Genomic DNA, 70,941 nt, shown 5'->3' with positions numbered 1-70,941 from the left:
AGGGTTTTTCTATTCCTGTTCCTGGTAATTAATTAACTACTTCAATCTCAATATGTGGAGAAAGCAGTACTAGAGTACTGTCATGACATATAGAAGACAACTATATTCACACAATTAGCTGATAAGCAAATTAATTAATTAGTAGACAAAGCTCTAGGCCCAATGACGAGCTTTTTTAGGCTGGAAAGGCCCAACAATGAGCTTTTGTTTTAGTCAAAGCAAAATAAATACATGCTATGACTCACTTGTACATCATCTTTGTGTATATCCCCTATAAAACATGACCAATAATGAATCATAGACATCTTCAATCCTCCATCAATATCTTTGTGTTTATGTACGTCCTGATCTTCTGTACATACATACATACATACACAAATACATATCTACATGCATACATACATGTATATAAAACTTTAATGCCATATTAACGATCTTAACAACAAAAAGTTTGCTAGATAAAGTGTACTTTGAAATCCTAGATGTAATGCTCATAATTAGTATGTGATGATCAGATTGAGAACTTGGAATTGAATTATATTGGTCTTCATTAATTAATATGAAGAAGTTGTTGATGATGATATTAGTGGCGTTTACGAGTTGTTATTGTCATCGGTACAAACCCCAAGAGTAGAAAGGAAATGAGAAATACATATCAATACTTCCCACATTTATCCAAACAACATTTAGTTGAAGAATACTTTTCTCTTCTGTACATGTTGGAAAAGGAATGCACCAAAAACAATACACAACTGAACGTCTTCTACCCTTTTCTATTCTTTTTTCCCTTTCCCTCTCTCTCACCTCATTAACGGGGGATTCGAATAGAAAACGTTTTCCTAAGTAGTGAAACCAAACAGCATTTACTACACCCAATTTTGCATTTAATGAACCATCCAAACACCACCTATATTATGAAATAGTGCTACTAGTGTTAAATGTTAATTTCTTCCCTCTTTCCTAGACCTAGCTACTATGTTATCTCGGTGAAAGTATTGTAAGAAAAAAATTAGCGGGTTTAGTTTCCAATAAGAATACATTTAATTAGAATCCCAAATAAATATAAGAAGATTCTCAAATAGGGCTGAAAAATGAACAACTAAAAAGACCATGTTTTTAACCGTTAGATCTGTATAAAAATAAACTAACAAAAAGACTATGTTTTTAACCGTTAGATATGCATAAAAAACTATCTATTCAGCATATTTTTTTTAACTTGATATGTTTTTACCAGCTCTAATAGTTAGAAATCGAATCACCGATAGAGATATTCCACTTAAAAAACTCTCATATATATATTTAAATATGTATACATTAATATTATAATTGAGATTGAGCCTAGGGTTTTGAAAATCAAGCAAGCAATTAGTAGTGGTAGCTTGGAGTGTGGAGGGGTCATGTGGAGGAAGACATAATAAAACCCATGATGCCAGACAAAGTTGTTAAAGATTAGAAGGGAATATTTGGGAGGATGTAAGGAGAATTAGAAGCTAATAATAATATATAGTGGAATTAGGGTTTACGATCTGTACATATGGAAGCAAACAAAAAATACCCTTTTTGTGGGTTTTTTTTTTTTTTTTTTTTTTTTTTCTCTCTTTCTCTTTGAGGTCAATGGGTCTTAGGGGTCTACAACATACCCCATGAAAGAAATATATGATAAAATATTCTTTCAAAATTCAACATCTCGCGAGAATTTGAAAAGAGGGAAAAAGGAATTTTTTATAAGTACCTCCAATACGTAGACTGGCCTGCCAACATAAGCATATATGGAATTGAGACCCATTATTAAATAAATAAATTTATTTACCTGGGAAATAGTATTAAAGAGAGAGAGAATAAGAAAGAGAGAGAAGCGAGGAGAGTGGGGGAAAAGGAATCACACATGAGGGTGTCTTTCTCGCTCTAACATTTTTTATCCCGTCGTCTCCGGGGAAGGGAAATCCAAAGTGACCATATTTTTTGGTGCATTTTTATGGGTTTTGACTAAAATATATATATATATATATATATATATTATTAGAAAGATATACTAGATAGATGACCTCTTGTGCTCTTCTTCCTTCTTCTTCTAGTGTCATTTTCCGAGATATACTTTCGAGGAGGAACGCTATACCCAAATCCCCTTCTTTCTAATCTCTCTTTCTCTATCTTTTTCTTAGCTTTCCCTGACTTTTTGTGACTTCTTTTTTTTTTCTTTCTTTCTTCCACTGCTTAACAATAACCCACATACATCTATCCCTCTCCCATTATCCCCTGTCTGTCCATTTACCTCTATTCCCTCTGTTTCTTTCTCTCTCGTGAGCATGTCTGTTTGTTCCAGAAGAAAGATAGATTAGATATATTAGACATATATACATACATCATACTTTTATTCTATCTTTAACTTTAATCCAGCCTCTTTTCTTTTCTCTCAGTTATCTCCTAATTTGCCCTTCTCAGTTCTCTTTAAATCATCCTATAATAACTCATATATAACTTTCCACACACACACACACACACATATATATATATATATATATATATATATCCTTTTGAAAAGAGAAACCAAAAATTCTACTCAACTATCTTTAAGAGAAAAGAAAAGGAAAAAAAAAAAAAAAAAGAGAAAAGAGAGGGTAACCCACTTCTTTAATCTCAGTTTCTCTCTTTCTTTCTTCTTCACTTTTTTCTTCAACCTGATCAAGCTGTAATTGAAATTTTTAAAACCAGGAGTAGTACTATTAGCTATAGCCTTAGCCCTCAACAATTTGTATACCGAGGAAGAAAAAGAAAAAAATGCCCTTGGAAGGGATTTTCATTGAGCCAGCTTCAGCAGCAGCAGCTTCTTCAGCCTCAACAGCAGTACAGCAGCTTCCTGATCTCTCTCTCCACATAAGTCCACCCAACAACACTTCTTCCTCTTCTTCTTCTTCCTCCTCTTCCGCTTCGCCTATCTGCGAAGCGGCCGGCGATACTGCGAGGTTCGATCTCTTGGGCCGTCGCCCGACGGCGGCGGCTGATGCGGATTATAGCAGCAACAGCAACAACAACAAGAATTTGAAAGCGCACACGGAGCTCTCTTTAGGAAGATTAAGCTTCGGTACCAACGGAGCTGGAGAGCCCCAAGTACCGCAAAACCCTTATACTAATTACCAGCTTCACAATCATAGTCATATGCGCCACATAAATCGAGGCGGCGGCGGCATCGACGTGGCGTCGGCATCATCGGACCCTTTTCGGCCCATCAAGGGGATCCCGGTTTACAGTCACAACCGTTCATTTCCCTTCCTCTCCGCGGAAAACGGGAGAGATCTTCATCATCATACTCATCAGGTTATAAATAAGGATCCCAAGTTGTGCTTATACCAAATGCCTAATTTGTCCCCATCATCACCAGTATTACCCTCCGCATCGTCGCCGTATGGTCTCGGTGGAGGAGGAGCGTTGGATCCGATGTCAATCCTCGGCTCCTCAAACGGCTCCGCGTACCGTGTGGCGGCCGCGGCGAGGTTCAACGGGCTGGCAGCGGCGGCGGAAGCCTTCAAATCGACCCAATTGCACCATCTTCACCATCAGTACGGACAGCCTCATCATCATCATCATCATGAGGCTAATTCCTCAAGAGCTAGGTTTTTGCCCAAGCTTCCGACGAAGCGGAGCATGCGAGCGCCGAGAATGCGGTGGACGAGCACTCTCCACGCTCGATTCGTTCACGCCGTTGAGCTTCTTGGAGGCCATGAAAGTAAGATCCGAAGTAGTACTAATTACTAGTTATGAATTCTTTTGCTTTTAATTAATTTTTTTTCTTCATTTTTTTTATTTAGTTTTGATTTTTTGAAGTTTGGGTTTTAAGCAGGAGCTACACCAAAGTCAGTTCTTGAGCTGATGGATGTGAAGGATCTCACACTAGCCCATGTCAAGAGCCATTTGCAGGTAAAATAAAATGGACAGAAATAAAAGTAGTGTGTAAAACCAAAACCAAAATCAAAATCAAAATCAAAACTATTCTCTCTCTAGATTTCTCTCTTTCTCTCTCTCCCTCATGTGGGTGGGTCGGTGTTGGTCTGCAACCACACAAGAGGAGGGCACGGTTGTCAATGGAAGAAGTGAGTTAGTGAATGAATGAATTTAAAGATTGGATCGATCGTATATAGCGAGCGATGGATGAGTCTCTAGCTCTGCAGCTGTAACTTCTGGGACCAGACCAGCCCGACCAGACACACTGCAGCTTCTGCTTTCAGAGAGAGAGAGAGAGAAATAAGAAAACCATGAATATTTTCGTAGATCATGATAACAGACAAAAGTGGTAATCATTTTTCAATAATACAGATTTCATTAGTACTGCATTATTACCAAAGCATCGACCTCGTGATTAATGACCAAGCCAAAGACAGTAGAAAGAAAGAGAGATAGATCACTCCATAAAAAACAATATTATACACTAGATGGGTTATTGTTGGTTTGTACATACATTATATTAGATCGTGTGTGTGTATATATATATATATCTAGATATATGAAATATATTATGACTTTATTCAGTTTGTTAAGTCGAGTTTTAAATTTAAACTGAGATGTGATTTTATGTGAGAATTTTTTACTGTAGTAAAAAAAGTTAAATGTTACTCTTTATTAGAGTTTTTAACTGTAATAAAATTAAAATTAAAAATTTAAATCGATAAAATGAACTAAACCTGTATATTGTATATAGGTCATGAGTAGTTCCAAAATGAATGTTTTGACTTAAAGTTTGTTTTGTTGCGTTGGAGCTGAGATAATGAATAATAATAATAATAATAATAATAAGAATAATGTTTGAGTAAATGTGTTTTGCAATGACTTTGCAGATGTATCGAACTGTTAAGACCACTGACAAGCCTGCAGCCTCCTCAGGTAATTCGTATTGCTAAACCTCCTCAGCTTTTCTTTTTATCAGCCTTAACTTATTACCCCCTCTCCTATATACATACATACATATATATATATATACACATGCATTATATACACCCTCCTATATTGTTTTTTCCCCAATTTTTTTAACCGCACGTACGCCACTCCCATTTATTAAACAATGTGTACAACTAATGCATATATGTATATACAACTATACGTATATAGTACACGTACAAATATGTACATGATACATTATATATAGGTACTAGATCTACATAAAACGTCCTGAAGTAAACAACACCCACATGCATCCACCATCAATGTGTTACATATTAAATATATTCCATATACACATGCATAAATGTCGTACTGTGGATATTATATTATATTGGAGTAATAATATATACTTGATTTTGGATTGTCAAATGTTAGAATTAGGGCAATCAGATGGATCTGGAGAGGATGAAATGTCACAGATGGGGATTAGCGGCTCTGATGGTACTGGTGGCCTACTTACTCATCAGTTCCCGGAGCAAAAGGGACCGTCTGATCGGTCTATCCAATCAGATAATGTCGACTATAAATCAGCCAGTCTCTGGAGTAATTCCTCAAGGTACGGAGAATATCATTAATCTCCTTAATTATTACCTCTCTTTCTCTCTGAATTAATTCATGTTCATCGACAACATTAATAATTTAGAGTATTGCTATATTATATATTAATTATCATGATAAGATGCTATGCCCATACGCCTAATTAATTTGCTTTTTTTTTTTTTTTTTGCATATGGTTCTCTTATTAACTTATTATTTGCTTTGATTGCTTATAATTAGAAAACTAAATGCAATCCCACGACGTCCATAATTTCTTCAAGAATAATAAAAGTGTTGCCGGCTGCAGCTTTTGCTTTTAAATTTTTTCTAATTGGTCTCTTCTTTTCTTTAATATTCTTTTGTTCTCAAAGATTGTTTCTCTTTTTTTCTTTCTTTTTTTTTTTTTTTTGGCGCCCTCCTTTCTTTCTGCTGATTTGGATGTGTATTGCTTTGATTGATGGGGGTTATTTTAATATAGAAAAGCAACAAACACAAGATAACCAAACCACAGAGAAAGTAGCCAACTGCTTCTTCACTTTTTCCTCTTTTAAAATTTCTACTTTGAGTTTTTGTTTGCATCTTAATACTATTTTTTAATTAATTGTGTTGTTGTCACAATATAAAACTCTGGTTCTTATTCTATCCACGAGGAGATTGCATTTGCACATATGACCAAAAAGTTTTCTTCCTTGATTTAAGTGCGCTGACCCTCTCCTTTAAATGTTCCTACGTACTATAATTAAATATTTATAAATGTTATATATATATATATATATATATATAAAGTAGTCTACGCTGTTTGGTACCAGCTTCCATCTAAATGTCATTCGGTTTTTGTCTGATTTGTTTCTTCTTTCCACCACCACCATTAATCTTCTTATTATATACTAAATCTAAGATACTAAAATCAAGCTTTATTTTTGGTACTAAATAGGAAACAAAATATTTGCTATATATGTATTGATTACAGCTACTTTCCAGCTTTTTATCAGAGCTAAAAGATATTGGACTGATTAACTTGACAGTCAATTTTCTAGTAAGTATATTGGACATGGAATCATCTAGTACTTTAGTGAAGAATATCATAAACGACAAAGATATTTTTTTAATAAAAAAATTACATGAAGTTGAGTTGAGATTTGATCCTACTAAGTGGATTAACAAAAAGATCTGTTATACTTAGAGCTAATTGGTTACAGTAACTCAAAAAAAAAAGGATGTTATTGTCAAGTTTGAAATGTTTTCCATATAATTAATGATAAGTGATTCGTTAAAAGAGAAAGAAAGAAAAGTAAATATATATCCGTCAACATGTACTTAAAAAACAAAAAATATTTGAGTAGGAGGTTTGATATAGGATGGGGCGTCGAGTGTATGTCAATCTTCATTTGGGATTCTTAAACTGCATTAGTCTACAATAAAACATTTAAAAACCTATTAATTCAGACCCTTATGTTTATCTAGATTTCCAACTAAAATTATTTGGTTGCTAAAACTAAAAACTGCTCTCCTTAAAATAAAATAAAATAAAATTACCAAAATTGTAACTATGTTTCTCCAAGAAAACTATGCATGAGAACAAAATATGAATTACTAACAATAATTAATTTGTTGGAGCAAACTAGATCATTTTAGAAGTAGTTTTGTTAAATCCAAAATTTTCTTCAATATTCGAGTTAGTTGATGCAGAAAAACTGGCCGATAGAAAAAAGATCAATCCGATTCTAAACAATAGTATATAGACGAAAATATAAACTGAGAAAAACACCAGAGATTTTAGTTGTGGTTTGCCTTAAAACTCTACGCCCATGATACCATGCAGCAAGAATACAACTACTTACAATGTCATTTGTTTAATTTTTCTTAGAGCTTTTAGTGAGCTAGTTTTTGCCTTTTTGAGCTCAAAAACGGCTTGAGAAGTGTTTGGATGCAATATCGGAGAGTCAAACTCACATGCGTAGCTTTTCTTGAAAGAGCTTTCATAAAAACACACAAAATTATTTAGAGAAAATGTTTTTAGTGTTCTACTTTTGTTTTTGAAGATTATATTTTACCGTTTTAACACAAAAAGAAAATCTCGTCTATGTCTGTAAAAGCTCTTCTATTTTTTTTAAATCTAAACTATAATACTTAACGACTTGAGCTTTTACTTCTTTTTATTTTACTTGTATAAAACATGAGTAAAAAAGAAGTAATAATTTCATGACGATCTCTTTAGTTACCCTTGATCTCTTCTCAACCACCCCCTTTGAGTCATGGCTCTTACACTCCTTTTTATAGCTAGCCTCTGAAAACCTTAGTTTGATCACGTCTAATTAAGTTCGTCCCATTGTTCCTATCTATATTACAAAATGTCATATGAGCTCTTACACTCCTTTTTATAGCTAGCCTCTGAAAACCTTAGTTTGATCAAGTCTAATTAAGTTCGTCCCATTGTTCCTATCTATATTACAAAATGTCATATGATCGTTTGAATGAAAAAATATTAACTATATAACCTAAAGTTTCATCTTTATCGTTGTCAGAGACGTTCTCAGAACTTATATATGACAATAATGATCTTCTTATTATTATTTTTTTTTAGACAAACATGCTTAATTTCTATATTCAACTGTATTCAATCGGAGACATTAACCCTTATAAATTAACAAGCTAACCAACCTTAAACAGCCTTAATACGATACTCTCTTGAATTTCTTCCAAACCAAAACCAAATCTTGCTCCACAAACCTTATGAAGCTTGAATTTAAGTCATTTATATAATCTTTTGACGTCAGAATTTTTTTTTTTTTTTTAATGTTGGTTGGTTAAAATCCTGCTTAAGGAGTCCATCGTATACAAGTAGTACAGTATTATGAAACCCGTGACTTTAAAAAAAAAAAAAAATTGTGATAGGACCCGTGATTATATATGTACAGGATACGCTACTCTGACAAAAGAAGAATAATATTAGGTCCCGTTTATTTCGCTGATTCGAATTTAGAATTCGAGTTTTGTTACAGTAAAAATCTCTCAGAAACAGTCACATCTAACTTTTTTACTACAGTAAAAAGCTCTCATATAACATCACATTTCAACTCGAATTAACGAACTGAACAGGCCTTAGTAATACAGAAACTCTATCTATCAACTTTAATGATTAATATCAGTTAAGTAAACTGTATATGTAGATGTCGTAAATTAAAACAATGTGTACGCGCGCTCTCATGTATGTAGACATATACCGCAACACACACACACAAATTCCTTTCTTTAGATGATAAATGTTATATTTCTCTCTCTCTCTCTCTCTCTCTCTCTCGGATGTAAATGTAATCATGTGTCGTTATATATCGAATATAAAAATTGGTGCATGCATGCACGGAACGTATATACAACGAGCGCAAACATACATATGTTTTTCTCTAAAGGCGTACAATTATGTATAAGTTAGTGTATATATACAGATATATCAAAACATATATGGTATTCTATATATAATATATCATATATGCCTATTAAAGATATAGTATATATGATGAGACTGTGAAGAAACGCCCGCAGTCGTCTTTAAGGATCAACCACCGATACTAATAAACTTTTTTCTTATATAATTGTGGCAGAAGGAGAAAAACATTGTCTAAAGTTCAAACTTTATATGCAAGTTTTGTCCGTGATTTTCTTGAGCATCTTGTTTCCATGATTAACAACCTACTTTTCTTCTTTCTACTGGACCGCTAGAAATATTTTTCTTCTTCTTCTAATTTATTTATTTTGTATAAATTAACAAGACCTCTTGTAGCATCAGATGGAACATAAAACTTCTCTTTCTATAGACATAGCATGCACTATAAAAAGTTAGCCATGCAGTATTTGTAAGTTTATATTCAATGCCTATATCATTGATTCGAAAGATCTAATTAACCAAAAGTTGCTAATATGAGAGGAAAAACCGATAGGGTAAAAACAGATAGAATACAATATCCTGTTCATTTACGTAGTGACAACTTACTTAGGATATTGTCCAAGTTTCTCTATGTGTTAATTGCTGCTTCTTGTCAATATATATATATATATATATATATAAAGATGTGTGCGTGTGTATGTATATGCAACGAGGCGTTAGTTTTTATGACTATTAAAGTTATAGGCCTTGTTTATTTTGCTAGTTTAAATTATAATTTAAGTTTTTGCTACAGTATTTTCTCTCATAAAAATTCAAATTTCATTTTTTCTGATATAGTGTTTTCTCTCAAATAAATTCATTTTTTAACTCAAGTTATCAACTTCGAATGCGAAACAACTAGGGTTACAATGATTGATCTCTTGATACCATTGCCAATAAAGTATATTAATCTTTGTTCTTTCTTTTTGTTTTTCCTTTTTTGTTCTCATTAGATGCCTATTTTCTCGGATTATGTGATTGATAATACACCAGAAATTATTCGGTATGCATACATGCATGGTATATTTGTACAATAACTATAGATATTCGGCTCATTTATTATGTCAATTATCCTTTATCATGTTTACAAGTTAAATCAATTGGAACTTCTAATTTTCATCATTGCACGATATGAAGCATAATCACGCCATTAAGAAAGCAAGAAAAAATAAATAAAGATGAATGCATCAATTAGCCAATATAAAAGAACCTCAAAAAAAAAAAAGCCAATAACTTACAACATTTTAATGTTTTCTTCCTGAATTAAATGCAGCAGTAGAGAGGTGTGGCCGCAGAATAACTCCAGAGACATAGATGCGCTTCCGTTACAATCTTCTGTACTATCGCAGCAAATTCAGGTATCAGCATTTTTTTTTTCCTTTTTTTAGTCACATAATATTCAAAGTATAATATAATACAAAAGGAGACGTCTAGAGTCGTATACAATCCAATAATATGCACTATACAAATTTGAACAATCTTCTCATTTGAACAGCTGTGGAATGTTCAGATAAGAGAATTAATTTTTTTAGTTATTAATGAGAAGTATAGAAGGGACAAACTAATGTCTTGTCCAGAAAAATACATTACAAGTACAAAATGTGTGGGTCATCTAATATCCTAATCTTCTGGTTTTTTAGATAATAAATACATGTTTCTTTTCTAGAAACAATAATACGAAGCCACCAAATACTGAAGATCTTTTTTATATAAATTAAGAGAGATGACAACTAGCATTAGCAAACTAAATACCTGAGATAAAACTCTTTAAATTATCTAATTTTATTTAGGGTTTCATCCTCCTAATTTCTTCATGCTTTTGCAAACTATCCCGTACGTAAACTTATTAACAGTTAGAATGTGGCCGAAATTGGTAAAGCTAGTTAAATTGGTGATATAATACACTCATATGTGCCTTATGTTTTTTTTTTTTTTTTTTTTTTTTTTTTTTTTTTCCTTTTTCACTTTATCCCATGAGCTTTTCGTGCTTTAATTACCCGCCTGACTTTTAATTTTAATAATCAGTCTTTTCTTTCCATCATCAATTTAACTGGTATTATTAGTTTGAACCACAATGCAACAGTTTGACAAATTCATGATTAATTGCATAAATTAGAAGTTCAAACGACAATTTTCAAAGCACGAAAAGTTCAGGCAATCAAGTGCTAAAAATTGTTTTAATTTATTTATTTTTTACATGTACATATGGACGATCATATGCCATGCGTGTGTGTATATATATATGGATTGGTACTTGAGCGCATATATATATATATATATATATATCTGTGTGTGTGTATAATAATTTAGTAGGAGGGTCGATTGGCCATAACGTACGTTAATAATGAAATTTCTTATAACAGGAATGCGATTCAAGTACTCGAGTAAAGAGCTATATAGGAAACAACAATTTTGAAGGCAAAAACCCAAGCTTGGAGTTCACACTAGGCAGACCAGGTTGGCAGGGAGGAGCAATATGAATATCTTCGAATTTTCTTAATTTTTCTTTGTACTTTTTCCATAAATCTTTCTGCCCCTTTTTTGTTCTACATATTTTACGTTCCTTGACTGGTTCGTTATAAACTTCATGAATTGGAAATTATAGATAATGAATAGAAAGATGGTTGGTGGTGGTGATGATCAGGAAACCTAGCTACCTATATTTTATATATAATATGTGATCAGCTTATAAATATGCAAACAGTCTTGAAAAGATCAAAAAAGAGAGAAAAAAAAAAAAGGGTAAGCAGTCATTTGAGGAAAGGAGATACGTAAAACAGCTTGTTTTTAATGAGTAGCTAAAGCTTCAAATTAATTTTTCATTTAAATTTATTGTGATCTTAGACTTGGCAGAAATGGGAAGAGAGATAAAAAGAAAAATTAGAAGAGAGAGCATTTCACACACACACACACACACACGGTTTACAGATATGCATGATTTTCTTTTTCCTTTTTAATTAATTTTTTATTATAAAACTCTTCTTCTCTAAATTTTTCCTCGACATTATACGACTTCGCATGCATCTGCATGCATGCATGAAACCTTCTTCTTTTTTTATTTTAATTTCCATAAAATTACTTGAGTACGTATTCTGTCTTATATGAGTTCTACATTTATGTAGCTATATATGCATCAATTTATCAAAACACAGTATTTTTATGACTACTTATAAACGTAGTGTGTTATACATTTATATAAATTATATTCAGGTCACAATTCTTGTCATAATCTTTTAATATTTGCTTAATTACATGATCTATGATTTGTTAGAAGTCTTTAGAAATTTGATAATTGATAATTGATAATTTATAAGTTATCATCTACCCCATAGTATTCTTATGTACAATTTTTTTTTTTTTTTTTTTTTATAAGTGTGAAAGATTGGGATAATATTTCGGGCACTTATAGCGTTATTCATTAATGTATATTAATTGTTGACTACTTTTCATTACTTAATATATATGGCCAAAGCTGTGCAATAAATCAGCAGGTAGTTAACCGTCCTCTATTTTGATTTAGTTTTTCCAATTACTCATAAGTTAATCGTAGTTAATTTGAAGCATCAATATTGAAGCTCGCAAGGGATATCTCATTCTTTTAAGAAAAAATTTACACAAAGCATCACATAATTAAAAATAAGAATTAGTGTGTGGTTCTATAGGGCTACCTAGATGACAAGTATTTTTGAGAAAACGGTTGATGATCTTAGCTCCCGTTTGGTTCGCTGGTTCAAATTTTGTTGATTTAAATTTTTTTTATTTGAACAAAAAATTTAAATTATGTGGTTTAAATTGTAGTTCAAATTACCATTTGGATGTGCAGTTAAAATTTTAATCTGAATAGGGAATAAAATTCAAATTTGTGTTTGGTAGGTGTGAAAAGCATAGAAAATGAAAACTTTTCACTGTTTAAAAATAGTTTGAACAATTGAACTTAGGGGGAGGCTAAACTCTAAGTTGGATAGTTTAACTCAGTTTAAATGTGAAATATAATTCGGACTATATGCTTACCAAATATGAGTTTAAACTGTGCTCACTGTTTAAAATGAGTTGAACTAAGCTAAACTAGTGAAATAAATGAGGACTTAATAAGTTGACTTAAAATCACTAATTCATTGAATATTTACGAAATTATAAGTGGTGCAACATCATTATTTTGTGAGTATAATAGACAGAAACGGTGTTTTGAACCATTTTGTAATAGTTCAAGGTGTACCCTTTTCAAAGTTCAAAGATATGTTGAACTATGATACGTAGTTTAGTTATCATTTATGAAATTAATTCATTTTTGGAAAGGGTTCTTTACGCGCAAAGTTTAAATAGAAAAGTTTAAATATGAAAAAGTTTTAAAATATTACTGATCTCTTATGTCTCAATTATATAAGGTCAATCCTGCTAGAGGTGTAGTGGGCTTGGCACTTCACTCAGCCCACATAGCCCAATCACCTAATACGTGGACCGAGCCCAACTTAATATCTCGAGATATGCGACTTGAGGAGGGGGGAGGGAGCGAAGGGGTCAGAATCACACGTTTTGACGCTGAAAGTGTATATTGCAAAAAGTCTCCGACTTCATAAGCTTTAATTTAATGGAGTGAAGAAACAGGAAAAGAAAACCCAATGGCCCTGTTTATTTCCGTTTTCATTTTCATTTTTCATGTTTTTCAATACTAAACAATGAAAACGGAAACATAAAATGCGTTTGGTTTAAAAAATTTTTAAAAATAAAAACAAAAAATGTTTGTCTTTTTTGAAAAATTGAAAACAGTATAATATCGTTTTCATTTTCTCATTTTCTGCATTTTCAGTTTTTAGCCATTGGAGCTTGACTTCTACGAAGGAGTCTCGACTGCCCGCCACCGTCTTCTCCGACTGCCCCCCTCTTCCAACTGCCCCCCCACTCTTCCTCTGTAGTTCTCATGTAAAAATTCATGTTTATTTAATATATTATTAATTTAAATATTATTACATGTTTTTAAAAATTAAGCCATCAAACACAATTTCAGTTTTTTTTAAACTGTAAACAATCTCAGAATAAAACTACTAAACGCATTTTCAGAAATGATTCCAAAATGAAAATAAAAACGTTTTCGTTTTCATTTTCATACAAAAAACAAAAACGTTTTGAAACTAATTCTAAACGCACCCAATTGTTTCATCAACTTCCAATATTCTTTTTACAGCAAAAAATAAACAAGTAAACTTTCACTGTTCTTTTTGCATGCAAAGTAGAACAAAAACGGTATTATGGTCCAAGAAACCAAAACTAACATGACAATAAACAATAAAAAAATAACACCACTTCTTCAGCGTGTACCGTACACAACAAAGTTTGCTAAATTCAACTTCACTTTCAATCAAATTAGAAGCGCATATTTGTTTTAATATAACTGCTTTAATTGTACAACAGGATTCAATCCACTCTTAATGTTATTTATCAAGTTATTTGAGACCTTAATTCCTGTACATAGTATGCGAATGACACGGGATTAAAATGTGCAAAACAAAACAGGAAACGTAAAAAAAAGATGTAGATAATATGGACAAGATAAGAAGCTATACGAGTGTTAGCTAGCAAATAAGAAGCCACAATGTAGAGTTATCTCGGGTAAAATTACTAGACAAACTCATATGCTTCTATCCACATGCAAGTAACAAAATGCAGCAGCTTCCACAAGATCCACAAAAAGACGGCATCAAATCAGCGAAACTCTGAAACCTGAATTCGAATGCGTGTGAACCCTTCAATCTGAGACCTTGTCTACCGTCTGATGTTGGTGAGTGTGCCTAGCAGTGGAGTAAGCTGAAAGTGCCGAACTAGTCATGCTCAATGAGTGCTTAGCCAATCCCAAGCTTTTCTTTATCACCAACCACACAGTGCAAAAGAATCCAATCCACCCTAATTTATTCAACAAGAAATGCAATAAGCACCTCGTATTGGGGTTATGGTTGATCAGAAACATGGTTGCTCATTGAAAACAAATAAAACCTTAAGGCCCCATAGGACGTCTTCAGGCACAACAGTAGAAAATAGTAACTCATAAAGTACATACTATACATTGTATCAAGTTCACAAACCAATAAAAGATTGCACCCAGCCAGATAGAATGAAAGTGGGCAGCCTCACTGATTTGTTGGTTTTGGAAAGTTTTCAGGGAAAGAAGACAGACAGACTACTCAGTTCCTCAATCTCAAGTCTCAACTTAGGTTCACCTAATTCTCAATTAATTTGATATGTTGAGTAATTGTTATTTCCTTATTAGATAAGAGTGCCATATTTACTACTTCTAATCCTAGTTAACTAACTAAATATTTAAAGTGTGCGGATACAGGTTCTTTGGACCTGTAAGATTATAGTTTTGGGATAGGAAAGACACAAAACATGCAACGAAAGAAAGGGCATATATCTGTACCGGCAGCTATGAGAACAGCTATGATTGTAGTAATTGCAGTAGTGGAAATGACAAACGCAGCGATGGACAATGCCCCGATGTATATAGCTGTCACACAAGCGAAGAAAAGAGCCAAGAATCCTCCAGCAGCAGCCAAAGATATGAGAAGAGAGACAACAATGGCATTGAAAGTTGCCACCAAAAAGAAAACCATAAAGACTAGCAGTCCTGTCAAGGCAAGAAGAGTGATCGTCCCAACCTGCAGTAAAACAATTGGTGGTAAGAAATTCATAAATCACGAAAATATACTGAACTGAGGTGAAAGCATAGCATACTACTAGCATTTTTGCGTGTTCTGTGTAAGCAAGTTTTATGTGAGACGAGAAAAGAAAAGCGGTTGTGCTCTTCTTACCAAGAATGACATTTAAAAATAGTCAAGAATGTCATTACCATGCTCTTTCTTCTTTTTGGGTTAGGCATTAGAATTAAATTCAACAAACATGGAAATAGTGAAAATCACGTAGAATGACATTTAAAAATAGTCAAGAATGTCATTACCATGCTCTTTCTTCTTTTTGGGTTAGGCATTAGAATTAAATTCAACAAACATGGAAATAGTGAAAATCACGTAACGCTGACGTCAGTGGGTAGAAATAGGTAACATAAAAATAATGTCTCTAAAGAAATTAGTTTATTCAGTCTGTCATAGTTAATGCACATGCAAACTTTATAAGATATCCAAAATCTTCCTCTGCTTTTACAACAGCTACATCTGTCTACCAGGCATCAGATCATTATATGTTGATAAGACTTGTCCAGATTTACTCTTCTAAACATTATTTTGGTTTTCTCCTATTTTTCCTCCTCCCATTTGTTGACAAGTGTGAACCATTATCTACACAGAAGACCATACAAACTACAAAGAACTATACAGGGAGTTACTATTCTTAAAGAACTGCAGTATCACATAGCAACATTTGCTGCAGGAATCTAAATTCTTGTACTCTCAAAAATATCAACAAAAACACCAAGATTGAAAGAAGGACTCCACAGAGCAACCAATATAAAGATCTAAGGACAACATATTTCCAATGCCCTGTTATGATTTCAATACTAACTTCCCCATCTACAAGGATATCAGGATGATGTTCAGCTAATTCTTAATTTTTTTCGCTTTCTAAGGGCAAACGAGCATTTTATTGAGAGAATGGAAAGATAGAAATCAGGAGAACATGCAGAACTCCAAAATGAAACAAAAAACAAAAGAAAACAACAAGCCAGTCAAAAAGAATCATAGACAGTGGAACATTTATTTTATAAGTTGACGCCCATAAAGACACCAAATACCAAATCCCATCCCAAACATAGTTTATAGCATTCGAAAAGTCATCAAATAGTTTGAAGCTACATTAAACATTTTGTCAACAGTCAACACGAGGAGAAATCTATAACCAAAGTCTTTGATTCCCCTTGGTCCTGGTTTCATTGTTTTCATAGGTGCCTCATTTACTAGTATTTTCTAGGCTTACTACAAGAATTATATTTCAATACAATAAACAATGTAAAATGATCTTTACAAAATCCAATTGTTATTTCCAAAGCTACTTTGGGGCTTTAATAAATTATTAGTTATTTGGAGATTTCACGGTAGGTCTTAAAAAAATGAGTTAGTGGGTCTTGAAAAAATGAGTTATCAGGAATTTTCTGTTTTTAACCATCAAATCTTGCTCAGAAACTGCATACATTTTCAGTTTTTTGTGGTTTTAATCAGATCGTTAAGTATCTGAAACGGGCACTATAGATTATAGGCCCTACCCTAGAAGAAACAAAATTATTTTTGTAAAAATAACCTTTCACGCTCAGTCAACACTTCCTTTCACTCAAAATGACCTTTTTTTTCCTCCACAATTTTTCTTCTTTCTTTCTTGTACTTTTTAAAAGGACAATTTCTTGTTCTTTCCTTTATGTACAATTTCTTTTCTTTTTTTTTTCCCTTTCAAATTTGAAAAGACATTTAGCTAACAATATTGTCAAACTAATTTATTATTCAACTTGATACTCTGTATAAAATTTGACACTTCAATTATTATTCAATTTTGTTTTATCTTATTTAATTTTAAAAACTGCAAAAAAAAAAAAAAAAAAAATATATATATATATACGAGGGTCCCCTATAGAAAGGCAGGAAAACAAATTTATAGGGGAAAAAAAATCATACACGTTAAACACACATTGTCAAACTAAATAATTGCAATTTATTTCTTAAAGAAAAAAAAAAACTTTATCATTTCAGTTCATCAGCAGATCGAATTGCAACCAACCGAATAATATTTGTTTAACTATCAAATTTCGGAGAATTTTCCTTCAGTTAAGAAGGAACTAAACACGATTATCCATTTCCTATGAAGATCAGTTGATTTGTTGAAAGAAAAAAGTTCTGACTTTTGAGGCCTCAATCATCAAAATCTTTCCTCATCAAGCTCCGATTAATCCTAATTAATTTTAAGAGAACAAACGGAAAAAAAAAAAAACAAAAGATTAAACCTAATTAATCAAGCAAATCAAACGAAACTCCAACAGCATAATTAACTAAAAGAAATTAAAAGAAAAAAAAAAAGACGTACTATTTTGAAGTTGAGAGGGACTCACCGATATGACGAGGAGGGCGCGGAGAGGGCTACCCCTGCGAGTCCAGAGAAGAACATTGCTAGCGGTGTTTCTAGAAGCTTCTGGAAGCAAGGGACCGTTCTCGGCGACGGAGGTCTTGATCCGCTGCAGCAGCGGAGCACCGGCGGTGTCGCCGCTCGCGTCAGGGAAGAGAATTTCGGAGATCAGACGGTGGACGACGCCGTTGAGGGTCTCGTCGTCCCGTCGGTGGGCCCGGTTGGCGCCGGTGTCGTTGGAATTCTCTTCCATCTTTTTTCCTTTTTTGGAATAGTAAAAATGTGTCGTTTTACTCTTCTTCTTGTTCTAGTGAAAGAAGGGAGAGATCTTCACTGGTTTTTTTTTTTTTTTTTTTTTTTGGGGTTATAATTTCCGGAAGTTAGTTGGATGAGAATCCTCAATTTTAGAGAGAGAAAGATGGGGAAAAAAGAGGGAAGGGAGGAGCACGTGATGTGACAACTATACATTAATATATAATGTACACGTGGCGAGTTCTTACTCAGATTCTGGGATAATAATCGAGTGTGGGCCCTATATAGTGCTTCATTGATTGTTACAGGAAAGTCCAAAAAGATAGTCCATGAGTTGGACCATTTTAGCATCTGACTATAAATCGGGATTAATTGCAAGTAATTTTTGGCCCGGATATGGAATTCCAAGTGACACATTCTAGTAAGATGAGATGTGCAATTGTTGCGAGAGTAGTTATATTTGTGCCTCAAAAATTTATAAATGTCTCTATTAATTAATACTCATTTAATAACAATTTAAAAAATTTATCTCTTTAAAGATATAATTTTTATAATACTTAATTTAGCACTTTTATACTTCCATATAATTTTTTATCTTAATTTTATTTATAAAATAATATGATCTCCTTCAACTATTAATATTATATTTTTTATTATCAAAAATAAATATTATATATATTTTTTTAAATTGGTGCAATTCCCTTTATCTTTATTTATCAATTGTTTTCATCTTATCCCGTCATATTTCTTGTTCTTCTTTCAACAAAGAAGCACAAGAACAACTGTCGGTGTTTGATCCTCACAAAGCTGCTCATTTGATTATTTTGCTTAATTATATTGCTAATAGGCAAAACGAATGAAGATTTGTTTTACGTTCCTTGTTTTCAGATTAATTTTGTTTTAGGGTAAAACAAAAGTGGGATATGCTTTTTTATTCCTTTAAAAAAATTACTTTCTAATTATAGTTAATATTGGTGTATGCTCTTTTTTTTTAAAAAATTATTTCCATTTATAATTAATGTGGGGGTATGTTAATGGGTTTAATGTAATTTTAATGAAGGGTAAATATAAATTATAAATTGGTGGGACATTAATGAATTTGGCGGGTTTGCGTAATAGTTAGTTGTTAAAGAATGGAGGGGGAGAAGTAAATTCCCATCACATGGTCCTTTCAATGGCTATTTAGTAAAATTACATGAGATGTTACTCGAATCGAGCTCGATGCATAGGGTTTGTTTAGTTTGTTAATTTAAATTTTTAATTCGAGTTGAGATATGACTTTATGTGAGAGCTTTTTACTCTAATAAAAAATATATATGCGACTATTTAATAAATATTATATATATTTTTTTAAATTGGTGCAATTCCCTTTATCTTTATTTATCAATTGTTTTCATCTTATCCCGTCATATTTCTTGTTCTTCTTTCAACAAAGAAGCACAAGAACAACTCTCGGTGTTTGATCCTCACAAAGTTGCTCATTTGATTATTTTGCTTAATTATATTGCTAATAGGCAAAACGAATGAAGATTTGTTTTACGTTCCATGTTTTCAGATTAATTTTGTTTTAGGGTAAAACAAAAGTAGGATATGCTTTTTTATTCCTTTAAAAAAATTACTTTCTAATTATAGTTAATATTGGTGTATGCTCTTTTAAAAAACAAATTTATTTCCATTTATAATTAATGTGGGGTATGTTAATGGGTTTAATGTAATTTTAATGAAGGGTAAATATAAATTATAAATTGGTGGGACATTAATGAATTTGGCGGGTTTGCGTAATAGTTAGTTGTTAAAGAATGGAGGGGGAGAAGTAAATTCCCATCACATGGTCCTTTCAATGGCTATTTAGTAAAATTACATGAGATGTTACTCGAATCGAGCTCGATGCATAGGGTTTGTTTAGTTTGTTAATTCAAATTTTTAATTCGAGTTGAGATATGACTTTATGTGAGAGCTTTTTACTCTAATAAAAAATATAGATACGACTATTTCTGAGAGCTTTTTATTATAGTAAAATTTGAATTCTAAATTCAAATCGGTGAAATAAACGAAACCATAGTCTATAGGGATGGCAACGAGACAAATTCTAATGGAGTAGTTCTGCCACCAATTGTCCCACGAAGAAAGGCAATGACTTGTTTAAATTAATAGGATGGAAGGGTTTCTCCCGTCACGGGTTTGAAATATTCATTAGTTACTCGAAATATCATACCATATAAATTTAAATATTGTATCAGTTAAAGTATTTTAATTATTGTGACGTGATATTATTGGATAACATAAAAAAGGATTGAAAAAAAAAAAGACAGAAAGAAAACATGTGAGTTGAATCCAATGACTAACAACAGTAAAATTTGTTCGATCCACGAATAATTGATCCGTGGAGTGCACTTAGGGAAATTATTAGGAATGCCACAAGAAAGCCTAACCTTTGGATTTCTACCACAAATATTGCAGCTTTTGGTTTGTGCCATGCAAATGGACTGATCAAAGGTCAACAAAATATGTTGTATCGAAGTTGCCTCCACAGGTAAAAAAATAATAATCTACTATGTTATCATCAGTAATCTATCAAATGACATTGGAACCAATAGTGACCATCTGCAGGCTGCGGTCGTTGTTCACGATAATATGTGATAGAAATGTGTTTAGTGTCTTTGAATAATTTGATAATTTAATAATACGTGACTAAATTTAGTAAACAATTTGTAATCCTATTTTTGTTTTAAAGTTTTTGTTTTTGTGTTGATTCCAGCAATTATCTGGTAGATTAACCTTTTTACTCTAGGCAATAGCGACTGATGGTCTATGTTGATTCCGACAATTAATCTGATAGATTACTAGTAGTAATTTACCGGATTACTCTGGCAGCCGGCACCCACGACTACTGCAAGAGACGACAAGTGACTGCGTTAAAAACTAAGAAGAGGCAACATATGTGGTAAATTACTCCGTCAACAAGCCAGTGGTCATTGTTCATTCCAAAAATATAATCTGATAGATTACTAGCGGTAATCTTGAGAAAACACCTTTTATTGACCAATTTACTATGCTTACGACAGCTTACCCAAGGCTCAATCGGTAATCACTCTTCAAATTTGATCCAAGTAACCTAATCGGAAACGGAAATGGATCATTACTTTTCCAGAGTAAGCTACCCAATATTCTAACGAAACTTACATAGTTTTAGGAAAATGCCATCGATGGAATACTACATACGCTGATTTCCTCAATTCGTATGAACGAGTGAGTTTTAAGTTCTGAAATCCGAAACTTGACAAAGTTGAGAACTTGAGAAACTTCCTCGTTTTGTAATTTGGGACGTATATAATAATTCGAATATAAACTTCAATGTTAAAGTATGTTTATTCACATGTTAAGATCTTCGAATAACCTTTAATTCACATGTTAGTTGCTAAATTATATATTATCTTCGAAAGTAATTTGGTGAAGATGCAACGCAACGAAGACAAATATGCTAAAGGAAGCATTATATCTGCACGGCATCTTATGGTTTTGACTCGATTCGCTGAAGTTTCTTTTCTTGCTCAAATCGCCATCAAAGCAATTTATTTTCATTTTCTTTTTCATATCATATTGTTTTCTTCTCCAATCCTATGAAGCAACATCATTCTATTAATTTGCTGGTTATGTCTAATAAAAGAAAAAGAACCCGACCCAATTATACTCGAACGATTAGTCTAATTTCATACAAATTATCATGGGTCCAACATTATGCAATCTCTTAATTGGTTAAGACCGTGGACATCCTGAAAGAGAAAAAAAAAAAAAAAAAAAAGACATCTTTATCACTATACGACCTTATTAATAATCGCATACGTGTTTGTGGTTTTTTTTTAAAGTAAAATTAACATATCAAACAACTTTTTTAAAAATAAAAAAAAAGGGGTTGTGCTGTTTGGTATTTAAAGAAAGAGCAAATGAAACCAAACTATTTATTATTGGTTTGGGTTGTTTGCTTTGGTTGATTTAGATTTAAGCTCAAAAAATTTTAGACATTGGACAGACGTGCAAAGTTCTTCATATAATTTCAAGGTTTGCCATTTAACTGTATAATAAAGTTTACCACCTCTAAAAGTAATATTTAAAATTACGGGTAGACTACTATTTTAATATCTGCAAAAATAACTTTTAACTAATAAAAGTCATGTTATAAAAATTTCATATATACATTTTTTGTTGGTTTTTAATTTGGTTAGTTTGATCAATTTTAGACTACCAAACTAATAAGTAAATCGACCATAAAAATAGTGGCTAGAATACTTAAAAACGGACTAATAATTCAAAAATATTAATGATTTGTTTCAGTTTGATTTGAATTGATCAGTTTTCACGACTTATCTTTTTTTTTTCCACACCCTAGTTACATCATTTTATTACAATGCGTTTGGAGCAAGGATCTGTATAATGGTTCGTAACTCGCTACAGTATTTTTTTTATACAAAAAAACATACGTAAATCAAGAATGATTCTGAATCATAATTCTAAATTTATGAACTAAACGTCCCATTAATGTTCTATCGCCACACACTAAGCACATCTGTGAATCTGTGAGTGATAGAGCAACGGCTAACAAGGATCTCCATGACCATTTACCAAAAGCCTCCACCAGCTTGGAGTATTAAATTAATAATATTAATTAAAATCCAACTGGGCTTCTTCAAACGCAAGAAAACTTGCATGTAATCCATTGAAGTGACAGTATTAATTAGTACCAAATTCTGCACTTATAGTACTGATCATAATCTAGTGCGCTGGATAACCATATATTTCAACGTTGTGCATTTAATTAAAGGGCTTGATTCTGTTAACTATGTCGTTAAATTATCACATTAAGTTAGGTTTAGTAGCTAATTAATTTAGTTAAATAGTGTACTGGACTAATCATGAAATTTCCCAAGACTTCAACTTTAAGCATTATGTGGCATTATTATTAGTAGCTTATATAAACAAAAAAGACGACCATCATCTAACTAACTTATAGCAGGACGTTTCTCTTACCACAGAAAAGCCAAGTTTTTTCCCTCTAAAATGTAATCAAAGGTTGGCTTTCTGTCTAGGCCTCGTTAACGGATTTAACAAGAAACATTCGAAAGTTGGGGCTTAACAACCTGGCCCTTATGCTCACTTTTTCACCTTTGGACTTCATCAACCAAAGCTACTTGTTTGGAAATGACATAGACATAATTAAGCACAGTACTACATGATTAATGAGCTAAATTGATCACTATTATTATGCTTTTGATCATTATCTTTTTCTCTTTCTCTAATCTCCTAATTAGAAAACAGTCATAATAGGTCATAATGCACGGACGCTTAGTTATGCGCAGATTAAGTGAGTGAACTTGACTAACGAACCAATTAAACAAAATAAACACCACTAACAGGATGGTACAGCGATTAAAAATGGGATGATAAGCGTGATATTGAGCCCGTCTTTTAAGTAGAATTGGCCCCACGAACGTTAGAAATGAATCGATTGCGCATGATTAGTCTTTTAGTTTTGTGCTCTAACTCGATAATTTCAAAGCCATATTAGTGTTCGATTACTTAAGAGGCGCGTTAATGTGAAAAAGAGGCAGAAAATATATTGATTATTTGGCATGCGAGAGAGAATTAAAAAGGCAAGAGGAGATTTGAAGGAACTTAAAGAGGGATTTGACAGTAGTATGAATGAGAGGGAGATTTAATCAGAAAGTTTGGTGCCTGAGAAAGCATGCAAAAAAATTTTGAGCGCATTGTTTGTTGGTGCTGATGGAGCAACAGAAATTACAATGCCATTCAAGACAAGTACCAATCTCCAAACTTCAACACCAGTGTACTACTAACTAGCTACTTGCTTCTTCCCGCTCCTATATATATACTCCTTTGCTTCGTTTTTGTTAATCCACATCCATTACTTAATCATATCCAAACAACAAACAAGCAATTTACTTGCGTTTTGTGAAGTTATAATTAACATGGAGAAGTCACACGCCAAGTCTTCTCTCAAGGTTGATTGCTTATTATTCTTGGTTTCTTTTGTTTAGTGGAATATTTCAGTGTTAATATATTAATTGGAGTAGTACTGATCAGAGTCTAATAATTTTCTTTTTTTTGCTTTCTTTTGCTTAATGATTGAGAAGTTTGTGAGGAGTGCTTCACTGTCTTCAGCTTCATGGAGCTCCAGCGAGAGAGGAATGGTGAGAGATATCATAGTTCATTAACATTGAAAAACCATCATCTCAATCCAGTTAACCGTTTTCGTGGAGCTTTGTTACTCTGCCACTGGCTAGATCTCGCTACTTGAGCTTGTTTGTTTCGCGGGTTTAAATTACAGTTCAATCTTTTCTGCTGCAGTGTTTTTTGTTGGCAAAAATAAAATAATAATAATAATAATAATAATGTATGGCAAACGTATTAACCATCTTCTTAATCTGGAGTCTACTTTCTCTTATCTCTCCTTCTCACATCTGCATGGAAGTCTTGCCTTCTCTCTTGTTTTTAAAAACTACTTCTCTACTAATTATTCCTATCAATTAGTAAGTTTCATTTCTCAACATTTTTCTTATCACGAATAATATTAATGTGCTTGTGATCAGAATTATTTGATGATTTGAAACAATAATCTATATCCTTAACGCGGCTGTCCAAAGAAAATCAGCTTGAGAAGTTCGTACTATGCAGCACCTCTATATAACTAATATTTATATATTTACTAACGGCATGTGTGCAATATTTTTGTTTACTTTTGACTGATCATTATATTTTTATCCTTGTCATAAAAGAAACAAACAAATTGAAAAAATTGAAATGATTGGGCTTGTCTTTGAATACATTTTAAAAATATTTGAGTTGCCATCAGTTCACATACTTCCAATTTGGTATACTTTATTTTCAAGATAAATAATTAACAATATATATAAGTTGGGGGAATGTCGTTTTCCATATATATATATATATTATGCCTTTTACACTTGATATTACTGAGGTGGAGTGAGATTATTGGATCAAAATCCATATCCTTGTGCGTTGGTCATAATTATGAGGGCAGTGTTATGTGCACATATCTTCAAGGTTCTCATTATGGTCTACATTTTTCCCTTTTACTAGTACTAGAGGCTTTTTTTTTGTTTTTTTGGTGATTTACAAGTACTAGAGTTAAAAGCCTGTTAATATAGCTTAAAAAAGTTGCGCGTGCTTTGACTGGCCAAAGGGTGGGCGCGTCTGAGACTAGAGAGTGGGCACACATTAATATAAATCCAATTAGCTTGTGCTAGTGCACATGCGCTAGCCACGGTAAGTGCTGGTGGGGACAAAGTAAGACAAAAGCAATATATATCTTTTTTCTTTCTTATCCTCTTAAAATAGAGCATGGTTTGTTGGGATATTCCTTAGAAACCTTCTCCGCTTTCAAATATGGCTCTTCAAATTCACGTAATAGGCAGTTATATAAATATATATATATATATATATATATTACTCTTTAAACAATAAACATATTCTCTTTGTATGCATGCATACTTTGAAGGTCCACTTTTTATCATAATGATTCGTGGCTTTTTTATCAGGCAAAAGATGAAGTGTACAAAGAACGAAATTATGACAAAGTTAAAGTACGTATAAATGTAACCTTGAATAAATAACGAGACTGAATTATTATAGTATTATACCATATTCTCTCCCTAAATATTTATACTTTGGTCCAACTACTTTATATACATAGACTTATCAAAGGCCTTCAGCAAAAGAAAATACCAAGCCACAGGAAATCAAACTACATACCCAACAAAGAGCCATCAAACGGGCAATCTTCAACTATGAGGTAAATGAGCTTATTAGAAAAATCTTTCTAATAGCATTAATTTTTCATGATTTACATATATAATCTGGACTCTTTAGTGGCTTAAAGATGTAAGTACGTATTTCCCAAGATCTTTTAGTAACATATAGTGTACATATACAGGTAGCCACAAAACTGTATCTCATAGAGCAACAGAAAAAACAAGAAGAGAGGTTACAGAAGGTTTGTACATATACACATATGAACTATATGCTTACACAACGGAAAAAAAATGAAAAAAAAACTTTTTACTAGCAATATCGCTGTAAATATTATTTTTATCATCAAAATTTGAAAAAATTTCATTGGTAAAAAGACAATTCAGTCCTTTCAGCGGTAAATAATGTACACGGATTGTAATTGATGGAACAGTTGATAGAAGAGGAGGAGATCCGGCTGCTGAGAAAGGAGATGATTCCTAGAGCTCAACTAATGCCTTTCTTTGACAGACCTTTCTTTCCACAGAGGTACTAATTAATTAAACTTACAATTATGTGACAAAAGTTAAAGCCATTTCAATTGATATAGTTGTTAATATTGTTCAAATATATATATATATATATGTATGTATATATGCATATGTATATGTGCAGATCAAACAGGCCATTGACAGTTCCGAGAGAGCCAAGTTTCATGAGCATGATGAGCAGCGGGAAGTGCTCGAGCTGCATTATTCCTAACAGCCAACTCTACAGTTTCCAACAGAGCCGTCACACTCTCAAGGCCATTTACAAGTGAAATATACAAATTTGGCTCTTGCCAACAACCAATTACCCTTCTATAAGAAACTAGTCTCTTCATGTTTTTTCTTTTTTATTTCTTTTTATGTAACCTTGAATAAATAACGAGACTGAATTATTATAGTATTATACCATATTCTCTCCCTAAATATTTATACTTTGGTCCAACTACTTTATATACATAGACTTATCAAAGGCCTTCAGCAAAAGAAAATACCAAGCCACAGGAAATCAAACTACATACCCAACAAAGAGCCATCAAACGGGCAATCTTCAACTATGAGGTAAATGAGCATTGATTTTTCATGATTTACATATATAATCTGGACTCTTTAGTGGCTTAAAGATGTAAGTACGTATTTCCCAAGATCTTTTAGTAACATATAGTGTACATATACAGGTAGCCACAAAACTGTATCTCATAGAGCAACAGAAAAAACAAGAAGAGAGGTTACAGAAGGTTTGTACATATACACATATGAACTATATGCTTACACAACGGAAAAAAAATGAAAAAAAACTTTTTACTAGCAATATCGCTGTAAATATTATTTTTATCATCAAAATTTGAAAAAATTTCATTGGTAAAAAGACAATTCAGTCCTTTCAGCGGTAAATAATGTACACGGATTGTAATTGATGGAACAGTTGATAGAAGAGGAGGAGATCCGGCTGCTGAGAAAGGAGATGATTCCTAGAGCTCAACTAATGCCTTTCTTTGACAGACCTTTCTTTCCACAGAGGTACTAATTAATTAAACTTACAATTATGTGACAAAAGTTAAAGCCATTTCAATTGATATAGTTGTTAATATTGTTCAAATATATATATATATATGTATGTATATATGCATATGTATATGTGCAGATCAAACAGGCCATTGACAGTTCCGAGAGAGCCAAGTTTCATGAGCATGATGAGCAGCGGGAAGTGCTCGAGCTGCATTATTCCTAACAGCCAACTCTACAGTTTCCAACAGAGCCGTCACACTCTCAAGGCCATTTACAAGTGAAATATACAAATTTGGCTCTTGCCAACAACCAATTACCCTTCTATAAGAAACTAGTCTCCTCATGTTTTTTCCTTTTTATTTCTTTTTTTTGGGCTTTAATTCTGTACAATGCTCCATAATTTCCCACTTCTTATGTGGTCATGCATATACAAATGATTCGAGTGATATACAGGGCTTTTTAGTTGCCACATATGTCAGTTAATCCAGCTTCTTGAGGAAAAGCCAGTAGAGAGAGTGACCTTTTCGGCCTTTGTGATCCTTTAGTTAAACCCTTTTTTGGGGGAGCTAGTGACCTTTTTTGGGCCTTTTGTACGTCAAAAATAAATTGTCTTGTTGTACTTTTGGTTAATAGCTTTTAAGAACGAATGAGAATTGAAAAGAGATTCCGAGATTTCCACGTTCTTTTTTTTTTTCTTTTTGCTAATGAATTTTTTCTTAATTTGTTCTGTCATAGTTTGCCCTTGTCTTACTATTGCTAGGCTTGTTGACTTGTCATATTCAAAACTTAATTCTTGTGGTAAAATTAGGGAGTTTTTTTTGGTAATCTATCTTATTAATAGTCTCAATTTTTAACTGTTAAATCTAATTAAAATCATATCAAATTAAAAAAATTATACAGAATAAACAGATTCTGATATAAATCTGAGAGCTAAAAATTAAGAGACTACCCGTAATCTATTTTTATAGAGAAAGTTCATGTAAAATTATCGTAACTTGAAAAACTGATACAATGTGCTCCATTTTAATTACTATTATGTTAAATTAGTGACAAACACGTTCGACAATAATTTCATCTTTATTTAAACCATAACACAAATATCTTAATTCTTTAACTCTCAATCTCCTAACTATGATAACAAAATTTAAACAGAATCGATAAAATGGGACACATTTCAGCACTTTTACAAATTAGGGTCACATTATTAAAATTAAAAATTCAAGACGAAAATTGTCAAAGCCCTACAAATTCAAAGACAAATGCGAAAAAAAAGAAAAGAAAAAAAAAGAAACCTCGGCCATTGCCTTTGGTTTGGAAAAAATGGCAAACGCGGTTCATTGCATCCTATCCGCGTAACCAAACAAGCATCATCATCATCGCGTTAAATTAAAACCGTAAAAAAAAAAAAAAGAAAAAAAAAGAAGAGAAATCGAAGAGGAGAGGTTTCTCTTCTGAGTCTTCTCTTTCTAACAGCCGACCCGAGCAAACGGAAGACGTCGAAGACGGCCTGAGCTGAGCCCAGCAGCCCTAGGCGCCCAAATTCCGCCCCAATTTCTTCTCATTTCTAATCTGTAAAATCTTCTCTCTCCTCTTCTCTTCTTAATTTTCTGCTTTTTCTTTCTAGGGTTTTCGATTATTGCTTCCTCTTACTTCCCTCATTTCTTCTTCGTTTTTTCTTTAATTCTTCCATGTCTGTCTTGAATTTCCTCTTATTTCCCTCAATTCATTGCTAGTTTTCCCCTATTTAACTCGTACTTTAGTGTTTTCTTCATTCACTTTGTCAATTTTGCTTCTTTACCAAATTTTCATGCTTTTATGAGTTTTTTGTTATTGGGTTATCTTTTCTTTTTTTTTTTCCTTTTTTTTTTTATAATTTGCTTCTATTTGTTGAATTGTTAGTGGTTCCTAAACTTCGAGGACTTAGCTTATCAGTAGATAAATGAAGTCAATTTAGCTTCTTTTACCTATTTTTCTTGCTTTAAGTGTATTTATTTTACTTGGTATTGGATTCTATTGTTGAATTTTAGTGATTTCTAAATTTCATTTTTGTTCTTTTGTGTTCTAGGAAAGGGGTTATGATTTGTTGAGGCTGCCTTAATTCTTTAAGCGCATTGTTGCGTGGTTAATAATTGCTTAATAGTTGTCATAGAACTTTCATGAGACAATATGGAGATACAGACTTGTGGGAAACCGATTGACTCATTGTTAGAGAAGGTGCTTTGTATGAACATTCTGTCTTCTGATTACTTCAAAGAGCTTTACCGCTTGAAGACATACCATGAGGTGATTGACGAAATCTATAATCAAGTTGACCATGTGGAGCCATGGATGACGGGGAACTGCCGCGGTCCCTCGACCGCGTTTTGCCTTCTCTACAAGTTTTTCACTATGAAGCTGACTGTCAAGCAAATGCACGGGTTGTTAAAGCACACTGATTCTCCGTATATTAGAGCGGTATGTAAGCTTTCTGTCGGATCTTCCAATTTGTTGCATTTATTTTTGTAAGTTATGAAATTATGAAAGATTTGTTATTGCTATCTAATGTGATTATCTCGTCCTGGAGTTTTTTCTGTATAGTCATGGCTCCATTTTAGTGCTTTTTTCATGGGTAATTTGATGCAGTCATATCTGTTGTCGTTTCTTTATGATACGTTTGATGTCGTTTTTATATCTTAAGTTTAGTGTCGTTTGGAATGTCTATATAAGTTAAGAGACTCATTTGTAATAGTTTAGTTTTTTTGGAACATTGAAAATAGAATTGCAGTCCCTCTTTTTGGGTTTTGGTGATTTGCCTTCATCGGCCAGGGATTTGGCCTTTGCTATGGATTTGGCTTCTTCCTGTTAGACTCTCTACGTCAAGTGGTATCAGAGCCACTGATCTTTCCCATGGGTGTGATGGCCGGCTATGGCGGAACGAGTTGCCGTATTGTCGATGATGATTGAGGTGCGAAGGCCTTCTGGGCAGATCAAGAGCTCCGACAGAATCGAAGGGGAGATTTCACTCGCCATCTACCTGAACGAGTTGGAGATCTATGGGTTCAGCATGATGCGAGGACCGAGAAATCGAGGGGCGTGTTCGACCCAAACCATGGCTGCAGCTGGACGTCAGAGATGTGCCTCTGGATCCATTGCTCAGCCACTCCAAGGCGCAACAACAGATGTGCGACCTTCGGTGATAGGTAACCGATGGAACACAGGGGGAGATGTGTTTGCAGATGGAGAGGCGCAATCAAAGCCTTTAAACATCACCCAAGACCAGACTCGGAAATCCACCCCAAGCACTACTTGTTTGGGCCCTTACTTCGAGGAGTCCCTTACGAATCTGTGGGCGCACCCAATAGACGGGCCCATGCACTTCTTTGAGGCCCAAGCCATGTAGGCCGCCTCCCAAGTTCAAATATGCTCCTGCATCTCTCCCTCCTTAGAAAAATGCCCCCTCTAGGGCGCACCCATGGGGACTTGAACGTAGGACCTCCTGCTCTGATACCAATTGATGTAGGATTAACGCAACCATTCCTCCCAAAGCGCAATCAAATCCTTTAAACATCACCCAGGACCAAACTCAGGAATCCACCCCAAGTACTACTCGTTTGGGCCCTTACTTCGAGGAGTCCCATATGAATTGTGGGCGCACCCAATAGACGGGCCTAGGCACTTCTTCGAGGCCCAGGCCACGTAAGCCGCCTCTCAAGTTCAAATATGCTCTTGCATCATAATTTGTATATGTTTTCGCAACCTGAAGTATTCATGGTGCCACTTCAGTACCATAGAGCATGTGATAGGTAACTCACCTGAGTAAAACATGCACTACCTGGAAGTCTAGGACTTAGGAAAGGTGAAATGTGGCAATAATCAATTTACTGATGAATGGAAAAGAAAGAGCGACTGATAATTGATTGTTGTGTTTATTTGCACTGGATAGGGTCATTTAAGAGTCCACTTATAGGTCATGGTGTTACGTTCTCTTGATGGACCTTCTGGTCAATCTTCTTGTGGGTTTTGTGTGTTCTGCTTATGTGCGTTTATGTCAAAAAAAAAAAAAAAAAAGTTTGCACTGGATATACTTAAAAGGCGTGTTTTTAATCACGTGCACTTATCATGATACATATATTTTTTCCCAAATATATTTATTTCACGGAGATTCCTGCTACTGTAGTTGGTAAAGTCCCTTGGCTTTCCCATGGTTGGGGATTGACTCCTGCCTGAGCCATGAATTGTTATGTGAGATATAGGGGTAAAATCCTGTTTTTTATCCCATACCAAGGAACAATATGTAGAAGTTTTTATGTCCATGTTGATATTTCTTCTTCTATTTTCTTTTTTGTTATTTCCTTGCATGGGCATTGAAGTGCTGAACTACTATTTAGGTGTTTTTTTTTTTTGGCTGGAACTACTATTTAACATTTACAAACTTGACAAACAGCATACTTCTTCTGATGTCTTAATTGTCGCCGCTTTCCATGGAGCCTATTTCTTTTATTTTTCTTTTTCTATGGACATAGCTTTATTGAATAGTAGAACTGCATCATCTCCTGACCAAGAAGTGAAGTGCTTGGTTATTTATCCCACTAATGGGAGAACTTGTAAGTTTAGTTAAGTTCTTAATTCTAATTTTCATGCCCTTTTATGGAGAGATCATGCGCATGACATTGCACTTACTTTGCTTAGCAGATTTTACAAACAAAGCTTGGACTGTTCTTGTTTCTTTGAGTTACTGAGACGTGTTCAGTCTCACATAATACTCCAAGACTAAGGTTTGATGTGTCCTTGTTCTTTTTAGTTTCTGAGACTTTTTCTATCCTAGCTTTTTTGTCATTTTTTTGTTTCTTCTATTTTCTTTTTCTTTTTCACTGCTTCAATGCATGATCTTTTTTTTTTTTTAACTGCATATTACATGGAGACTCAAACCACTTCTTACCATTGTTCACGTTCGTAAGCTTCCCCCAATTTTTGCCCTTGGAAACTTGAAAAAATCAATTATCGTAATATGCCGGGAGTGACCTGCTGGTTCGTATTTATTAATTGCATAGTCGCATGTAGACCATTTTGTTGGTGCTTACTGGTATATTCTTGTTAATTAGGGATTGCTGGTTTGTCATTGTCGTTTTTGGTGCTGTTATTTTATTTACTTATTTATTAATTCAAAGCATGTGATGCATCTATGTGTTATTTTGTATATTTTTTGCAGATTGGATTCCTCTATTTGAGATATGCTGCGGACCCAAAGACGCTGTGGACTTGGTTTGAACCATATGTTAGAGATGAAGAGGTAGGTATTCAAGCTAAAGGATATGTTAGCTGCTACTTCTTATTCTTCTAGAGTTAACATATTAAAAAATAATAATAATAAAAAAGAAAAAATAAGAGTGTCTTAAGTTATCAATGGTTTTTGTTTCAATCCTACTACTGAGTATTGACATGTTAGGAAACACAACTGTCGTATATATAGGGATAGTAAGACCCTAATAGAAGTCGTGGAAATTTCAAATTATCTGAAGATTTCAAATATTTTTTAATCTGGAGATTTCAGATTAGGATGAAAAGATTAAGGGACTGAAGAAGAGAAGCTTAATTTGAGCTTTGCTCAAACCTAAACTGCCCATACCGGAGATGTGCCTGGACTTAGAGAATTTTCTATCACATGTGAAATCAGACACCTGTTACTGATTTATACCATTCCAACTGTTAGTCTTCATTAAAAATGCATGATACAATGAAGCTTTAAGACAATCTGAATCTAGAACCTGTCATATTAAGGAGCACATTTTATACCCTCTTTATCTGTCATCTTGACTCCATAAATCCGCTAAAATACAGCAGAACATTTTACTCCCTTTATGTGCATTTATTACTATGATTCTGATTTACTTGTTACCCATCTACTGTTGATTGTCATTAGTCTAACTCTGTAGATGCTATTATCAAAACTTTAACTGTTTGTGAAAAATTGTAAGGAAGATCCCCACTTTATCATGTGTGATTTACATTCATATACTTTAGCATATTGGACCTTCCTTTCCAAGTAAATAGGTGAACATACAAATACTTGTGTCTTTATGTTCATGATATTATGCATGCATGCATGTGTGTGTGCGCGTGCACTTGATATTGTTTTCTCTGGAACTCTATTGATGTCTAGAAATAATATTGTTCTTCAGGAATTCTCTCCAGGATCCAGTGGACGAATGAGCACAATGGGTGCTTACGTGCGTGATCTGCTTCTTGGACAGGTTCGTTGATATCTCAAATTCTACATATTATGGTGCCCGCCTTAGGCTTTGTTTGTTTAGAGAGATCTCTGGATGGGGTGTCAATAGTCAACGGAGAAAGGGGTAGAAATTGACGCAATCCTTGGCTGGTAGGTCGATAAATGAAAGGGGAGTGGAAGGATAACTGATTGTGATGGAAAAATATACTGCTCATGACTTTTATGCTGATAATTATGGCTGCCCCTTTTCTTTAAGTCTTAAATCTCTCTTTTATTTTAATTTTATATCCGTTTCTTTTGGGCGCGTTTACATGGTAGGGAACTTAGCCTCTATTAGTTTCTTTACTTTAATCTATATGAATTATTATTTAATTAACTTCTTTGTAAGTTTCAGCAAAGGGGGAAAAATGAAAAACTCCTTATAGGGTGATAATCATATGACGCAAAACCAATGCAGTGCCTCGAAGGGCAAGTGAAAAACTTCACATGAAACACTTGGTTAGTGACATTAGGACCCCTTTTCATGGCTCTTCTTTGCCTTTAGATGCTGCTACCGTACTATCAAGAGGATTGACTGCCAAAGGCATTCTATGGTTTATTCAATGATTTTTGTAGTTCTCCATGCCTTAGTGATTTTTTTCCCCCTTACAATCTGCATGGTTTAAAAGTATCTTTGCTTTTATGTTTATAGATTTCTTTCGGTATATAGATTTTCTTTCGTTGACTTTATGACTTTATTGTGATCCTTGGTGTCTGAAAGGAATTTATACCATGCTATTGCTGTCACAGTACTATTTTGATACTCTCTTTCCGCGAATCCCTGTTCCTGTAATGCGCCAGATTGTGGCTGATCTTGAGAAGATGAAGCTTCCTTCCAAGCATTCTGGTGTGACAGGGGATTCCACCCGACATGGATCCGACGATACTGCCCGTCGTCCCCCGTCAGTGAAAGCTGCGCTTTCTGTCTCTTTTGGTCAACGTGCTCCTCACCGTGCATCAACAAGAGACTCCTCACCTGTACGTCGTAATCTACCACCACCACCACCACCACCACCATCTCATGACAGATCCAGCAGTGATGATCTACGAAGCCGTCGCAGCCAGAGCCGTGAATATTCTGACAGGGAATATCCAGAGCGGGATAGAGAAAGAGAGCGGGATGGAGACAGGGATAGGGACAGGAATCGGGATCGTGAAAGGGACAGGGACCGGGAACGGGAAAGGCGCAGGGAAAAGGAGCGGGATCGAGACAGGGACAGGGACAGAGACAGAGACAGGGGCCGAGACTACAGGGACAGAGACAGAGAACGGGACAGGGACAGAGAACGGGACAGGGACAGGGACAGAGAACGTGAGCGGGATAGAGAATCGAGTTATGATTATGATCGAGGGTCTAGGTATGCGGAGAGAGAAGGGCGAAGGGACTTTGAGAGAAGTAGTCATCATGGTAGCAGGGATTATCCTAGACGAAGCCGGAGCCCAAGCAGGAGCAGGAGCCAAAGCTTGCAAGCTGGGATTGCAGCTAATTCGAGCCCACCAAGGGATGCTAACAAGGAGAAGACTTCGGCTTCCAGCAACCTAGCAAAGATTAGAGACTTGTATGGCGATTTAGCCACTCAAAAAGGCGATGGTGGCGCTGACAGGGCTCCGAGAAGCAGTGGTGGTGAAGAGGTTATTAGACTTGGTGGTTCTACTTGGAAATAGTTCATTAGAATTTCTCAGAGCAATTTCCTTTATCGGATGCGATGACCAGAGTTTTCCATTTGGATCAAGAAAGTAGAAAAAAATCTTTCTTGATTGTGGTTGTCTTCATAAAAAAAGACATTAGAGATGGATATCAATGGACGAACACATGTATTTGCTGCATGTATACTAAAGATTTTTTTCAGTATAACTTTTATTTAGTGACCTCATGCTTGTACTTTGCATCTGGGATGCTTGTAATGTTGCTGATTATTTCATTTTCACCAAACACTTCTGGATAAACTTCAGATTGGATATTTGATTATAGTGACCGATTGTGCTGAGCAAGTGCCTAAATTTGGAAGGACATGTTTAAAATTTCTCCCTTAAATAATTAAGGGTTTATCCATTGTAGGGATTTAAATATTGCGCGGGGTTAGATATTGTGACACGATTTTCCAGACAACATAATTACATCTACTTTATAAGCCGTTTGACTTGAATCGTATAGTTGAGCTCAATGGCTTCCCATGGTGGAATCTCATTTTATTTAGTGAATATTTAAATAAGTTTAGCCTTATTGAACTTTTAACTTTTGTTTAGCTTTGCCCCCCATATGCAATACAAATTTACCATGTGGCTAAACCAAAAGTAGCGTGTAAATCAAAGTATAGTGAAATCTAAACAAACGTAAATCAATGTGACATTCAAAATGCCAAAAGTAATTTGCCAATGTTATGTATGTGCAAGTTTTCCCACAGTTTTATTGTGTTGTTCCCTTTTTTTTTTTTTTTGTGTGGCTTAAATGATAAAGATAAGTGCTGATCACAAATTAAGCAAGACTAAATATTCGGACTCTAATAAGGCTAGCTTCTCACGACTTGTTTAGTGTTTACACAAATCGGTGATGATTTTCAAAATAATAATAAAAATGAGAATTACACAGATTTATATTCAAACAGTTATGTTGTAAATTATTATAATGTGTATTAGATTTCTTTAGTTATGTGTGTGTGTATTGATTTTGATGATGGCCTACTTTATATGTGTTGTATGCTCTTAACAACACAAAAGTCTGTACCTCACATATATAATTTGTTTATTGGTCCATTTATATTCCTATTTTTGATTAAGTATGACGTGATGCCCAAACTTTGATTACTTTTACCAAACTTGCCATCACCAAGGAATAAAGTGTTTCCTTCCATTTCCTTCCATAATGTCTGCTCCTTATCTCCCTATCAATAATTTACACACATACATATTCGTCATGAGACTTTTATATTATGTGGAATATTACACATACAACTTTCTAATTAAGTATGCATGAGCTAGCGCATTCGAGAAACTTCATCTTCTATAGAATCCAAAGTCAGACAACGCAATGCATAAATAGCATTCCAAAACCGCAGCCCCCACAACACAAAAAGCACAAACACAACAAACAGAGAAGAGAAATAATGGGGAAGGCGCGCACCATTGGCATAGGGATGGACTACTCCGCAACCAGCAAAGCAGCCCTCCGATGGGCGGTTGATAATCTGATCGACGGCGGTGATCTCGTCGTGCTAATCCACGTTGAGCCCCCCGAAGCTGATCATACTAGGAAGGAGCTCTTCCAGGACACTGGATCACGTAAGTCTCTTTCATAACTTCCATATTAAGCATATATATATATATATATATATTTGTTTTGATAATGATTCTGATATAATACATCATAAAATTCTCTTTTCTTTTAGCGTGATAACAATTTTTTTCACGTGTTTTTTTTGTTTTTGTTTTTAGCTCTGATTCCTCTTGAAGAATTCAGAGAGATAAACTTCTCAAAGCAGTACGGACTTAGTAATGAACCGGAGGTGATTGATATACTCGATACGGTTTCAAGGACAAAAGGGGCAAAGGTGGTGGCTAAGGTTTATTGGGGAGACCCAAGAGAGAAGCTGTTGGATGCTGTGAAACAACTCAAGCTAGATTCTCTTGTTCTTGGGAGTAGGGGTTTGGGCCCCATCAAAAGGTAACTACTAATATAATTGCTAATTTAATTCAACCATACCCATATATTTCCTTTACAATTTTACTCAACGTATCAATTATATGATATAATCCAAGAAAATCTAGTCACGTTGTATATTAATTGATAACATACACTTGATGAATACTATCTCTATTTTCCTCTATTTTGTAATTTTCGTTTTAAAATTTCCTTTTCTTGAAAAATAGTTTTGTTGTATTCCGTCTAATATGCAGATATAAATGTCTTTTATTATGACAATCAAGCAACAGAGAAATAACTTAAATTGCCACAAGTAAATAAGCAAAATTTGTCCATCCAAACTCTTTAAATTGCCACAAGTAAACAGAGGAATCTCTTTATCTGTTTATATGCCAAAAAAAGAGGGAATTTTTCATTTCATCCTCCAAATTCTGTTCTAGTCAAATTTGTCCATCCAAAGAATAGTGCTCTAGATGTTTTTAACCTCATTCCTTCACACCTTTGAAAATTAATAATTAAATTAGATTAATTTAAAATCAACAATGGATTTCTTTTTCCCTTTTCATTCTGAAGTTAGGAATTATTATTTAATGAGAAAATTGTCCCAATTACATTTGCAGGGTTTTACTTGGCAGTGTGAGTAACTATGTGGTGACACACGCTTCTTGTCCAGTCACTGTGGTGAAGGGATCAACGCGATCATCCAAATCATCCTAAAGTCTTATTTCTTCATCCCTCTGGTACATGTGCGCCTACAGAAAAAAAAAATGTGGGGATTAAGTTTGTTTGTACATATGATTTGGAAAATGGAAGATTTGTTTACCTAATTTTCCTTTGATGTCTTGTTGTTTGTTAATTTGTGCTATATTTTGATGTGATAATTAATTATATATACTACTTAAGTGAAGTCTGTGTTTTGATTGGGTACTGCCGAATTGGATTTGGTGTAATTTCGTGTTACTTTCATTTTTTTTCCTTGAGGTAAAATAATTGTAATAATAAGATGAATTAATCAAATTCGAAAGGGAGTTTGGTATGTGATTTGCTTTACTTTTTTTAGTGGAAGTGTGATTTAGAGCCTCAATTTAGACTTTTCATAACTATCTACCTAAATGCAAAATTTGAGTAACTAGTAATGCATTAAGTTATGGCTACTTACGTTGATAGGTGAAACGCATTACCTCAGTCCCATCATAATGAGCAATGAATCAGTAGCTTAAAAATAGTGTCTGTTCGGGCAAAGTTTCGTCCAACACTTATCCACTATCCTTATATTGATTATTTGGATTGAAAAAATAAATTAGTTAAGGAAATTGGCAGAATACTTGAAGCACACAAAGAACTTCAAAAACATAACAAGAACAAAGTGAAGACAATTACAAGGCAAATTGTATTCAAGAATAAGTGTGTCCTTTTTCCTCTCAAACCGGGGGAATTTAAAGTATATTGGGGATTGGAGGTATAATTCCTCTTATTAATTCGAGATTTTATTATCTTTTTAATACAATAAAACTCTTCACCTTTTTGGGTGTTACAAACAATTAATAAACGAATTAAACTTGAGTCATTGAATGCCTTTAATCATCGACCGTTACTTGACATTGATGCTTGATAACTCTTAACCTTTCAATTCCTACGCTCGTATAGTTATCCTAGCACACGCTCAGGTAATTACCCTAGCGTACGCTCGGATTTCTCTAGCGTTTACTCAGGTGGTTTCTCTAGCATATGCTTGGGTCGCTCAAAAACTTATTACATTTTCTACTAGCTCCGAAAAATCTATCCAACATTATCTTTATCAAATTACCTTAATCCCATCAAGAATCAATGAGCAATGAATCAGTAGCTTAAAAACAGTGTCTTTATCAAAGAAAACAAAAATAGTGTCAATTGTTTTCCATAAAACTCGAATGTGATATATCTCTCTTTTTCAAACCAAGAAATAAGCCCAATACCACTAACGATGATTTTGCTGTTGGTTCTTGGTACATGAGTTCCCAGCCGATTTTAGTTTAAATTTTAGCTTGAAACTGTGGCCAGATCCTTTGATTAGCAAGATGCCATCAATCATTCCAAGTTTCTATGAATCATGTCGGTTTCTTGAGGAACACGGTTTTATTATTGGAGTGAGCACCTTAATAAAATTGAGGAGGGCTGTATATACCTCCAATTTTTCAAGATGACAAGTTGGGGAGTTTCTTTCCTTTAAATAGAACGACATCTCTCTATCGGATTTCCACGGTATCCCGATGGCTTACCTAACCCTTTATTTATCGGTACTCCAATAGACTAGCTTGTGCATCTTGTCTTTTGTTTGATACACTTGTCTAGTGGCAAGATCAATGTCTTTTATTGGCTCCTTTGTTACCGGAACAATAAATTCTTCAAATTAAGGCCAAACTAAGACTCTAAAAAGCGTCAAATGAAACGAGTTTCTTAAAAGATGAGAAGCACACAATTTCAATAAACTTATCACACCAACAAAAATACATTAACGATAATCATTCTCAATTTAGAAGATACAGATAAATTAGTAGCATCTAAAAATTGTATATGGTAGAGGTTTCTGAAACAAAATAGATTCACTGCCATATGATATTGTCATAATTAAATAACCAGTCATTATTATCACAAGGCACTCTTTAACAAACACCACTGGTCTTCTTCCTCTCCAACACAAACTTCCTCCAAATTGTGGTGATCTCCCTTTGAGTCTCCAAGTCAGTCTTCTTGGCCACCAAAGTCCCATTCTTCTCAACCTCCTTGTGGTCACCAGAAACCGAAATGTTAGCGGTGAACTTGGAGGGAAGTGCGTCAAGCTCATGCAAAACTTTCTGAATGTCATTCACAAGGCGCTCGGCTAGGGTTCGCGAGAAGTCCTCGCGGATCACGACGCGGAGCACCGTGATGTGCTGCGCGTCTGCCGGCATGGTGTAGGCGGGGACGATCCACCCGTAGCGCCGCAGCATGTCGGAGACCTCAAACTCGTTGTGGCTGTGGTTGTTCTTGAGTGAGAAGGCCACCAATGGCACCCCATCGTCCTTTGAGACAATGTTGAAGCGACCTGTATTCTCCAATCCCTCTTTAAGTACTATCATGTTTTCCCTACAATTTTCCATCACATTCCTATATCCCTGCAGGTATAAATAAACATGCAAAAAAGATGTTAATATTTTCTTTAAGTTCCAAAAGAGTTTAAATTACTTTTGTGGATTTTATAATTTTTTGTTCAATTTATACCCCACCTCATAACCCAAGCGAATCAGTTGGTAGTATTGAGCAATAACTTGGCTAGAACCTGCAATTATCAAAGACATGCACACACATTTGTTAATATTAGACCATCATTCAACGCAATGTCAAATAAATGTGTCAATACCAAATTTTGACATTTAAACTCGAAAAGTGCTTATTTGATGCTAAATTAAGATATGTTATACGCATCAAATATACAATACGTCAAATTTTAGCATATGTTTTATTTCAAAGTTGTACTAATCAATTATAATGAGTGTTTTTCAAAGTATAATTTAAAACTTTGTGATGTTATATTTTTTGAAAATATATATATATATATATATATTTAATAAGTAGAAATAAAAAAAAAAATCTAGAGTACTACGTATGCAGACCTTTAGAGAAGTTGAGGGTGAAAGTGGGCTGATCCGCCCCAAGGTAGTTGATATGGAAGATGAGCTCCTCAGGCAAGTCTTCTTTGCTTCTCCAAATGACCCACCCGATTCCGGCGTAGACGAGGCCGTACTTGTGGCCACTAACGTTGATGCTCTTCACCAGCGGCAGCCGGAAATCCCACTCCAGTTCTGGGTACAAAAATGGTGCAATGAACCCACCACTTGCTGCATCCACATGAATAGGAGTATCCCATCTGCCAAACAAGATTATTAACACCCCAATTCTTTTTTCTTTTTTTTTTAATGAATACCGTGGACAACCGACATTAATAAAAGCGTCCAGTTTCTTTGATATAAGAAATCTTTAATACGATAAAAACATTTAAAACATTGTATTGTACATGTAAATAAGAGAAACTATATAAAATAAATGTATATTTAGTATAGACATACCCAGTTTCTTTGTTCTTCTCAATGAGGAGATCGTTTAGTTGCTTAACATCTTCAAATTCTCCATTGAGAGTGGAACCCAAAATAGCAGCAACACAGATAGTGTTCTCATCAACCAACTCCACTGCTTTCACAGGGTCCATCACATAATATCCTTCCCTTAACTTCACCTCCTTCAACTCTACCTCAAAGTACCTTGCAAATTTCTCCCAGCATACCTTCAATATTCCAATATTATTAATTAGATCTAGAGGTTGTTTGGTTAGGGAATTCATACTCCGATTCGAATCATGATTCATGATTTGTTATAATATTTTCTCTTATAAAAAATACACGTAAATTAAAAATAATTATAATGTCATGATTCTAATTCATGAACCAAACGTCTTTCCTACTGTTGTAAAAGTAACTAGGATTTTAACAGCTCAACAGAGGAAGGAAATGAAACAAAGACACGTGGGCAAGTTTACATGGTTACTAAACACACGTGGGCAAGTCTACATGATTATTATGTGCTGTGGTATATAGGAATAATACTGTAAAGCTAAAATCTGGGATAAAATAGCAGATTTGGATTAGTTGTCAATTCGGTAGTCTTTGTTAGAGAGAGAAAAAGCTGTAGAGGGTGTACTATCTTGATCTGCCATTAATGAAAATAAGCTATGTTGAGGAATTCTTTTGATTTTTGATTTTTCTCTTTGATTTGTTTTGTGTGTGTGTGATGTTGTGATCCAGTTATCTTACTTTGAGAATTGTTCTGGAAATTCCAGATGTTTCACAACAAATTGGTATCAGAGCTTCGTCAGCGATGGGATATGTAAAGTTCGACATTGAGAAATTCTCAAGCAAGAATGACTTCGGGCTATGGCGTTTGAAGATGAGAGCTCTTTTTGTACAACAAGGACTCAAAGAAGCCTTGGGAGGTGAGAAAAATCTTACTCTTTCTGATAAAGAAAAGAAAGAAATTCTTGATAAGGCATATAGTGCCCTAATTCTCTATTTGGGGGATAAAGTCCTGAGGGAGGTATCGAAGGAGAGGAGTGCATCGGCTATTTGGTTGAAACTGGAGAATTTGTACATGACAAAATCTCTGGCAAATAGATTGTACCTGAAACAGAAATTGTACACATTCAAGGTGCCACCGGGGAAATCACTCGAAGATCACATGGATGATTTTAATAAAGTGATTCTTGATCTCGAGAACATTGACATCAAGATCGAAGATGAGGACCAAGCGTTGCTTCTGCTCAGATCCTTGCCAACCGAATTCGATAGTCTCTCAGATACTCTAATCTACGGCAGGGATTCACTCACCCTTGAGGAAGTTCAATCAGCATTATTTTCGAAGGAGTTGAAGAAGAAATCCGAAGGAAAGGAGGAAGGAGTGCAGAGGGCTTGAATGTCAGAGGGAGATCTGAAAGAAGAGATTTCAAGACGAAGAAAGGGCATAGATCGAAGTCAAAGACTAGTAAAAGTGCTTCATATGTCATAAGGAAGGCCATCTGAAGAGAGACTGTCCAGAAAGGAAGAAACCAAATCAAGAAAGACCCAAAGAAAATGGTGATGCTGATATTGCTTCATATGGGTATGAAAGTTCTGAACTACTGTGTATAACCAATATGAAAACCCACAACGAATGGGTTCTCGACTCTGGGTGTTAATTCCATACGTGCCTAGTCAAGGATTGGTTTCTTTCCTACAAAGAATGTTAATGGTGGACAGGTTCTGCTTGGTGATAACAAGGCCTGTAAAGTAGTGGGAATTGGCTCGATTAGATTGAAGCTGGTAGATGGAACACAGAGGATCTTACAAGACGTCAAGCATGTTCCAGAACTCAAGAGAAATTTGATTTCTCTTGGGATGCTTGACGGTCAAAGTCTCTGGTATAAGGCTGAGGCAGGAGTTCTAAAGGTCATGAAGGGTTCTATGGTGATGATGAAAGGAACACTTGAGAATGGCTTGTATTTGCTTCAGGGGAAGGCAGTAACAGGATCAGTTGTAACAGTGTCCAATAGTGAAGTTTCAAAGAGCCAAATTTGGCATATGAGAATGGCACATATCAGTGAGAATGGCTTAAAGGAATTGAGCAAACAAGGTCTTCTGGGAAAGATCAAACTCACCGAGTCGGACTTTTGTGAACATTGCATCTTTGGGAAGGCCAAAAGTTTGAAGTTTTCTCCTGTAGTGCATCATACCAAAGGAATTCCAGATTACATTCATTCATATCTTTGGGGGGCTTCAAGGGTGCCAACTCACACTACTTAACGGTATTTTCTTTCCTTAATAGATGATTATTCAAGGAAAGTTTGGATCTACATTCTGAAGAATAAAAATGACGCTCTTGAAAGATTTAAAGAATAGAGGATTCTAATGGAAACACAAACAAATAGGAAGGTTAAGAAACTAAGAACAGATAATGGACTAGAGTTTTGTGGAGAATTGTTTGATAAGTACTGTAAGGATGTGGGAATTACTAGACACCATACTGTAAGGAAGACACCTCAACAGAATGCGTCATGCGTCAACATAAAGGATGAATCTGACTATTATGGAGAGGGTTAGGTGCATGTTGTCGAGTGCAAATCTCTCCAAGAATTTCTGGGCAGAAGCAGTAGTTACAGCTGTGTATTTGATCAATAGAAGTCCTTCTAGAGTAATTGATCTTAAAACAACCGAGAAAAAGTGGTCAGGACATCTTCCAAACTTGGAAAATCTGAGAATTTTTGGCTGTGTAGCCTATGCTCACATTAACCAAGGAAAGCTGGAACCCAAAGCATTGAAATGTTTGTTCCTGGGATATCAAGAGGGTGTAAAAGGATACAGATTATGGTGCATGGAAAAGGGGCATTCTAGAGTCTTTAATGGTAGAGATGTAGTTTTCAGAGAGACAGAGATGTACTACACAAAGGATCAAAACACTAGAGTGATGGGCCAGCTCGAACCAGGTGAAAGAGTTCAGCTGGAGGTGGAGCCAACTGAGACTAACAGGGAACCAAAGATTGAGTCTGAAGAACAGGAGGTGGAGCACCATGAGACATCATAGGATTATCTGTTAGCAAGGGACAAGCAGAGAAGACATGTCAAACCACCAGAAAGATTTGGATATGCAGAGATGATTTCTTTTGCTCTTACTGCAACAGTGGACATAGAAGATGCTGAACCTAGGACCTATAAGGAGGCTGTGATAAGTAAGGAAGCAAGCAGCTGGATTGAGGCCATGGAAGAGGAGTTGAAGTCTTTGTATAAGAACAAAACTTAGGAGTTGGTGGAGAAACCCAAAGGGCAACAATTGGTGGGTTGTAAATGGGTTTATAAGTTGAAGGAGGGAATTCTAGGAGTTGAGAAGCCGAGGTACAAGGCTTGTAGCTAAAGGGTTCACACAAAGGGAAGGAGTAGATTATCATGAAGTCTATTCTCCTGTAGTGAAGCTTAGCTCAATAAAGATGTTGCTGTCTCTAGTTGCTCATGAAGACCTAGAACTTGAGCAATTACATGTGAAAACAGCTTTCCTTCATGGAGAATTGGAAGAAAACATTTACATGACACAGCCAGAAGGGTTCGTGATTAAAGGAAGAGAATACATGGTTTGTGATAGATTCTACACAATTCTTGCTCTACGAACGATCTAAAGAATGAAAGAAGAAATCTTTATTAATCCGCAAAGAGAGAATACAAACTACTGAAAGATTTTCCTTCTCCAGAACAGCCACAGCCGAGTCTTCCTTTCCACTCCAGTAATTTCCTATCTCAATCCTCTAACTCTCACCTATTTATACCTCTCTTTATTACACACCACAATGTACAATCAGCAACTAATACAGTAATAACACTAACAAGTCCACGTCCACCCCTATCAACTACTCCGCCCCCCAAAAAAGTCACCTTGTCCTCAAGGTGAAATTCAGGAAATTGGTGTTGAATAACATCAAACAGTTCTCACGAAGCCTCGAAGTCCGGCAAGTGACGCCATTGCAGCAAAACTTCCAACTGCCCCGATACCGGCGAAAATCGCGTAGCCAACAGCTTCTCCGGCTCAACGCGCAGCTCCATGTCAGCGGTCAAGCTCCGCGGAACTTCCTGAGCTGGTAAAGACAGGCCAATGGCCTTCTTAAGTTGCGACACATGGAAAACCGGGTGGATTTTCGCAGCCGCGGGAAGTTGCAACCGATATGCCACGGATCCCACACGCATGAGAACCTTGTAGGGGCCATAAAACCTCGGAGAAAGTTTCTCGTTGGGAAACTTGGCTAAGGAACGATGGCGATATGGCCTCAGTTTCAGAAATACCAAATCCCCTACCTCGAAGGACACGTCTCTTCGTTTTTGATCTGCCTGCGCCTTCATTATGTGCTGGGCCTGTAACAAATGCGCGTGAAGCTCGTCCAAAATGTCATCCCGGGATTGCATTTGTTGTTCCAATAAGGAGTTAGCTGTAGAACCTAACTCAAAACGAACTAACTTGGGAGGATCGCGACCATACAACGCCCGGAAAGGAGTCATTCCCGCGGAGACGTGAAAGCTCGTATTATACCAATATTCAGCCCAAGCAAGGTGCGAAAACCAGTGAGTCGGTTTTCCGGACACAAAGCAACGCAGATAAGCTTCCAAACACCTATTAACCACTTCCGTTTGACCATCCGATTGAGGATGGTACGCTGTACTGTGATGCAAGGCGGTCCCCTGCAAACGAAAAAGCTCTTTCCAAAAATGACTGAGAAAAACCTTGTCGCGATCGAAAACAATGGTTTGAGGGAACCCATGGAGCCTGACGATTTCCTGAACAAACAATGCAGCCACCGACTTTGCCGAAAACGGATGACATAGGGCCAAAAAATGGGCATACTTACTAAGCCGATCCACAACCACCAAAATGGAATCATGGCCAACGGACTTTGGAAGTCCCTCCACAAAATCCATAGAGATATCATTCCACACCAAGCTTGGAAGCGGTAGCGGCTGCAACAACCCTCCTGGAGATAAAGTCGAGGTTTTATTTTGCTGACAAACTGGACAAGCGGCCACCAAGGAGAGCACATCCCGCTTCATGCCATACCAGAAAAATTCAGAAGACAGCCTTTTAAAGGTTTTTAACACCCCCGAGTGGCCCCCAATCTTGCTACCATGAAACTCAGCCAATAAGGTTGGTATAAGAGAGGAATGCCTGGGTAGGACCACCCGCCCCTTATACAACAACATGCCGTTACACAACGAAAACCCCTTCGCCGTGGGGGAGTTAGCCATAAGAGTAGTTCGAATAGCGGCCAGCCGAGGATCCTTCTGAATTTGGAGACAAATTTCAGCCCCGTCATAGACGGCCGAAGTGGTGAGATGAGCCAGTTCCAACCCCGGTGGCAGCCTAGAAAGCGCATCAGCCACCCGGTTTTCAGATCCCGGCTTGTATTGGATCTCAAAATCGTATCCTAACAACTTACAAAACCACTTTTGATGGTCCTCGCTGACTAACCTCTGCTCCAACAAAAACTTTAGACTCCTTTGATCCGTTCTGACAATGAAATGGCATCCCAATAAGTAATGACGCCATTTTTGAATGGCAAGGACCACGGCCATGAGCTCACGCTCATAAACTGACTTAGTTCGAGCACGAGGCGACAACACTTGACTAAAGTAAGCAATGGGCCGCTGATGTTGCATCAGGACTGCGCCAATACCAAAACCGGACGCGTCCGATTCTACTACAAAGGGCTGGCCAAAATCAGGCAACGCCAAAACCGGGACTGTGGTCATGGCTCGCTTCAATTTCTGAAAAGCGTCATCCGCCTCGCTATTCCAATGAAAATTGTCTTTCTTTAGCTGTTGTGTAAGTGGCCAAGCAAGGTGTCCATACCCCGACACAAACCGCCGATAATAGCCCGTTAATCCCAAAAAACCCCGCAATTCTTTGAGCGAACGAGGCGTAGGCCAATCTACCATCGCTCAAATCTTACTTAAATCCGCTGCCACCCCACTTCCTGAGACAATGTGACCCAAATACTCCAACTTGCCACTAGCAAAAATGCATTTTTTTTGGTTCACATATAAGTGGTTGTCCTCCAAAGCCGACAAGACCACATCCAAATGATTGATATGTTGTTCAAGAGTTCTACTATAAACCAATATGTCATCAAAGAATACCAAAACGAATTTCCTCAAAAACGGTTTCAATACCTCATTCATAAGGGATTGGAAAGTAGCTGGGGCATTGGTTAACCCAAAAGGCATAACCAAAAACTCGTAATGTCCCTCATGCGTCCGAAAGGCTGTTTTCGGAATATCCTCTTTGCACATCTGAATTTGATGATAACCGGATTTTAAATCCAGTTTGGTAAATATAGTAGCTCCACTCAACTCATCCAATAGCTCCTCGATAACCGGAATGGGAAATTTATCGGGAACTGTAGCCTTGTTGAGTGTCCGATAATCCACACAAAACCTCCAACTCCCATCTTTTTTCTTTACTAAAAGAACGGGGCTGGAAAATGGGCTGTTACTCGGTTGTATAATACCTGCCGAAAGCATCTCTCTCACCAATTTCTCAATCTCATTCTTCTGAAAATGAGGATACTTATAAGGCCTAACACTAATAGGGCCGGTACCCTCCTGTAGAATGAAGCGATGATCCCGCATATGTTTGGGAGGAAGGCCCTCCGGCATGTGTAAAACCTTCGAGTGTCGCTGCAAAACCCCGCTAACCGCCCCCTGAAATTGCTGATCCAGAACTACCTCTTCCCCTAAATCCGGCCCAGTATTGGCATCCACGGCACTTAGTTCTAAGTAGATGCCATGGCCCTCATGCTTGATGGTTCTATACATGGCCTTAAGCGAGATCATTGCGGTCGAAAGACTCAAATCACCCTTCAATGTAACTGTCTCCCCTCTTACCCTGAATTTCATAATCTGCGATTTCCAATTTACATGCACTCCACCTAATGTTTCCAGCCATTGCATGCCCAATATAACATCCACCCCCTTAATTCAAGCGGTAAAAAGTTTTCTACTATGGTCAAGTGTGCTAATGTCAATGCCACCTCCTTACATATTCCTTTCCCTTTTACCGATTCCCCCGTCCCCAATTGTACCCCAAAACCTGCAGTAGGTGCAATAGGAATCATAACTTTTTCCACAAAACTCAATGAAATGAAATTATGAGTTGCACCGGAATCAATTAATACTATTACCTCTTGTTTAGCAATTATTCCTCGGAGCTTCATTGTCTTTGGTGTCGAAAGACCGAACACTGAGTTCAAGGACAACTCAATAAGCTCCGGCTGCCCCTCCTCCCAATCCGAGCCCGGTGAATTGGTATCATCCTCTTCACCATCGATGGCGTCCTCATCACTAACCAACATTATCCGAAGCTCCTTCTTCTTACAACGATGGCCAAAAACAAACTTCTCATCGCACCTAAAGCACAGTCCTTTATCCCTTTTTTCCTGCAACTCTGAATCGGAAAGCTTACGGAAAGGAAAATCCCTTCTTTGTGTTGTCGATTTCTCCAACACTGTGGGGACCCGCTGTGGCCTCTCCACCGCCAGCAACGTCCGGACCACGGTTGTAGCAGTCTCAGTCCTCGGAATACTTTGAAATTGTGATCGGGAAAACCTCGCTTCAGCCCCTTCCCTCCGCAGCAAATCATTCCTTTCCTCAATTCTCTGGGAAATCTCCATGATTTCCCCTAATCCAACCGGTTTCAAGAGCCTCACCTCAGCCCGAATTGACGCCTTGAGTCCATTAACAAAAATTCCCTCCAATACTTCCTCTGGCACATCCCTTAGTGGAGCCGCTGATATCTCAAACTGCCTACGGTAATCAGCAACCGTTCCCCCTTGCCTTATTGCCAGAAACCGCTCGCAAAGGTTGCCCTCCTGCGAGGAGCGGAATCTTTGCAGTAGAGCTACCCTAAAATCTGACCAATTATGGAAGGGCCGACGGCCATTCTGCCATTGGAACCACGACAGAGCATCCCCCTCCAAAGAAATTCCCGCTGTGATGAGCTTCTCCCTGTCCGAGCATCGATTTATGGAAAAAAATTGTTCCATACAGAACAACCACCCATCCGCATCCTCTCCCCCAAAAATCGGGCACTCTACCTGCCTCCTACGAAGGCCTGCCCAGTCTTCATTAACCGGCAGCTCTTCTAGCACTCCTCTGCCCTCCCAATTTTCTCTGCCTCTATCTCCTACGTTTCCGTAACGTCCCCTTTCTGCCCCTCGATGAACAGGAAATCCTGTCCCAAAACGCCGGTCATCAAACTCCAGAGACTCACCCTCCATGTACGAGCCTCACCCCTCAACTCGATGTACGTTCACATTTTTTCCCTGAAATCCCCACGGAGGCCCTCTCGCTACCCCTCGTCCCTCCTCTCTTACCTCGCGACCTGGATTACGTGGATTCCTCCCCTCGATCGCGCGATCGGAGGTTTGTTCTCGCCAACCAAGATCCACCGCCGGAAACATCACCGGCTGAGTAACCCTAGGGTTGAGCGATCTTTCCTCACCCAAACATATTTCTCCTCTTTCACCGGCTCGATTTGCCTCTCGAGTCTCACTGGCATGAAATCCCGCGCGATCTCCATCGCGAATCGCTTCACGATCTTCGGCGACGCGATCGGGTCCGCGATCGCCAGCGCGATTCAACTCGCGACCTTCTCCGGCGCAGTTTAATCCGTGTATGACTTCGGCGGTTGTCGCGACCGTCTTCTCCGGCACCGACGTGGCAGACGAAAGAAGTTTCATCTGTTCCTCTATTAATCGGTGAATCTCGGACATATCAGTCCTATTCTGGGACAATTCCACCCTAATTTCTTTGAGACCCTTCTCCATTTCGCCCATTCCCTTCTCCATGGAAACCCTAACTTCCTTTATCTCTTTCTCCACCAATTCTAACCTCTCCTCTATTTTCCTAGCTGCCATTTCTTGCCAGAATCGACGCTCTGATACCAAAATTGATAGATTCTACACAATTCTTGCTCTACGAACGATCTAAAGAATGAAAGAAGAAATCTTTATTAATCCACAAAGAGAGAATACAAACTACTGAAGGATTTTCCTTCTCCAGAACAGCCACAGCCGAGTCTTCCTTTCCACTCCAGTAATTTCCTATCTCAATCCTCTAACTCTCACCTATTTATACCTCTCTTTATTACACACCACAATGTACAATCAGCAACTAATACAGTAATAACACTAACAAGTCCACGTCATCCCTTATTACTTCTCCTAACATAAACCTGCCTCAATAACGGCTTGCCGCCCCTCTTAGTTTGCTTGTTAAAGAAATCCCTTTATGGTTTGAAGCAATCACCACGACAGTGGTATAAAAGATTTGACTCATTCATGCTCAAAAGTGGTTTTCAGAAGTGCACATGACAACTGTGTTTACAACAAAGTGATTTCAAAAGGTAGAGTCATTTACTTGTTATTCTACGTGGATGATATGTTAGTAGCTTGTAAAGACATTGAAGAAATCAAGCTGGTCAAGGAACAACTTAAAGGTGAGTTTGAAATGAAGGAGATGGGGCCTGCAAGTAAGATTTTAGGCATGCAGATGATCAGAGACAGGTCAGAGGGAACACTTTTTGTGTCTCAACGTAGTTACATTGAGAAAGTGTTAAAAAGATTCAATATGGATCAGTCTAAGCCTGTTTTGACACCATTGGGGCAACATTTCAAACTTTCACTAAGAGATGCACCAACTTCTGAAGAGGAAAGATATATGCTGAGAATACCTTATATCAATGCTGTGGGGAGCTTAGGGGGCGTTTAGTAGAGGGATTCGAATCATGATTCGTGATTCGTTACAGTATTTTCTCACAAAAAATACACGTAAATCGAAAATGGTTCGAATCACATTATTTGAATCCTCCAACCAAACGAACCTTTAATGTATGCCATAATCTGTACACATCCAGATCTGGCCTATTCAGTAAGCGTTGTCAGTATGTATATGGGGAAACCATGGAGGTCACACTGGGAAGCAGTCAAATGGATCTTCAGATATCTTAAAGGATCAGCTGGGAAATGTTTGTTGTATCAGAGGCAGGACAAAGACATCAGTTTGGTGACAAGTTTTTTTGATTCAGACTATGCTGGTTATTTAGATACCAGGAGGTCTCAAACTGGATATATCTTTGAGTTTTGTGGTAATACCATGAGCTGGAAAGCTAATCTTCAGCTCTTAGAAAATGTCACATCTCAACTCAAATTAAAAACTCGAATTTACAAAGTGAACGAGGTCTTAGAGTTACTTCGGGTAGCAGATTATAAGAAGAAAACAGGTTAAAATCAAGCCAAGGTGGAGAATTGTTGTAAAAGTGGCTAGGATTTTAACAGCTCAACAGAGGAAGGAAATGAAACAAAGACACGTGGGCAAGTTTACATGGTTACCAAACACACGTGGGCAAGTCTACGTGATTACTATGTGCTGTAGTATATAGGAATAATACTGTAGAGCTAAAATCTGGGATAAAATAGCAGATTTGGATTAGTTGTCAATTCGGTAGTTTTTGTTAGAGAGAGAAGATAGAGAGAGAAACTCTAGAGGAGAGAGAAAAAACTCTAGAGGGTGTACTATTTTGATCTGCCATTAATGAAAATAAGCTCTGTTTTGATTTTTCATTTTTCTCTTTGATTTATTCCGTGTGTGTGATGTTGTGATCCAGTTATCTTACTGTGAGAATTGTTCTGAAAATTCCAGAGGTTTCACGACATCTACTAATAAATTCATTTACAAAAAAAAAAAAAAAAAGTATGCACTAAGCTAATTATTAGTAGAAAAAAGTCCCTTTTTTTGTTGTGCCTCTCGTTGTGAGAATAGCTTTTGCATTTCTGTTAAGAGACGCAAAAGTAGTGTTTTTTAATAGATACAAGAATGTTAAATGTGAAAAGAGAAATGAAATAACTGAAGCAGGAAATACTTAAAATTCATCAATAAATTTCTTCTATTTAATCAGAGAACAAATTCTAAGACTAATTAAAGTGTTGATGAAACAAGTTGAAGTTTCAATTAAAAATAAAACTCCTAATTATAGTATAGCTCTCACATGCAAGGGCAGCACAGTTCTTACTCTTACTCTTTTATATTGTTGTTGTTATTATTTTATTACCGTAGATTGTAAGCTAATTTATCATATAGTACAAGTTAAAGCGATGAAACAAATTATGGCTAATCAAGTGACACGTGGGTATGAAAATGAAGGCACGTGCACACAGAGCAATGCTATTAGTCCAAACGAGGACAAATATCCACCAGACTCAACAAGTGGTCCCGATTATGGGGCCCACGTGAGCCCCCCACTCAGTGTACATATCAGCATTTTTTATGTAAGTGTTGTTGGACGTAGGGCCCAATTATGAGAAGAAGATACACTCTATTTGCTTTGGGAGTAAAGATTCATGTTATGATTTGAATTATAATTTGTAATTTATTATAGTATTTTTTTTTATAAAAAAATATAAATTAAAAATAATTTTAAATCATGATTTTAAATTTATAAACTAAACGTGATCATATACCTGGACATTGGCTCCGGTGACAATGTTGGGTTTGTCATATGGCTTGCCTTCAGCCTTGCGTTTGTTCTGCCAATTCCTCTTGAAAGCCAAGCCAGCCAACATTATGGCCTCCGATGACCCCACCGTCCCGACGCCCACGGCCGCCTCCGACTCCCCAAGAGGCGCATTGAACAAATGTGCTATTATATTCACGCACCGATTCTGTTATCACCAGTGCCAGAGTTAGGAAATTTTTTTGGGCATGGACACAATATAAAAAATATAAGAGAAAGACATAGAATACCTACAATTTTACAAAAAAAAAAAAAAAAAAAAAATGAAAATCTTAACAATATATAAAAGCGCCAATCAGCCCTCTTGAAACGTTTCGTTCCTCTTTTTTTTTTTTTTTTTTTTGTATGAAACTGGTTTTTTTTTTTAGTTTTACTATACTTGTCGTTCATGTAAGAGATTGCTTTTTTACTATTATCCTGTACTTAATTATACTTTTGTTTTCTATGTGGGCCTTGTCAATGTGACAAAAAGACAATAAGAATGGTGCCAAAACTATCTACATGCATAAGACATGAAATGATGGAGTAGATATTCGTCAGGTACGTTAAAATTATTTCCACGGAATTTGTATTTAACTTCTACCAAATCTAACTTCTCTATTTGATTCCTCTTATCTATTAGCTTAACTTCTTTATATTAATTTGTGTTTGTCTCTATTTTATATATGCTTGAAATTCGAATAATTTCCAAATGAAAACTTCGTGTTAGTGTTGAAGGAAATGACTAGTCATGTTACACGTCGCTAGCTAGTATTTAATATCACCATAATGTTTAACATTCATTTCCTATATTAAAAAAAAAGTCTTTATATGATGGAGTCTCCTATTAGTAATGTATATTTTTTACTGTTAAATCTGATCAAAATCATATCAAAATAAAAAAAATATATGTAAAATATATAATTTTTTATATAAATTTAAAAACTAAGATATGCTAATTGTTCATTTTTTCCAGTATTGTCGTAAAAATCTATAAAAAAAAAAATTAATGATCACCAGTGATTTTATAGATTACAATAGGATGTAGTACTTTAATATCATCACATGTTTAGGTCCCGTTTATTTCGTTGATTCGAGTTTAGAATTCGAGTTTTACTACAGTAAAAAGCTCTCACAAACAGTCATATCTAATTTTTTTTACTACAGTAAAAAATTCTCACATAAAATTACATCTCAACTCAAATTAAAAACTTGAATCAGCGAACTAAACGGACCTGTAGTGTTTTATATGCAGTGCAAGTGGTCTGAATTATCTCTTTCAGCGCGCGCGCATGTAATAGGTGAATGTGATTCGAATATGCTGTCTATCACTTGCTGATATTAGCGGCCAGTGGTCCTTTAATTTGTTTTGTCCTATTGAAAAAATTTGAAAAAAAAAAAAATTTTACTTTTTAAAATACATGTCTTTTGAATTTTTATTTTATATTTGATTAATATTTTTTAGTTAAAAATTATGACATCGTTGATTTCACCGATTTGAATTTAAAATTTGAGTTTTACTATAGTAAAAAGCTCTAAAAAAATCACATCTAACTTTTTTATTACAGTAAAAAGTTCTCACATAAAGTCACATCTCAACTCGAATTAAAAACTCGAATCAGCGAACTAAACGGGCCCAATATTTATTCAAAAGTATTAATCACGAATAAAATTGACTAATTTTTTTTTTTTTAAAAATAATTTCATTCGTTTCGTATAAAAAAAATCTGGACAGCAAACCAATGAACGTGCTGCCTTTCAGAAGGCCCCGCATTTACCGTTAAACCGACATAATCGATATCATTCAATTTATTCTTGTGTTCTTCCAGTTTTTACTTTATTCTTTCTTTTTTTGGTAAATCTAATCTAATGTTAATTCAAATATAAATTAGCAAAAACAGCATTAAATGTCAATCACATTCATGAACCATCAAAAAAAAAGAAAAAAATCAAGATTCAAGATATGTACCGAATAAACCTGCATATATCCGTATGATCCCTCCCCCACTTCGCCACTTCCTACCCATCCCCTTCGATTTACTCAACAATCATACTATTAAATTAATAGCATCAGGACAGAGTAAGAATAATACTAATATTAAGTATATACTTTTTTATTTTCTCTCTGAATTATGTACTATTTTTTATTTATTTTCTTGGCTGAAAATACTAATTTAATTTTTTCTAGATATTGACCTCAAGCCATGTGGCGAGTCATATTTTGATCAATAAATTTTAGTTAATATCATAATAATTGAACATTACAATTGACAACCAAATATTGTCCTAACTATAAACACACACACATATATACGTGTATATATTCATACGTATAAATACGAATTTATTATATATATGTTTTGGGGAAAGAAGGAACTAATCACTAGAGCTGTAAGAAATCACTCCGAACCTGACGAATCCGGCCGAGCTAAGCCGACTCTATTCAAAAATCACAGGTTTCTAATTTTTTATTTAATTTTCGGTTTTAATTATGCCTAACCCGCACTGCGCGGGTAGGGGTGCGAGGTGGAGTTACATGAACCCGAGGTAACCCTACCCAGCCGAACATGTTCAAAGTAGGTAAAATAATGTCCAAAACTTTAAATTCTTACTTCATAAGTTTATGGACTTTATGATTTTAAACTGTTAACTTATTTATATTTTGGATTCACGGTTTGTGTAAAAAATACTTGTATGCCATAGTTGTTGAATTAGGACATTCTTTATTTATATTGGAAGTGTTTGATTTCAAAGTGAGTGTTTTAATTGTTCACCTTGCATTTAGACTCCCTCTTGAAGGAAAGACATATTATGTTTGATAATGATTTCTTCTGTAACAAGCACAAATTAATTGACTAAAAATTGATTAAAATTGATGAAGTCATAGATTAAAATTAGTTTTCACCAACTCGAGTAACCCGACCCTACCCGAGGTCACCCGAAAGGTTACGGGTTTGTAGACTTAAGAGAGTGTCGCGGCCTAAAATTATCTCAACCTCACGGCCTAAAATTTTCTCAACCCGCACTGATCATATAAGCTCAATTTTTCAGCTCAATCCTACCCTACCGGCCGATTTATACCCTTACTAATCACGGCATCCATCTAGGCAGCTAGCTAGACAATGACAGCCATTCATTACTTTTCCGTTGTTTCTGGTAATAATTTATACAACTTTCACATCTGGGCCCATGGAAAACCAAGTCCATCCCTGAGTGATTGGCGAAAAAGAAATAGTCCATCCATAGAATTTTTGAGGGGTGGAAAAAAAAACAACAAAGGTTATTTGACCAACATCAGTCAAGAGTCTAGAATTCTTCTAGAGTTTTACACCAGAAGATTAATTTATTTCAATGTTTTGTGTTAAGTTTATATATTATGACAAGAACTCCATCGTATAAATCACAGAACATTCAGCATGGATCCAATAATCATTTTGCGTGAAGTTTTTTTTTTTTTTTTTTTTTTTTTTCTACTACATTTTGCGTGTATTATTAATAAATTAAAGATAATTTTAGGATGGTCACCCTAGAAAAGAAGTGACTTAAATTTTTTTTTTTTTCTAGTTAATGACTTATTATTATTTTAGGTTAGGTAATTTGACTACCGAGTTTCTTTTGTTCAGTCAATTAACAAATTGAATTGTGATCGCTGCCTGCAGCCACTTCCACTGACTCCATAATTTCCGAGTGATACATGTCTATATATGTGTACATGTGCCAATAATAATTATATTGGGGCTAAGTCATTAAAAACTATATCTACATATTAAAAGACTGAAAGTGCCATTTGTTGGATGAAAAAATATCGTCCAACTACTATTCATTAATATGGCCCACTTGATCATCAAATAGGCATAAATTGAATCAAATGGATACCGGTCGTAATTGGTTATTATATTTATTTGTCAAATATCTTGTATATATATCCAACCAAAGTCTAGAAGACTAGAAAAAAATGATAGTTAAAGTTGATTGGCAAAAAAATAAAAAAAATGATAGTTTAAGTTGTATTATTTGAAAGGAAATAACGAAATTAAGAAATTATAAAACGAGGAATTTTTAACCTAATTTTATATTCATAACTAGTAGTTGGACAGGTAAATCTAGAAGAAAATTTAGATTTTTTTTTTTTGAAAGGTAGAAAATTTAGATTTGTGATTGTCATCATAAAAAAATATATGACAACTCAAAAATATCCTAACAAACTTATTGTGAAAAGAAAATTATTAAAGCAAATAAAAGCAGAAATTTTCTTTTGGGGCAAAATTCTTGCACTAATTCCTCCTAGGAAAAATAATACAGAAATTAACACTTGTGCTTTTATTTTTCCCTGAGTGGCTGCATGACATGCCAAAGTCTTGCAGATTCATTTAACACGGTTAATTTAAATTTTTTTTTTAAGTGTTTAAGAAAACTATAAGAAAAAAAAAAAACTTATTACACTAAAGAGGAATTATATTAATTAAATTCGTCATTGTCATTCAATAAAATTCAACAATTAAATTATACATGACTGATCAAAAAAACAATTAAATTAATTATTATGAAGGAACTCGTCAACGCTTTTTAGCCCCCACCAAGAAAAAGGAGAAGGAAAAAACATAAAAAACAAAATCCAGAACGCGTCAAGCGGGGCATCTAATTATTTATTTAATATTTACTGGACAACCTATTAAAACTTCAACCAATGGAAGTTGTTACACCCCTAGACTACGGCTGATTATGAATAACAAAATAAAAAATATTGTACCACTTTTATATTCGGACAAAGACGTAATTTAATTATTATTTTTTTGGAATGCCCTAAGTTTAATCAAGTTAGTAAATAAATATTACTATTAACAAAGACATTCTTGTGATAATAAAGTTTTTTATTAAAAATGTGGAAGAGTGGTACGGATCACCTGGAGCTCAGTGGTAACAGGGTACTCGTCCATGTCTACGTAGTTCTTGTTGATGGAGGCCATGATGAGTTTGTCACACTCCGGCTCCATCCACGTCGTCACAAACGACGCCAGGTTTAGCCTCGGATTCCCGTCCAGCATCAGCTCGTCGTTTATGATCTGGAACGCTGCCTCCTTTGGGATCGAGTTCTCCGGCATTTTAAACCTAATTTTGACCAATTATATAATTGATTTCAAGATCAATATCACTAAATCAAATAAATTAAAAGTGAATCTTACACATATCATCACCAACAGAATAATAAGAATGGAAGGAAGTTATGTAATCGATATCGTTTCATTTTCTTCCAATAGATGCATTTGCTTAATAATTATTAAATAAATAAATTACAAAGTGCAATTTTAATACTGAAGTAATTAGTATGCAATTTAATCAAATATGCTTGATTTCTTTTGTTTTTCTTATTACAAAATTAATTCGCTTGTGTATAAAAAGGAAGAGAGATTGTGAATATGTGAGAGTGAAACACACACACATATATATATATATATATATGTATGTATATATATTTAAGAAGTGATCATCACCTGGGAAGGGAGGTTCGGACGTAGCGAGAGGCGAAAGTAGAGTGGACTGAGACATCGCTTTGCGAAGCTGTCTTTGAGAGCACCATTTTTGGCGATGATCAAGATCAGTACTTTGAGGGGAGGGAGGGAGGGAGAGAGAGAGAGAGAGAGAGAGAGAGGGAGAGAGAGAGAGAGAGAGAGAGAGAGATTTAGAATAGTATTACTTCCATTGGGTGTTGCTTGTGAATGGGATAAAGCGGATCTGTGGTGCTATATTTATACACGATATTACAGGCTTACAGTATATATATATTCACACGATGACAGTGGACTTCTCTTTTTCCAATATTTTAGTTAGTTTCCTTTTTTTATTTTTCGCAATCAAAGAATTTGGACTATTAGATAATTAAAAGAATGGGTACAGTGTATACGTTATGGTCCGTTTAGTTTGCTCATTTGAGTTTTTAATTCGAGTTGAGATGTGATTTTATGTGAGAACTTTTTATTGTAATAAAAAAATTAGATGTGACTATTTCTAAGAGCTTTTTACTGTAGTAAAACTCAAATTTTAAACTCGAATCGGTGAAATGAACGGGGCCTAAGATTCTCAATTATTGATATATAGAAATTAGTGCTCGGGCAATATTTAATTATTTATCCATGCATATTTATATAGAGAGAAGTGCCCATAATTTTTTGTTTTTTTTTTTTTTTTTGAGCTGCACAACTAATTTGCTTTGGTTCCAAAGGTGCTTTCATATTCTATTTTGATCAACAACTCTTTAATTAATTTGGTATGGTAGAAATAATTATGTCAACATGTCAGGGATCTCACTGAACTAATTAACACAAAAATGTTAAATTTCACTTAATATTAGTGTAGCTTACTTTTAATAATAACGTTTAAATTCCATGATGATTTATGTGGCAGCCAGCCATTTCTTTAAGAAAATGACTTTTAATAGAAAATTTAATGGGTCAAAAGATCCAAGCTGAAGAATATATGAAGTGAACAATCATGAAATATTCTGTCTACAACGAAGATGCTGAAAAAAAAGTAAATATGGTGTTGCTTTGGCACGCCATGGAAGACTTGATTGATGAAGCCCCTTGATTTCTTTTGTGTTAGGAGGAAAAAAAAAAAAAAAAAAAAAAAAAACTTGGATTTTTTTTTTTTTTTTGATAATTTGTGAGAGACAGAGTTCTTTGGTAGTTTGAACCCTAATTAAAAAGAAAGTCTCTTACCCATAGTCTTTAACTACTAGTTAGCAAGTGTTTCATAAATCTAGCCTAATAGATTTGCAAGATGTTGGATTATAATATGATTTTTCATACAATACTAGTTGAAATATCTTGTTATAAAAATGCTCGTTATTTATGCGATGGATAATTAATTAGTGCTTTTGTTTCATAAAATGCAGGGGCGTTAAGGGTAATAAAGTTTAATTCATACTCCCACTACAAGGAAAGTTATAATAAACATGAAATATAGTCTATATATATAGATATCATTATCATGTCACCGACTTTATAAATCGTTAATGTTATATATTCTTTTTTCATCTATATTTATTTTGTTGTTGTTATTATTAACATTTTCAAGCACTGCCTTTAAAGGGTTTGTGGACGTCCGAAATACTTATCAATAATAATATGCTATGCAAATATGATAAATAAAATTTAAGGATTCGGGAACGTTGTATAATAGATAATTACTGAAATTTTGATAAACAATACTCCGAATACAAATAATCTGTAGTCCATATGCCATAAAAAAATCTAATTTGAAACATATGACAAGTTCATTTTTCATCACACTAAAGGCTTGTTCTTTTAAAGTTTAACTTGAGTATAATTATTGAGTTGAATTTGAGTTGAATTTGTAACTTGAGTTTGTGTTGGTTGTGTACATTTAAGTTATGGTTTAAGATAAGAATCTTTTTGAGTTTGTGTTTGAGTGAGTCAAAACTTAAATTTGTATTTAGATGGTATTTTAATAAAAACTCAAGGCTGATGAAAAATTTTAATATGGTTTATTCGTCTTTTCGTTGTCAACGCATAGAAAAAAAAATCATCTCAATCAAAATTAAAACGAAAAAGTTATAGCATTTTTAAGAATAGAAAAAATAATGTTCATTAATTTGAGTTCGGGTTTCTGAACTCGAGTTAAAGAAAAAACTTAAACTCGAGTTTTAGTCCTAAACTCGAATTTGAACTCGAGTTTAAACTTAAAAGAACATGAACTCGAATAAAATTGTAACTCAAATTACCTTTTTTTTTAGTTTTTCACTCAAAAGAACAAGCCCTAAAATACAAGACTGGTGAATGTAGTATTGATTTAGATCTATTATTAACTTTATACGAGTGATTATACCTCCGAATTTCTATTTTTTCCATTTTTTATAAAATCAAGTTGTAAAAGTAATTCCAATGCGCTTATGTTTTAAGAGAAAGAGATCAGTGGGGGGTAAAACTGAAAAAATAAAAATGAACAAAAAGAAGTTAAGGACCTTATCTTCTTGTATTGGTTGCGGTGTGGATTCAATAAAAAGGTGGGTCGTGGTGGTCTCTTTACCAACTGGGACCATTTGTCGGCAACTATAAACTTTTATAATCGTGATATATACGGATGAGTTTTTAATGATATTTAGTTTTTATCATTATTATTAAATATAAAAATTTAATGATGTGACGTATTTAAAATTTAATTTTATTAATTGTTATAAATTTTTTAGTCTATTATCGAATTTATTACAACCGTTACATTAATATTTTATAGTTAAAATAATAATACATATTGATAGATAAATATTAGTATAATCATTAAAACTACACCTGTAATGTATGTATATATATAATTAAATTTGATGACGTGACGTGATAAGAATTCAGTTTCATTAATTGTTATAAATTTTTTTAGTCAACTATCAAATTTATTATAACCGTCATATTAATATTTTATAGCTAAAATAATGATACCCATAAATAGGTAAATATTGGAGTAACCATTAAAACCGCACTTATAATATATGTATATATAATTAAATTTAATGATGTGGCGTAATAAGAATCTAATTTCATTAATTGTCATAAAATTTTTTAGTTAATAATTAGATTTATTACAATCGTCAAATTAATATTTTATAGTAAAAATAATGATACTTATTGATAGATAATAAATATCAAAATAACCATTAAAACCACACCTGTAATATAGGTATATGTTTTGAGATCCGACCTGATAAAGTTCATTTTCATTAGTTCTTACTAATGATATTTTGAGGTCTAATTATTATTATTATTGTATGAGTTATTCTCGACGTGAATTTGTCACTATTGGCATATAAGAATAATGATAAAAACCTCTCATCTGTTTCATTGAAATCTGTGAATCCACTTTGTGTTTTTGAGAATGTTAGGTTTATATTTTCTTACTTGTGTTTTTATAATCATGCAAAATTCATCTTTAACTATGCAAAAGACATTTTGCCCCATATATATAATAAGGACAACAATTTTATCAAGCATCCACTAAAATTAAAATTTTTAAAAAGAAAAAGAAAAATATCTCAGTTTTTTCTTAACCGAAGAGAGTGGACAACTCACATCGGTCTATTAAAACACGTCCGAACTATAGATTGACACAAACTAAATAGCCATCCAACGACTTAATATTATAAATAAAAAGAAAAGTATAAAACAGTTCTAGAACATGAAGAGAAAAATAACCCACATGACCAATAAAAAAAAATTAAGTTGGAAACTTGGAAAGTAATCCCTTAAAGGATTAAGTTAAGACTCATATATACCTTATTAATTAGCTACAAATATGTCTCATTAAAAATCTCTTATAGCGTTTTTATCACTAATTTGATTTCACACAAATTAAAGCATGTATTGTCGTCGGAGATGTTGCTTATTATATATAATGTGACGTAACAGTAAGTGATTGTATGAATATCTACTTTCATATATAGATGAGTAAAGAAAACGACAGAAATTCAAAGTTATTTCTTGCGCAATATTGTATCACTTTAAAACATTTTCTTCGGTAGTTTTTCTTCTTCTTTTTCTCTATTTATTTAATTTCTCATGAGATCGTACCAGGCTATATGTGCATTCCACACATATTAATCAAGAGAACAATAGTATTATCCATTGTATTTCTAGCGATTCGGTTTATATACCAAATAGAGATAAATTACGTACACACATATATTTCTATAATTTATTTTCTACAGAAATAGCAGTTGCATACTTCAAAGAAACATGAGTAGAGGCCTGGACTTTTCGAGCATTTGGAAGCAGCAGGAACAGGGCCATTCAAGCGGGTGCAGAGAAATTGTTGTTGCTTGAACTGAAAAAATAAAAAATAATAATAATAAAAGTTAGATAATGTAGTACAAATCCACATACGTTTTAAGAGATACATAAATTTAAAAAAAAAAAAAATTATTTACCACTGGTGATACAATTGCACAATAATTTAATTATTGTTGAAAATGTGCGAACGAAATCCCATATTGACCAAATATATAAGATTGATATCATTGATAATAAGATAAAACGATGTAAATTACTCTTTTTAAGAGATCAATTTTTTAGGATAGAATTCTAAAGACCCATTACTTTTTGACATGTGACGATTCTATCCTATTACCACATTTACAACGTTGCGTCCCCAATAATAATGAATAACAACGTTATTAAAAAGATCAATTAGTACCTAATGTCACTTACAATTTTTCCGATAAATGAATCTCGAGAATGCTGATCAAATAATTCTCCACTTGCATATTTCAGAATGCTGAGCGAGATGAAGACAACATAAAACAAATAGGCCCGTTCATTTCACCGATTCGAGTTTAAAATTCAAATTTATTACAATAAAAAGCTCTCAGAAACAGTCACATCTAAGGGCCCATTTAGTTTGTTGATTCGAGTTTTTAATTCGAGTTGAGATGTGACTTTATGTGAGATCTTTTTACTCTAACAAAAAAGTTAAATGTGACTGTTTTTAGAGTTTTTTTACTGTAACGAAACTCGAATCGGTGAAATGAACGGGACTTAACTTTTTTGCTACAATAAAAACATCACATAAAATCACATCTCAACTCGAATCAATGAACTAAACGGGTCATAAATATGTTTAGGAGTTTTAGCCATGTTTTCTTGCTCTAATAGGATTCAAAAAACTCGATATTTAAGGAGGCGTTTGGTATGCAGTAATTTTAAGGATGGGAATGAGAATCTGCAATATTACCATGTTTGGTACAAGAATTATAATTTTTAGATTCTCAGGAATGTGATTACCATGGGATTCACTTTCCTTCATTTTAAGGTAATTTGAATATCACCCAATATGGTGTTATTCAAATTCCCAGGAATCTCAAAATCATGAGAATCTTATTATTATTATTATTATTAATTTGAATACCACCCAACATGGTGTTATTCAAATTCTTAAAAATTTTAAAATTATGAGAATCTTATTATTATTATTATTATTATTATTATATTTTTTATTATTATGGATCTTCTTCCATGAGAACAACCAAACACAGTAATGTAATATTCCTGAGAATTTGAAAAAGATTCATGTATAGAACCAAACACAGTAATAAATTATTCCTAGGAATCATATTACCCTCCATTACTTTTCTGGAAATATAATTCCTACTGATTTACACATACCAAACGCCCTTGTATGATTTGAAAAGCATTACTATTTGGAGTTTTGACACCCTTTATCAAAGCTTTTAAAGTACGCCTCACATTTAATTAATATAAATAAACAAATAAATACAGGATCGTGGCTCCAACAAGTTTGTCTGGGCTAATCTTTTTTAAACCTGACTTTATGATATCTTATGTATGTACATCGATATTCAATACAGCAAATACTTTTATTTTAATATTTTTTTAAACTTATACCTTCATTTTGTATTGAGCCGTGAGAAAAACCTAAACTCTTCCATTTTTCCATATATATATATATGTATGCACACACACACATATAGAGTTTTCAATAGATATAAAGTTCTCTTTCAGCTTATACTTGATATTATTATTACTTCTTAAATGTTGTAGATTTAATTTAAAGATTAGATGGAGATATATATTATCTAATACATAACACGCGTAATATTATTAATATTATTAATATTAATATTAATATTATTATTATTATTGTTGTTGTTATTATTATTATTATTATTATTGTTATTATTATTATTATTATTATTATTATTATTATTATTAGTAGTAGTAGTAGTAGTATTAGTATTAGTATTATTATTAGTATTATTATTATTATTATTAGTAGTAGTAGTAGTAGTAGTTTCAAACAAAACCTCTAGAAGAGAGGAAAATAATACTTGGTCGAGGGCAATTTTAATTGAAACCTCTGCAACTTTGCCGTTGCGGGGATAGAATCTCATTTCCTTCTGGTTTTAAGTTTATGGTTAATATAATTTTGCCAAAAGCATTTGATATTTGTAACGCCTTTGCTTAGTTATATATATATATATATATATTTTTTTTTTTTTTTGCTAATCTGCTTAGTTGTATTTCTTTATCTATCTTAATTAGCTTTGACGACTTTCAGTATTATACCGATGAAGGCAATTAAAATTTAAAGCTAAATATCTTTGGTATTGTAGAATTTGAGATATAACTAGGAATGTTAGGTTAGACACTATTTATAGGGTTTTATTTTTCAACCATCAAATCTTATTTCAGAAACTGTTTCCATATACTTTCTTTTCAATATGATTTTAATTAGAACTAATAATTAAAAACGTGTACTATCGATACGAGATCTTAGTGTAAAAAGACCCTTTATTGTTGTTTTTTTTAGAATTTCAACATATCATAAGTTCATATATAAAGTCATCAACTTTCATGGAAGCAAGAGAAAAATGTTTTCGTGCTCCTTTTTTCAGACGATGTAGTCTCTTCCTTGTTACCTCAGCCAATGAAAATTTTATTCCGTCTCTTTCATTTTGGACGTTGCCGTTTTTCAATATCATGTCCTTTTTTAGCACTGTGACCTCATTGCGATGGCATTTCTGTATTCTTTTTAGAAACTTAAGTCGTTTCTGTAATAGTTCTCCGTTTGAGCTTGGTGCAGTCCTCTAAATTTTTATCGTTTTCTATACTTAAAAATTAATTAAAGCTTATTAATATATCGCAACTTCTGCCTTTTGTCTTATGGTTTGCCATATGCAGTAGCGGTGTGAAACGTCAAAAAGTATATATAATATACATATACATATATTGTTGACTATGAAAATTAGTCAATAAGAAATTAATTTCTTAGTTAATTAATACTTAACCAATGATGAATAAATGCAATAATAAAGATATAGCATAAAAATTAAACGTAAAAACACCGGAATTTAAGTGGTTCACTCTCAACGGAGAGCTACATTCACTGTGAATAGGAAGAGAATATTTTTGCTATGTGAAAAAAAAATAAAATTATATCTAACTCTCTGAATCAGGCTTAAGGGTTTTCTGTTAATAAATCCCCTATACATAACTCTTTTAATGATATCTCCTAATTCGGATATAATTAGGCGTACGTATTCAGCTTTGCCCTCGCCTCGCGCAACTCTGATCAGTTCTTCTTCCCCATGCTTCTTTACTGTCGGGCTTTTAAAAAGTACTTGGGCCTTTAACTGGGTTTGGGCCCATTAATAAATAACACATTGAGTATTGTTTGATTAACGTATGAAAGAGAAGAGGATGTAATCAAATCAAGTTAAATGACTCTATACTTATTATTCATAATCTTATCCTTAATAATTTATAGTAATTTTTTTTTATTTGCTCTTTAAAGTAGCGTTTCTCTTTCTCAAATATGTTTCAATTTATACATTTCTTACAAAGCATTCTAAATATATATTTTTTTTCAAACATGACCTCAATAATTTTTTCAATTACTTCATTGAATTAATTATTCTCAAATATGTTCGAAGTTTTTATTTATTTTATATTTACTATTTATGTCTTTCAATTTTTTACTTCACATTTGGATATTGAACAAATGTTTACGGCAATCAAATTGTTCTTTCAACTAGTCAAAAAAAAAAAAGTTGATCTCCTATCAAAGCAATAGAATTGTGTAATGATCAAAATTAGACGGAATTAAATGATATGGACATCAAATGCAATCTAATAAAACTTTTTATAATCAAATATTAATATTATTGTCCATTAGTATTAAATATTTCCTTCAACTTTCATTGAGCCAAGCAAGTCGATCTCCTCACAAAATAATGAAACTTCTAACAATAAAAATTAAGCAGAATTAACATAGTTCAATAAAAATTATTATAATTAATTTAATAGGACTTTTCTCTATTTTGTGAATAAATTTGAACAAATTTTTTTTAAAGCATAACAACATAGCAGACACGTGCCTAAGGCACGTGACTCATGCTAGTTCTAGAAAGAAGTTTGAATGGAATTTTTTTCGAACCATTGGTCTCTATGGAGACTATCCAAAAAGTATGAGGGCTTCGGTGAAGGAGAGGCTGCCTACTTTCTCTAAAAAACAGTGATTATTTCTTTGGATTGATTACTACAACACATCGGCATTTGCTCGGAAGGGAACGCAGTCTGCGGCTCAAGTCTTGCACCATGGTGTTGAATTGATTCCTTGGCTAAGGAAGTTGGTAAAGTCAATATCACGTCAGCATTAAGAAAATTGCGAACATAATACTAAATGCATTTCAATCCTTGTTTTCCAATGTTCTGACTATCGCAGGGAAAGATGGAAAGCCTCTTGGTCCCTTGATAAGAAAATCCTAAACCCAAATATTCTCATTAGAAGTCCTAAAATCTACATTTACTGAAAATGGTTGGAATTTTTCTGCTTATAGATGTATACACATGCTAATACACGTAAAAATCTGCATCGCAATCTTGAATGATAATGTTTTCTTTGAAGGGGCTAACGAAGCGGGGAATGATAAACGTGGACTTGAAGAACTAAAACGGATCCACATCGAGTGAGATGTGTTCTTCAACATTTGCATTATGTCCATAAAGCCGTAAAGTAAGTCATGATAAACCAGAACTATAGTAGCATAATCCAGGATCCCCATAGTGTTGTAATTATTTGATTTAGATCACATCAAAATCGTATCTAACGGTCGACAGTTATACAGTATTAGAAGGATTTTTTTTTTTAATTCCTAAAATATACTCCTCATTTGAGAGGGTAAAGCTTACTAGCTTAGCATCGGAGGGATACTGCATTGACACATTCTAATCCCACTTCTGCCCTGTTGTGTTGTGATTTCCAATTTGCAGTAAAGGTGTGAAAGACAAAGGGTACTTTTACCGGGCGGCATTCAACGATTTCGGATGGGGTTTAGGCTTCAAATTCAGATTCAGATTCAGATTCTACTTAATTTCAATCACAATCTCAAGCGCATCCCAAAGTATTCTGCAAAATGGTTCTACAATTTCCTTAAAGGCTACAATTCCACGTCCTATTTCTCCATGGAACTTTCATGACTATATTTTACATGAAAATTGAAAATACGATAGGCTAATAGTCATTTGAAGAGAATCGTTAGTTTGTGCATGAAAAGTTCTTCGATGAGAGTATGGCACTACTTTTTACTACTTTCATATTTTCATGTCCCAAACAGAAAGCCAAGTTATTAACTCTGTTATCAATTTGAAACGCAATATTGTCTGTTCATCTGCTCCACTACAACCTCCTTAACAACGTATATCTTCCTTTCCCCTAAATTAAACCAAGTTATGGCTCCCCAAAATTCCAAATAAAAGCTATACGCAGAAGATTCCTACAAGCTTCCTCTTACTTTACGTCGTATAGCCCTTCAAAAACAGAAAGTTCTCTTGTTTGCGTTCATATCCATAACCCCATACTACATTCAGCAATCATACAACTCAGATCTCTTTGTTTTTAAGCATCTTACTTTAACAAAATCAGATAGCTTCCTTAACAAAAATTACATTCATCCTGCAATTTAAGAGAGAATTGCCAAAACTAAATCTATTTCTTTAATACCCCAAAAATGCCCCAGGCCTACCAAGTGAGCTCATGTTCGAGACTAGAGACCGCGAAGAATCCTACAATCTTAAAGAAACACGAAACTCACGGTCGTCTTCCAGGTAGACACCCTAAGAAACCATTCAACTACTAATCGGACCACTCAAGTAGCCCCTTAAGACTAAAATAAACTTGAGCCTTCAATCATAATGGAACCCCTAACTATTTTTCTAAAACCCTCTACATGTAATAATACGATAAAAATTTATCACAATACGGCAGGAAAGACCTGATAGGAAACCCTAATTTTCTGGTAAAATCAGAGCAAGAACAATAGAAATAGCAGAACAAAGAATGGAGTTATAAACTTATAGGCTATGCCATCGGTGGCAAAGGACCTATAAAATTTCCATACAGAAAGCAATGTACTGATATCGTACATGAAGCAAATATAATCAGTGTTACATGGTCATTCACTGGGTGGCATTTGTTGGGGAAGGAAGGAAAATCAAGCCTGATGGGGATAATCACATTCTTCAAGTTTAGAAGCAAATTGGGGCTATTCAACTCCATTGGAAGCACTTGATAATACAGAAAATAACAAGAGATAACACAAACAAAAGAGATAAACCATTGCAAGAGCAGCAGATTATAAAAGCATACACAGATATTTAAACGCATAAAAAGCGTAACCAATAAATACAGACCAGATCACAGGCACTTGGCTTTAGTATCATGTATCATGATGATTATCAACCACACAAAACGACGACAAAGAAGCACAAAGTCTGAATGACCAGTTCTCCATCACAGTTTCATATACAAACACTTGAAATTTCTGTCTTCCAAATACACAAATTAGGGTTTTAGTCGATAATGATCATGATTAGGTCATACCGCGGCGCTTTGTTTGGAATCGGCGGCGGGAATCTTGACGTATCCCATCTTCTTAGGGCTGAGCTCGTCGGCGTCTTCGAATTCTTCGGAGTAGTCATTGCGGGTGGAGAAGAGGGACCAGGCGAGGTACATGGTGGCGGCGGTGAGGGCGCCGCAGCCGACGCCAAAGAGGAGGGCGACGACGACGCTGAGGATGTCCTTGGTGCGGTCGCGGAGGGAGCTGAGATCGGCGGCGGCGGAGGACAGGAGAGGCTGAATCCGAGGAAGAAGCTGTTGTGGTTGTGGTTGTGGTTGTTGCTGTTGCTGTTGGAGTTGGAATTGGGAGAGTTCGGGGCGGTCGTCGACGTCGATGAAGAAGGCGGCGTCGGCGGGGAGGAGGGGGCGGAAGTGGCTGATCTCGGTGAAGACGGTGACGGATCCGGAGGAGGAGGGTTGCTGGCGGAGGGAGAAGGAGTAGGAGGAAACCCACAGGGTTTTGCAGGGCCTGGCGGCGGCGACGGAGGCGGCGATTGAGATCCACGTGACGAGGAGGAGGAGGATCGGGACCTGACGTTGACTCCTGGAAGAAGATGAGGAGGAGGAGGAAGCCATGGTCACGCTTGTGCTCTGTGTGCGTAGGATGAGGAGAGAGAAAGAGAGATAGAGAGAGAGAGAGAGTCTTCTTTGTTTTGCTTTTGTTTTTGGTGTGTCGTGTATTTGGGGAATTTGGAGATGCTGATTCCTTTGGAAGTAAACTCACTCTCGTGGTCAAAGTTAATTTTCACCCTTTGCGCACTCGAACCAACACTTGAAATTACTCTCGAGTGAATTAGGGTTTGTTCGGTAGCCTCATTTTTTAAGTTAAAAATATAAAAAAATAATTTAAGTTATAATTTTATTTGAGTTTATATTTTTTTAAGTTTAAATTTAAGTTTGAACTTGAGTTTGAAATTAAAATTTGAGTTTAAGTTTTCCCTTCAACTCGAGTTCAGAAACTCGAACTCAAATTAATGAACAATATTTTTTATATTCTCAAAAATGTTATAACATTTTCATTTTAATTCTGATTGAGATGATTTTTTTTCTATGCGTTGACAACGAAAAGACGAATAAAACTCTACCCATATACCCTATTAAAATTTTTCATCAGCATTGAGTTTTTATTAAAATATTATCTAAATACAAATTCAAGTTTTGACTCACTCAAACATAAACTCAAAAATATTTTTATCTCAAACCATAACTCAAATGTATACAACCAAACACAAATTCAAGTTACAACTTCAACTCAAGTTATAATTTAAACTCAACTCAAAATCTACACTTAAATCACCTAACTCAAAAAGGGCAAAAGAACATACTTTTATTTATTCTCAAGTTTATCCTCCCCATCAATTCGAGTTTACTTCACTACTCTGCTATAGTTCATATTCCATCGCGTGTGCCAACAGTCACAATTCTTGACCGTTTCCTGCTTCACAACTATCCTTCTATTAACCGTTGTGTACACTGATCACGTGGTTCTCTACCAGAT

The 70,941-nt window shown here is 34.7% G+C and overlaps 7 protein-coding genes across 10 annotated transcripts; 4 read left to right on the top strand and 3 right to left on the bottom strand.

Moving 5' to 3' along the window:
- Nucleotides 1–2,657: 2,657 nt before the first annotated feature.
- Nucleotides 2,658–11,534, top strand: LOC21391197 (transcription repressor KAN1). Of its 2 annotated transcripts, none has more exons than XM_024168624.1 (6): nt 2,658–3,724; nt 3,839–3,915; nt 4,830–4,875; nt 5,308–5,488; nt 10,170–10,251; nt 11,257–11,534. In XM_024168624.1, exons 1-6 carry the CDS (start codon nt 2,779–2,781, stop codon nt 11,371–11,373), a joined length of 1,449 nt encoding a protein of 482 aa, XP_024024392.1. In that variant the 5' UTR covers nt 2,658–2,778; the 3' UTR covers nt 11,374–11,534. The 2 variants fall into 2 exon arrangements, with proteins under 2 accessions (XP_024024392.1, XP_010101071.1); XM_010102769.2 differs by having other exon boundaries at nt 10,167–10,251.
- Nucleotides 11,535–14,267: 2,733 nt separating this feature from the next.
- On the bottom strand, nt 14,268–18,374 carry LOC21391196. The gene is made up of 3 exons (XM_010102768.2): nt 17,934–18,374; nt 15,306–15,543; nt 14,268–14,791 (listed from the first exon to the last, which is right to left on the bottom strand). Exons 1-3 carry the CDS (start codon nt 18,198–18,200, stop codon nt 14,637–14,639), a joined length of 660 nt encoding a protein of 219 aa, XP_010101070.1. The 5' UTR covers nt 18,201–18,374; the 3' UTR covers nt 14,268–14,636.
- Nucleotides 18,375–24,183: 5,809 nt separating this feature from the next.
- On the top strand, nt 24,184–27,797 carry LOC21391195 (protein TPX2). Its single transcript, XM_010102767.2, has 11 exons — nt 24,184–24,216; nt 24,346–24,405; nt 25,774–25,818; nt 25,929–26,027; nt 26,169–26,228; nt 26,418–26,512; nt 26,639–26,779; nt 26,982–27,069; nt 27,186–27,245; nt 27,434–27,528; nt 27,653–27,797. The coding sequence occupies exons 1-11, from the start codon at nt 24,184–24,186 to the stop codon at nt 27,795–27,797; spliced, it is 921 nt and encodes a 306-aa protein (XP_010101069.2).
- Nucleotides 27,798–28,804: 1,007 nt separating this feature from the next.
- Nucleotides 28,805–35,764, top strand: LOC21391191 (pre-mRNA splicing factor SR-like 1). 3 transcript variants are annotated; one of them, XM_024168614.1, is made up of 5 exons: nt 28,805–29,087; nt 29,582–29,970; nt 32,705–32,785; nt 33,675–33,746; nt 34,514–35,764. In XM_024168614.1, exons 2-5 carry the CDS (start codon nt 29,683–29,685, stop codon nt 35,426–35,428), a joined length of 1,356 nt encoding a protein of 451 aa, XP_024024382.1. In that variant the 5' UTR covers nt 28,805–29,087; nt 29,582–29,682; the 3' UTR covers nt 35,429–35,764. The 3 variants fall into 3 exon arrangements, with proteins under 3 accessions (XP_024024382.1, XP_024024384.1, XP_024024383.1); XM_024168616.1 differs by lacking the exon at nt 34,514–35,764 and adding an exon at nt 34,119–34,217; XM_024168615.1 differs by lacking the exons at nt 28,805–29,087; nt 29,582–29,970 and adding an exon at nt 32,193–32,270.
- A 1,025-nt stretch (nt 35,765–36,789) lies between these two features.
- LOC21391190 (universal stress protein PHOS32) lies at nt 36,790–38,322 on the top strand. The gene is made up of 3 exons (XM_010102762.2): nt 36,790–37,042; nt 37,196–37,424; nt 38,024–38,322. The coding sequence occupies exons 1-3, from the start codon at nt 36,868–36,870 to the stop codon at nt 38,118–38,120; spliced, it is 501 nt and encodes a 166-aa protein (XP_010101064.1). The 5' UTR covers nt 36,790–36,867; the 3' UTR covers nt 38,121–38,322.
- A 1,553-nt stretch (nt 38,323–39,875) lies between these two features.
- Nucleotides 39,876–58,759, bottom strand: LOC21391189 (glutamate decarboxylase 1). Its single transcript, XM_010102761.2, has 7 exons — nt 58,520–58,759; nt 57,932–58,136; nt 52,996–53,196; nt 41,489–41,703; nt 41,036–41,289; nt 40,649–40,701; nt 39,876–40,537 (listed from the first exon to the last, which is right to left on the bottom strand). The coding sequence occupies exons 1-7, from the start codon at nt 58,603–58,605 to the stop codon at nt 40,046–40,048; spliced, it is 1,506 nt and encodes a 501-aa protein (XP_010101063.2). The 5' UTR covers nt 58,606–58,759; the 3' UTR covers nt 39,876–40,045.
- A 10,313-nt stretch (nt 58,760–69,072) lies between these two features.
- Nucleotides 69,073–70,130, bottom strand: LOC21391187. Its single transcript, XM_010102759.2, has one exon. It carries the CDS (start codon nt 70,017–70,019, stop codon nt 69,423–69,425), a length of 597 nt encoding a protein of 198 aa, XP_010101061.1. The 5' UTR covers nt 70,020–70,130; the 3' UTR covers nt 69,073–69,422.
- Nucleotides 70,131–70,941: the final 811 nt, after the last annotated feature.

The sequence above is a fragment of the Morus notabilis genome, unplaced genomic scaffold, assembly GCF_000414095.1.
Source record: "Morus notabilis unplaced genomic scaffold, ASM41409v2 Scaffold1861, whole genome shotgun sequence".
NCBI lineage: Eukaryota > Viridiplantae > Streptophyta > Magnoliopsida > Rosales > Moraceae > Morus > Morus notabilis.
This window is presented reverse-complemented; position numbering and strand designations above follow the sequence as displayed.

What these genes read in the sequence shown, in the direction of transcription:
- LOC21391190 (XM_010102762.2), top strand. Translation starts at nt 36,868, where the DNA reads ATGGGGAAGGCGCGCACCATTGGCATAGGGATGGACTACTCCGCAACC. An exon ending in CTTCCAGGACACTGGATCAC is followed by an intron (nt 37,043 to 37,195) that starts GTAAGTCTCTTT and finishes TTTTGTTTTTAG; the next exon opens with CTCTGATTCCTCTTGAAGAA. An exon ending in GGTTTGGGCCCCATCAAAAG is followed by an intron (nt 37,425 to 38,023) that starts GTAACTACTAAT and finishes TTACATTTGCAG; the next exon opens with GGTTTTACTTGGCAGTGTGA.
- LOC21391189 (XM_010102761.2), bottom strand. Translation starts at nt 58,605, where the DNA reads ATGGTGCTCTCAAAGACAGCTTCGCAAAGCGATGTCTCAGTCCACTCT. An exon ending in GAGAAGAACAAAGAAACTGG is followed by an intron (nt 41,290 to 41,488) that starts GTATGTCTATAC and finishes CTTGTTTGGCAG; the next exon opens with ATGGGATACTCCTATTCATG. An exon ending in CACCCTCAACTTCTCTAAAG is followed by an intron (nt 40,702 to 41,035) that starts GTCTGCATACGT and finishes TGATAATTGCAG; the next exon opens with GTTCTAGCCAAGTTATTGCT.
- LOC21391187 (XM_010102759.2), bottom strand. Translation starts at nt 70,019, where the DNA reads ATGGCTTCCTCCTCCTCCTCATCTTCTTCCAGGAGTCAACGTCAGGTC.
- LOC21391196 (XM_010102768.2), bottom strand. Translation starts at nt 18,200, where the DNA reads ATGGAAGAGAATTCCAACGACACCGGCGCCAACCGGGCCCACCGACGG. An exon ending in GCGCCCTCCTCGTCATATCG is followed by an intron (nt 15,544 to 17,933) that starts GTGAGTCCCTCT and finishes GTTTTACTGCAG; the next exon opens with GTTGGGACGATCACTCTTCT. An exon ending in AGCTGTTCTCATAGCTGCCG is followed by an intron (nt 14,792 to 15,305) that starts GTACAGATATAT and finishes TGAATAAATTAG; the next exon opens with GGTGGATTGGATTCTTTTGC.
- LOC21391195 (XM_010102767.2), top strand. Translation starts at nt 24,184, where the DNA reads ATGGAGAAGTCACACGCCAAGTCTTCTCTCAAG. An exon ending in ACGCCAAGTCTTCTCTCAAG is followed by an intron (nt 24,217 to 24,345) that starts GTTGATTGCTTA and finishes TTAATGATTGAG; the next exon opens with AAGTTTGTGAGGAGTGCTTC. An exon ending in GGGCAATCTTCAACTATGAG is followed by an intron (nt 27,070 to 27,185) that starts GTAAATGAGCAT and finishes GTACATATACAG; the next exon opens with GTAGCCACAAAACTGTATCT.
- LOC21391197 (XM_010102769.2), top strand. Translation starts at nt 2,779, where the DNA reads ATGCCCTTGGAAGGGATTTTCATTGAGCCAGCTTCAGCAGCAGCAGCT. An exon ending in CAAGCCTGCAGCCTCCTCAG is followed by an intron (nt 4,876 to 5,307) that starts GTAATTCGTATT and finishes GTCAAATGTTAG; the next exon opens with AATTAGGGCAATCAGATGGA. An exon ending in TACTATCGCAGCAAATTCAG is followed by an intron (nt 10,252 to 11,256) that starts GTATCAGCATTT and finishes TTCTTATAACAG; the next exon opens with GAATGCGATTCAAGTACTCG.
- LOC21391191 (XM_024168614.1), top strand. Translation starts at nt 29,683, where the DNA reads ATGGAGATACAGACTTGTGGGAAACCGATTGACTCATTGTTAGAGAAG. An exon ending in ATTCTCCGTATATTAGAGCG is followed by an intron (nt 29,971 to 32,704) that starts GTATGTAAGCTT and finishes TATTTTTTGCAG; the next exon opens with ATTGGATTCCTCTATTTGAG. An exon ending in CATATGTTAGAGATGAAGAG is followed by an intron (nt 32,786 to 33,674) that starts GTAGGTATTCAA and finishes ATTGTTCTTCAG; the next exon opens with GAATTCTCTCCAGGATCCAG.